A 72,089-nucleotide genomic window follows, 5' to 3' on the forward strand; every position below is an offset into this window, starting at 1 on the left:
CATCATTATTTTTAATTTTTTGCACTAACACATATATGTATAAAAAAAATTACCAAACAGTCATATGATTTTTACAACAGCACTTTTTTGAGCCGCACTTTTTCTAACAGCACAACAATTTTTAACAGTAATCCAAAACGGAATCTAAACTAGAAAATTCGTTAAAAGAAACTTTCTAAGGACCACTAATTAAAAACTTGCAGAGACTAATGACATTAATTAAAGGCGCGTAGAAAGGAGCCGTTAATAAAATTAAAAGACTACATCATCTACTGCGACAGATAAATTAAAAAAAATGGTTAATACTTAATAGTAGTTGATAATGAATCTTGATTGTTTCTTCCTTCAAGTTGACTAACAAAAATACAAAACCAAACTTAAGCTTACTTCAACTTTAATTATTCCTCGTCTGTTATGTTCTGCATATGCTTAATCTCCAGATAAAGCTCTTCTCCAGCTACTTCTGACATTTAAAAGTTGCCTTGAAATGCGTGCATAAGTTTCATAATCATACTACAACAAGTCACCGTCACCAAAGTGTACTTTAATCTCTTTCAGTTTCATCCTTGTTTTCGCTTCAATCGAGGTACTTATCTAGTTCTGTTACTTATGTTATGTTTTTTGTTTTGTTCATGTGTTATTCATGTTTGATGATAATGAATAATGATACCTTGTATGTTGTAATATGATTGGATCAAACTTCAAAGTACTTTTTATGACACTTTTGTCTTGAATTGTAAGTTGTTAGTTTTGTTTTGCTGTATTGATTGCAAGTTTTAGTGGTAACTTTGAATTGTAATTGACTTTTTGCTGGATATGTGTTGGTGTTGTTGCAAGTAGTTTCGAACTCTTTGGTAGATTGAACGAACTAGGAAGTGCTAGAATCTATTTCTTATGGACTGTAGTTTGTAGCTGATGTCGTAGTTATCGTCGATATTTATTTAGGAAAAACAGTAATTGTTCAATTAAGTGTAGGCTGGAATTGCGGTTTGAAGAAATGAAATTGTCAAATTTAACTGGATTGATTATTGTAAGATAGGATTTACATAACATGCTGAAACCCGTGTAAAGCTGCTGTACTTCAACCGAGTACTTTTGTTTGATACTTTGATACTTCATCCATTCCACAACTCAAATCTCGTATAAGTATAAGGTCTGTTTAAGTCTTGATGGCATAGACATGTGATATATTCAAGGGAGCTCGCACAGTTACATCAGTCGATATGAATGTCGTGAAACTTGGTCATCCAAAGGATTCCGATTGATTTGGAAAACCTGGGAATACCAGATGTGAGGATCACAAATCATAAATTGTGTAATGCGGTATGCTATTTTGTACCGGAAGATATCGTGATACTACATGTTAAATTTTGGTATTTGTTGGTGAGAGTTATTAATGGTCTATGTAATTAACATACGAGATTCTGTGACTATAATCAATATTTGTAAAGGGGTTTTAGTAAATAAAATGATCTCTAAAAGTTAGGTAACAGTAAATTCTGCTTTATAAGAAAAATGTCATACTAAGGCTATGAGTTCTCATAGTATGTGAATTTGTGACTACATATGTATTATGAGTTCAGAGGGTATATTTTAATGGTTCGTTTATTAAATAAATTGGATTTAAATTTCCATTTGTGAGGTAATTATTTTCATTATTATCGTTTGGAAGGTCCTAAAATTTTCATTGAGAGTTCCAAAGTGAAATTATTGCTTGCAAATAACTAGTATGTCAACAAGAGATGAAGTGAGGCTGTCTGTTTATTCTCTTTTACGTAAAAGGATTAAGATGCCACGGTAGCCTCAACTTTCTAATGTTCATATAAATAAGATTCAGAATAATTTGTAAGAGGTTATAAATTAAGACTTAGCCCTTTGTAGTTGTGCTTATTTTTCTTTATTATTCGTGTTTGTCGCTCACTTTAACCAACATGGCACTTGCATTTTATGTAGTGTTCTTAAAACAAGAGGCAGATTTTAAACACTCATGTCATTTCCTTGTTTCTTTAAATCTTTCACATTAGACATTTAAACTAACAGGGACACATGTTTATTCTCAAATAGAGAAGGAAAAATTTGGAGGTCTTACACAGGCCAGGAGGTCATTTGGGACTCACTCCTTGTAAGGAACAGAAACCTTTAGCATATTTTGCATGTCTGGTCCTGAGGTCATTGCTGATAATGTTGACGCATCTATCTTTTTACCAAGTAAGACAAAATCTTCTGGTTCCATATCATTTGGTAACAGTGACCTGTCAACGCCACTAGCCAACAAGGATGTTTCTCGTTCTTCTTCTGGAATTTCTAGCTTTAGAGTTGGAGAGTTCATTCTGTCAAATGGGGAGTTCTATTCTGGATCCCTATTGGGGAACAAGCCTGAGGGTTCAGGTTTATATGCTTGGTCAGACAACTGTAAATATGACGGGGAATGGAGACGAGGTATGAGACATGGATATGGAAAGCTCCGATGGCCTTCAGGAGCCGTCTACGAGGGTGAATTTTCAGGTGGTTATATTCATGGTACAGGGACATATACCAGGGCTGATAAATTGACATACAAAGGCAGGTGGCGTTTAAATCTAAAACACGGCCTGGGATATGAAACTTACCCTAACGGCGATGTCCTTGAAGGAGCTTGGATTAAGGGAACTGCAGAAGGGCCTGGTAAGTATACATGGGTTAATGGAAACGTTTACCTAGGAAATATGAAGGGAGGGAAGATGTCAGGGACAGGAACTCTTACATGGACAACTGGAGACTCATATGAAGGCAGCTGGTTGAATGGCATGATGCATGGATTCGGAGTATACACATGGTATGATGGTGGATACTACGTAGGAACTTGGACACGAGGATTGAAGGATGGGAAAGGAGTTTTTTATCCGAAAGGCAGCAAATTTCCGGCTGTACAAGAATTGTACTTTAATGCGCTAAGAATACGCGGTCTGCTGCCAGATTTAAGAAGTCAGAAGCAAGTCTCTCGTATTCAACATGCTTCTTCAGTTGACATGGGAAACTTTAAGATTGGTGGAAACCGAGGATCTCGTCGTAATTCCTCATTGAAGCTTTCAAATAGAAACCTGATAAATATGGAGCAATCACGTACAACTAATGTTTCCTTGGAAAGACGCTGGAGTCTTGAGGTTGCTATAGAGAAACATATTGGAAATGATGTATCAAACAATTCTGTATTAGATGGTGAAGAAAATGAGGATGATACGAATGCCTCTATTCTGGAAAGAGAATATATGCAAGGTGTTTTAATTAGTGAGATTGTGTTAAACAATAAATTTTCATCATCCAGAAGAGCAAAAAGGTGGCAGAAGAAATATGCCAAGGAGGTGAAGAGACCAGGTGAAGCAATCATAAAGGGTCACAGGAGTTATGATTTAATGTTAAGTTTGCAGCTTGGAATCAGGTAAATTCAGTTCAATTAAAAAAAAAAATTTGGCAGTTTTTTAAATAATCCAAATTGTCTCTCTTAAATTTATTCTTGGAGGTAAAGTTCCTTATAGGCAAGGCATACCCTTCTCCTCTTAGTAATAAGAGGTTGACAGTTCAAGCCTTAGTGGAGCATGTGTGCAAGAGTATATAAATTTCTGTAATTGACCATAATTAAAAATGAAAAAGTATAGCTTCCTTCACTGAAATACCAGAATTATTATTTCTCTTGCCTGCAACACAATAATGAAGTATCATCCCCAGATTAAAGCATATCATTTCCCCGATTCTTAGTGTCTAGTGTCTAGTTTTCTCTTTAGATTTAGGATCTTTTTAATTGAAGTTTTATTTATATACTTTAGTCTTCTGTTCCGCTTCATGAATTTGAAATCATTTTTTCTAATTTGTGGATTGACTAGTAAAGCAATTCCACTTAAAGCATATTCAACAAGTGTGCCAAGAAGAGTGTCATTTTATGTGGCATGGCTCTTGGTGATAGCTCCCTAATGAAGTAAAGTACCTAGAAGGCGCCATATATGTACACCTAATGTGATAAAAATACTAAAAAGAATGTGCCGGAAAGAGGTGAAATAAGAACACCTACATCATGGATACTAAAACTCAAACAGATGATCGATGTAAGCTACTTCAAAATAAGTTTACACCTAATCTGCAAATGTAAAAGCAACAAATAGTATAATGCTGTCCTTTACTTAACGTTAACATGTGCACTGTTTTTTTCTTTTCCGAAACAAAGATAAAAGATGCTTTATGTAAGATATATCCTCTTGGAAACTCTGAATGGTCTGACCTCTGTATTTTTTTAGTGAAAGATTTTACTCTATCTTTGAGTAACAATATACATATTTGTATATATTAGTTATTCAGCTTCTGGAAATATTAAGCATAACTTATATATGAAAATGTGTTTAGATATACGGTGGGGAAAATTACACCTATACAAAGGAGAGAAGTAAGAAATTCAGATTTTGGACCGCGTGCCAGTTTCTGGATGACTTTTCCTAAAGAAGGATCTCAGTTGACACCCTCTCATCAATCAGAAGATTTCAAATGGAAAGATTATTGTCCAATGGTTTTTAGGTTAGTGCCCATAGATCCTTCTTAAAGTAATGGTAATCAGATCACTATTTTTCCTGCTAGATTTAATTCACTTCATCAAGAAGCCTCCATATTTTGTTCGATTTTTTTTTTACAGTTGGTGGCATATTCGCATTAGTTTGAGTAATTAGCTTCTAATACATGTTGCAGGTTATTTCGTATGTTTTGTAAATGAAGCAGAAACCAGCTCACCAGCTAGAATAAAAATATAAACTTAATGTATACCATATAAACCCTAATCACAGATTTTTCTTTCTTTGATCCTCCACTCTGACGTGCATTCCTCTGTTTGAATATTAATACCAACTAAACTCAATTAATACTTACTTTTCTCTCCTCCCCCTTCTGTTTCCTGTTAAATATGTTCATGTTGTTCCTGGAATATTAAATGATTAACTTGATTTCTTATATATTTCATATTATTGATCTTTCCAATTGTTTTCTCTCATAACTCAACATGAATATACCCTTGACTAGGAATTTGAGGGAGATGTTTAAAATTGATGCTGCTGATTACATGATATCGATCTGTGGAAATGATGCTCTCAGGGAACTTTCTTCTCCTGGAAAAAGTGGCAGTGTCTTTTTCCTGTCTCAAGATGACCGCTTCATGATTAAGACTCTCAGGAAATCTGAAGTAAAGGTATCAACAGAATTTCAGATCTTTCAGTATTTATGTATTTAATTCCTTTTGTCTCTTACATGTTCTTTTTAAATTCAAGGTTTTTTTTACTTTAAGTTTACTACTTCCCGAAATTCTTGGATTATAATCATGATTTATTTTCATGCCATGATCATTCAGTAGCGAGTTCGTGTTTGATACATTTTGCATTGCTAACAGTACAGGGATTTTATATATCAAAAAAAAAATCAAACTAAAGGCTCAACATGTATGCTTTTATTACATTCTAAACATATGGCATATAACCAAATTGCCGATGTCCAGATACCAGGTTTGAGCTGTCTTAGGTTAAATTATCACCTTAAGAATCCTGATCTCCATAACTAGGTGGATAAAAATCAAAATAGACCTGCTAAATCACGTCAGAGACTCAAGTCGAGTTTATGAATTTTATTATGAGAATACAGCTCATTCGCTAATCGCTACACAGAAGTAAATAGTACAGTACTTCCTGATATCGCATTTAATCTCTATGCTGTAAGACTGTAAAAGTACTTGAAGGTTAGCGTATCATGAGTAATCATTTCTTTCAACAGTGGGACTGTAGAGATACTTGCTAAACATTTGAAGATACCTATCCTGTCAAATTTTCTATCTGTAGTCTATTAGCCATGTGGCCAACTGCTTCGACTATTCATTTGTTTGTTGTTACTATATTTGGTAACTGTAGTTCTATAATTTTGCGGATAGAAGTTACCAGTAGAAAAGAAGCTCAACAAGATAATCTGTATAGAAAATGGTGTGATTAATTTTTCTTTTTCTAATAGTTGGGTGTTTTGTTAACCTTTAGTTCCTCCGTTTAAGTCCTTTACTAGCTAATGTGCTGCATATAGTGTATTGCTGTATAGTATGCACTATAAATCTGTAATATTACTATTATTAATCTTTTCTGCAGGTTCTTCTTCGGATGCTTCCAGATTACCACAAACATGTTCGAGCTTATGACAACACACTCATAACTAAATTTTTTGGACTTCATAGAATAGAACCATCAAGTGGCCAAAAGGTATTTAAACATTTTAGAAAGTTATCACAAAATTACGAACCGTAGTTAACTTATTCTATTATACTAATTTTCTGGACTGTGGACTGTTATGAAGTTCCGGTTCGTTGTAATGGGAAATATGTTTTGCACGGAGTTAAGGATCCATCGGAGATTTGATTTGAAAGGTTCCTCCTTGGGACGTTCCGCAGACAAAGTAGAGATAGACGAGAACACAACACTTAAAGATCTCGATCTTAACTATTGCTTTTATTTGGAACCTACTTGGCGCGAGGCTCTAATAAAGTAAGCATTGGCTCCAAACCTGTCACTGTTTTAAAAACAATAAACTTCCGCCCATAATCAAATCTCGTTAGTCCTTCCAGCTGCATGTCATTTATTATAAACATGTCACATTTCCCATCAAGATGAGTTTTTAATTGCCTATTCAGGTCCATGATGTGCTTCTGTCAAAATTACTGTTACCTAAACAACTATATACCTATACCATAAAAAGATTGTGGTAGTTTGATACCTAAAGATCTATCGTAGTGCATGAACATTTGAAATTGATGTGAATTTATGAATTTTATAATAAAATTATTTTGTGTTTAAAGTCGGTACTTAAATATTTTCAAGTGATCTTTATATGATTGCAAGTTGTAGTACCACATTAATCAATGTGATTCATAACATTCTAGAAAAATAGAATTCCAAAATGTACTTTAGAAGGCCATAGTTGGAATTTTAATCTTAAAATAGGAGTAAATGCTTAGTGTAACTTAAATACGACGCAGGCCTGAATCCTGTGTAGTACATACTTTAGTAAGGTGATAAAATTACCCCTTATCCTCATGCTATAATATATCTTGACAAAAAATTTAAAGTGCTAACAACAATTATTAGATTCCTCTTTAATAATTAGGATCTACTTGAGAATTGGTTTGTTCTTGCGTGCAAGTAAAAAGGTTGTTCCATTATTTCTATCTTGGGAGAACATAGGATAATCTTGTTTGTAATTTTATTTTGTAAAATTTGTATCCAGGTATTAGTTGAGCAATTTTAATATGAACTTTATTCCTTGTGTACTTTTTTTTGTAATTGGAATTGTTGTTGTGTTTTGAATTTTATCGATTGCTCATCTATGTAATATATATTTATTACATTATTTGAAAAATTATGGTAACTTCTAAAATCTTCTTTTCGTTCTTAATTCAATGTACTCTTGCAGGCAGATTGAGATTGATAGTAAATTTTTAGAAGTACAAAACATCATGGACTACAGTCTTCTGCTCGGTGTCCATTATCGGGCTCCACAACATTTGCGATCTCTTATGTCTTATAATCAAGGTCTGGCAGACGGACTAGGAGTAGTTGCAGAAGAAGGTGGGATACACATTTGAATGACTAATGTCTGATTATTGGATTCCAAAACTTCAGTTTCAGAATGGACTAGACATAATTACAAAAAATGGTTTGTATACTGTAATTGAAAGTCTAAGTTACCAGTTCTAAAACCTAAAGTAGCGCAAGAACACTAGTATTATGTAGCCACGTTTGGTTTAGTCCGCTCTGAATGTTTGCTATCACTTTAATGGCTCCGGATATCCTCCACACTATCTTAAACCTCGCAACTTAACATGTACTGCAAAAATTTATTTATCTAATATCATGTGATCTAGACAGCTGATTTTTGTAGTACACTTTTATACTATGTGCTTTATTTGAAGCTAGTGGATTGAGCAGATTAATTTATTAGTTTAGTATTGAAAGAACAATAGTTGGGTCCCGGTCTGAATTCATTAGTTGGGTCCCGGTCTGAATTCATAACAGAAAAGGTACTATTATCTTTATACTGCTTATACTAGAAGGTAATTAGGATTATTAACTTATGTATTGGCCATCATAGCAGGCTCAATGGAGGACGAGATCTCTCCACAAGGTCTTGTGCTTGTCCCCCGTGGCATGGAGGACAATAGTGTCGTTGTTGGACCTCATGTCAGAGGCAGACGATTGCGAACCTCGGTAGCTACCGGTGGCGAGGAAGTGGATCTCCTTCTTCCTGGTACAGCAAGGTATTGTTCATTATACATGAAGATTGTTCTGTGTACTACAGTAAAGTGTATATGTGATAGGAGTAGATATATGTCGGTGGCGGAGACAGATATATATCTTAATCCCGGGTCCTGACTTTCTACACATCAACGTAATAGAAATAGAAACCACTGTGAGCTTTAGCCCGAAAGTGAACCAAATTATTAAAATGCTACATTGGGGTTTAAATATTAACATTTGAAGCCCTCTATTTTAGAATTCATAATATCTGTCACTTTAATTTACAGAGACAGTGACCATGTATTTGATCAAGGTAACATTTTACTATCTTCAAGGTAGTGGATACATGAAAGAATAGTAGAATGAACACAAGTTATAATTAGAAACCTACCGAATATGTCAGATATAATCTCTGAAGTTGCAAACCTCATAGGCTTTTGCTTCAAGGTGATGTCTCTAATAATATCATCAGGGGCTTTAGATTTTTCTTGAAGTCATATCTTGCTTAATTGCTGTAATAATATTCAATAATTTTCTTGTATTTAATCAGACTCCAGATCCAACTAGGGGTTAACATGCCAGCTAGAGCAGAACATATCCCAGGAAAAAAGGAATCAGAGATGTTCCATGATGTTTATGATGTTGTGTTATACGTTGGTATCATTGACATCTTGCAAGATTACAACGCACATAAGAAGATCGAACATGCATACAAGTCTTTGCAGTTTGATTCTCTATCAATATCTGCTGTAGATCCTGTATTCTACTCCAGGCGCTTTTTGGAGTTCATGAAGAAGGTGTTCCCTCGTAACACAGTTGGACGTTGAAAGGCCCTATGTTGCAAATTTGTTTATCTGTTAAAAGATTAGTCCCATCTTGTTTCATAATGTGGTTCAAACTTTTCCAGAATAATAGTACCTCTTACTAAAGTTGGAAAAGTAGACCACGCTTCTGTGTATATTGCAAAATAGTGAAAATTTTGTGTGGGTTCTTTAAACGCATGTAAACTAGATTAGAACTAGTGTATGAAGTTATTTGTATTACTTTGTTATCTCCTCTTTTCCGGATTCAGTTCTGGGTTTGTTCGAGTATTAGTTCTTCGGCTTAATGATTTGCTTGTCAACTGCTGAGCAACAAATACTAACTTCACTTGTAGTTCTGTAGTATGTGCTGTAAACTTGTGGCAAACACTAGTTTTAGCTTTTCTAGTCTCCGCGGCTCGGCCTCTTGTTAACAAGACACAAGACGGTGTTCACTAGGCATTGTTATGAGTTCGGAGAAAGATTAGTTGCTGTTTGCTGATGTTTGTGTATTCCATGCAGGTCAAAAAAAAAGTATTCAGAGGGGAGAAAAATAAATAAAAAAAATAACGCTAGAAGGAGGGGTCGAACCTCCGACCTTGTGGTTAACAGCCACACGCTCTAACCAACTGAGCTATTCCAGCTTGCTCTTTTTGTTTAATCAAAAAGTAATTTAAAATTGTTTTTGTCTAATTCACAGCATTAGCAATTTTGCATTATAGGATCAGGTTATGCAACTGCAATTAATGTCAACACTAAACAACCTAAACCCCTGCAGAAACAATGGCCTCGGAATCCCCCAGTTCACAGGATCACTTGCCGACAGTGTTATAAAAATCGGGAAGTGCGGAAGATCGGTCAAACTACTGCTTTAGGATTAATTGAAAATCGGGGATTAATTGGAGTAAAAATCAAATATATTATAATATTAAATTATATTTAATATATTATTATCGTTATATTAGTTACTCCATTTATTAACAAATATATATATTTATTATATCATAATTTCTATACTTATTCATATTTAAATTAATATAGTATTTTAATTTTAATAAATAATTATATATATACTCCAATAAAAAAATTCATAAAAATTAATCGGATTTCAAATATCGAATAAATTGGATACTTTGTAGGAAATTAATAGGGGATTAACCGGGATTTATCAGAATTTTTAGAACACAAGTACTAGTCATTCATTGTCCACAAATTCCAATTTATCACAACTTCACAACTCATTTTCATGTATTCAATTCGATACACTTGTTTCTTCGCAAAAAATCACACAACTTACACTTGTCAATACAATTTTCATTGCGAGAACACAGAAAAGATGATAAAAACTCACGACAAACATCAAATTTAATTACCATTGTAGAGTAATTACTCAGATGTATTGAACAACAAAACAGGTGACTACTCAGAACTGAAAGTATCTGAACTGGCTCGGTAGAGCCCGAGTCGGGTCTTAAGCAAATACATGAAATTTATCATACAAAAACAGCTAGCTGGGGCTTAAAGTTTTCTCTGTTCACCTTGAATCCACATAGTTGTCTACAGCATTTGTTAAAATTTCTTTAGCATGTGTTTCTGCATCAGCTAGCTCACTCGGAATCTGCCAAAATGAAAAAATGGACATAATGAAAGCAGGAGAAGGAACTAAGACTAATGTCCTTACTGACTGCTAACCTGGCCACTAAAATTTGTAGTAGTTGGAGAAGCTCCATTAGCTAGCAGCAGCTGTATAACATTCACATGTTCGGCCCTAGCTGCATGATGAAGAGGCTGTGGAAGATGAAGTGCTGATCAGAAAAAATGCAACTGAGGGAAAATATCATATAAACAGTGTTGTTTAACAACAAAAGACTCACAGTATCACCCTCCTCATCAACAGACTCGAGCATCTTCTTCACAATATTCATGTCATTGCCTTTATTGAGAAGGAGTTGCACTATATTTGCATATCCTGCAGTTTGTAATTGACAAAATCTAAATATCAAACACATGGAAGCACAATAAACTGTTATTGTTGCATGGATAGTACCTGCAGCACAAGCACCATGCAATGGTATTTCACCATCTCCGTCCTTAGCCTCTAGCGAAGCTCCTCGCTCCAACAAAATCTGAACAAACAATCTTAAATTTGGATTACCAGATAACCGATAACGTTACTGTTGTTATATATCATAAGCAGACCTCCCAACACAACAAGAATATAGCAAACACAGAGAGTGAGACTACATCATTGTGACATCACAGCTGTCATCACAGTTTGTTACAAGTTAGTTAGAATTATAGTGTGTAGAAGCTTCTTGTGTGATATATATAATCTGAGTAGAGTTATCAGTAATGTAACCAACACATTCATTCCTGATATACAATGTAGATCATCTTCGTCATTACTTCTCTGCAATTTACACATCACATACATTTCACCTCTGAATTTGACATGGTATCAGAGCCATACGATTCCTAAATCTCTCTCTCTATCTTTCGATTTCTCGATCTCTCTTAAATTGATATGCGCAAATCGTATGCTTCCGCTGTAACTGCATCTACATCAATGGCGACTGCATCAAATACATCTGACCTCTCTACGACGATCGATATCAATCACCCTTACTATCTCAGTTCTGCAGATCATCCAGGTCTATCACTTGTTACCGAATTGTTATCAAATAACAACTATCATCATTGGAGTCGATCTGTTCAGATTGCTCTCTCTGCTAAATTGAAGCTTAGCTTCATTGATGGCTCCTTATCTCAACCTACTGCGTTACATCAATTAACTCTTTGGAAACGAAGCAATGACCTGGTTATATCATGGATACTTAATTCAGTGTCATCTGAGATTCGCAAAAGCATTGTTTATATGAACACTGCTCATCAGATTTGGCTTGATTTGGCTGCTAGGTATGCTTAAACTAACGTGCCACGTCTATTTCAGTTACGCAAAGATTTAGCGTCTCTCTCTCAAGGTAAAAGTCTATAACTACATACTTTACTCAATTTCGTGGTTTACTTGATGAATTGGACAGTTTGACACCTATTCCTAGATGTATCTGTGCGAATTGCAATTGTTCCTGTCATAGTTCTCAGAAATTAGATGCTTACGAATAACATATCAAGCTTAGTCAATTTCTTATGGGTTTAAATGAACAATTCACCTCCACTAGAGGTCAAATCCTTCTCATGAATCCATTACCTGATGTTGCCCATACCTATTCAATGCTACATCAAGAAGAAAATCAACGAAACTTCACTCATATTTCTAATACCAAAGTTCAGTAAAAAGACTGTTGACTCTACTCTGACTTGTGATCACTGTAAAAGAACAGGGCACACAAAAGATAAATGTTTCATTCTTCACGGATATCCTGATTGGCATCGTTTACATGGGCAACCTAAGCCAAAATTGAGAACAGCTACTCCCAAACCTAAGGCAATGCTTATTGCAGCTAATTCCTCAGTGAAAGAGATATGTCCTAAGTCCAATCATGTATGAGGATTTAGGAATAACTTTTACGTAATCTGTTTTGATTTCATTGATATTAATAAAAGGTTTGTTTTGTTTTTATTGCGGGCTCTATCTATTTAAATGTTTAAATAAGATATACCACAGTTTAGAGTAAAGCTTTTTATGGATTGTGATGAGATCATAATAATGAGACCTAAAAGATGATAACTCTAAACTTAAATAGTTCCTGGTCGTAGGATTACTAACTGATAATTAATAATCCGCAAAGATCGGTATATACTATGTTTGCTTCATTATGAAGGATGTCTGTTCTCAAAGTCATTTGTGTGGTGACACTATAACTAGTATGTAGGTGCTTATTATAGATTAAGTTCACTGAACATGACTCACACAGCTGAATAACTGATGGAGTTCACTCATGTGTCAGCAGTTTTTCACATAGTGATAGTTGTACAAGTATCCTTAGACTTGAGGTCATCATAGTCATCTTGTGTACACTGAACTATGCTTTGGTTTAGTTCTTAGTCTCAAGGGATAATTATAAGGGCTCTACTGGGTATAGGAATTTGTACACAAAGATAATGTATGATCAATAAAGGATCTACCCCTTCCAGTGTAGGAAGAGAATGTTCAATGCTAATCCACTTATGTTAGTTCAGGAATCTCTGGCCAGAGTGAATGAAATTAGAAAGGAGTTTCTAATTTACATTAAATAGAACTAAGCATAGTTAATGGGAAAGCAAGTGATTAAATAAGATAGGCTTGACACAAGTTCCATGCCTTGTATTTAATCGTGACATTGCAGGGTAGAAGGGATTAATTGTACGGTACCTACTCACTGAATGGGTTCTTAGTATTCTAAGCAGTGAATTCGTATTATCCGGATAGTCGCGATATGCTGAGAAGTATCCCTCACGATGTAGAATAAATATGATTAATTAATTAATCATATTTAATGAATTAGAGAATTGATATAAATAATGATAAAATAGTTTTATTATTATTTATTTATTCTACCGGCTTAATATTGAACCTATAGGGTCACACCATAAAAGAGAATGATTTAATGGTGGAGGAATTAATTAATAATGGCTGATAATTATTTATTTATGAAATAAATAATTAAGTGGCAAATTTAATAATTGATTAAATAAGATTTAATTGATTATAAATTAATTAAGAAAAGGTTCTTAATATTATTAATTAAGAATTTAATTTTTGGAAATTAAATCAAGTGAGAGAATTATTTCTAAAGAGTTTAGAAAAAGGATTAATAATTAAAAGGTGTTTTAATTATTAGTGAGAATAATAAAGGGTTGATAATAATAATATTTTATGGCAAAATTTTCAGCTGTAAATTTTGCCTATAAATATACTATTATAAACCCTATTTTTGCCTCAACCAAAAAGATTTACAAAACCCTAATTCTCTCCATCTCCTCCTCCTTCATTACATCGTTTTCTTGGTGGATACCGGTGGAGTGCTTCACACTTGAGGAGCAGCTGCTAAGGATCTCCGTTCATCGTTCTTGGATTGCTATTAAAGACCTCCATCTTTCCATTAACGTAAAGCTTCTTAAGGTAAACATACTGAACTACGAATTAAATATTATTTTTCGCATGGATCCTGCGGAGGGTTTCAATTTTTTTTTAAGATTAAATTTACGTTTTCGCTGCGTTTATGTGCTAAAAACCCTTCAATGGCATCAGAGCTACTTGCGAAAAGTTTTTAATTCGTATATGTGTTTAACTGTTTTCGATATATGAGCATGTACGTGATTCGCCATGATTTGATGTTGATATAATATGCTTATATATGTATGGTTTTAAATATATGATATTCATGTGAGTTGTATAATCATAAGATAATTATGTAATCTGTATATATACTGATATATACATGATTTATTTTTGTTCTAATTATGAGAATCATATTAGATACGGATTCTGAATTGGCTGCTGAAGATTTGCTGAAATCTGGGTCTGGTGTCCGATTTACGCAAACGAATACCCTATTCCATAGGTAAACGAGCGTCTGAACAAAACTTATAGCTATAGCTATCAACGACTTGTCTGTAAGGCGTTTGACGTCGTTTACTGCCCGTAAACAGTGATTCTTGTTTTTCTGATTTGATTCTGATTTTTCTGATTTTTGTCATATTTTCTTTTTATGATTAGATCATGGATAATATGATATGTTAAGATCAGATTATGTGTTTTAACATGCTTTTATGTGTTGTATGAGCATGGTGGATGGTTATGGCCTTTCGACCTTAGTGTAATGGTTTTGGTTTTGGTTTTAAATACGACTTGCATGTCGTCAATCTTTGTAATCAAAAATCTCGAATGTAACTCGAGTTATTCTTGTAAGTTCATTAGATTAGTTGTACTTTCAATCATGTAATGTAATTGAAGACTCAAGAAGGCTATCCAATGGAGGTGATACAAAGAAGAAGACGAGGCATACAAGAAGTCTAAACAAAGAAGAAGAGTTATGTAATAAGTAGTTGTATTTATTTCCATCACCATATTAGATTGACCTTGATCTTTATCATGAGCTTGATAAAAATCACATAGGATGGGGCCATAACCAAACACATTTACTTTATTGCACTTTACATTTACTTGTTTATTTAATTTTATATATGAGATATATGCCTATGTTTACCATGCGATGATAGATTTAGGTGAACTTAAATCAATATAAGGCGTGCTCTAGAAAATCTAGAATAGGAATCGTTTCTTGCCTTAACAATAAATATTATGAATACGATCATGAGATTCTTGTGTTTATGAAACACGTAATTGAATATGAATTTTCAATATTGAGAGAAAGGATGATTCTGTCAACAACAGATTTCTATCTGTAAGAAAGGGTTATTAAGTGACGCCTCTTGATAATGCTCCACCCGATCTGGGAATCATCTGATTATCGATTATTGATTTGAAATATTTAATTTAAAAGGAAGAATCTCTTTATAATATGATTATAATTGTAACGTAATATAATCCCTCTAAAATTAAATAATATCAAGTAGTAATTGGCCAATGACACAACGGGCTTGTGTCGGTCATAGCCTTCCAACATGGTAGAAAGTGGTTCTTATTTTTAAATCATTGTCGTTTCGTGCTACAGCCGAGGGCTTTGATTTCGAAATAAGAAATACTTGTCTATTACATAGAGATGTGTACATTGAATTAGAATCTAAAGGTCGGTACGTGCTACAGCCGTGGGCCGTTGGAGACTGATTCAATTGTACGAAATATTGGGTTAGACTTGACTTAGAATATTGAGTTTGTCGTGCCACAGCCGTGACTCAATTATTCAAGAGGCTAAACTTATATTAGGGAATAACATAGGATGTAATTGACAAGAGTTGTTTGCCTATTGAACATCACATGACGTTTCGTGCCACAGCCGAGGTTGTGTGATGGAATGTAGGATCCCTATTCCCACTAGCATTATGAATGCTTAATTTTCACTTAGGGGGTTGAAAAAAATTAGATAAACTAGTGGGAGACACTTATGAATAAAGACCCGATTCATATAGTGTTTTGAAATGAAATTGAATATTTGCTAAGTGTTGTTATGTGTTTATCATTTACAGATTTACTATATTCGTCATGTCTTATGCACTATCACTCCGGAGCATACTAGATGCTCACAAGTTGACTGGTCCTAATTTAGCTGTTTGTTTTCACTGTAACAAGTTGGGGCACTGGAAGAGGAACTGCAAGGTTTACCTTGCAGAATTGAAGAAGAAGAAGGGTAGTAAGACTACCGCTTCTGATTCAGGCATGTTCATGATCGAAGTTAATATGCCACTAGGTCAAATTTCTACTTGGGTATTAGATACCGCCTGTGGTTCTCATATTTGCAATTTGTTGCAAGGACTAAAGGGAAGTAGGACTCTTGAAAAAGATGAGGTGATTCTACGTATGGGCAATGGAACAAGGGTTGCGGCCATATCTGTAGGATCATTTAGTTTACATTTGCCTACGGGCAAGACTATTATTTTGAATAATTGTTATTACGTTCCCTCTATTGTGAGGAATATTGTTTCTATTCCTATGTTGGATGTGGATGGTTTTTCCTTTATAAATTAAGAATAATGAATGTTCTATCCTTAGAGATAATGTTCTTTTTGGATGTGGCATTTTAAATAATGGTCTGTATGTATGTGACGTAGAGCATGATTTACTTCAGATTGAACAAACTAATAAAAGAAAACGAGATGATGAAAATTTGACCTATTTATGGCACTTTAGGCTAGGTCATATTAGTGAAAATAGACTGCGGACATTGCATAAGGAAGGGTTACTTGACCCCTTTGATTTTGAATCATATCCTACATGCGAGTCTTGTCTATTGGGTAAAATGACCAAATCTCCATTTAGTGGACATGGAAAGAGGGCTGCAGATTTGCTAGGATTGGTACACACAGATGTATGTGGACCAATGTCTACGCAAGCCATGGGTTGATTTTCGTACTTCATTACTTTCATAGATGATAGATCTAGATTCAGATATGTGTATTTGATGAAACACAAGTCTGAAGCCTTTGAAAAGTTCAAAAAATATAAACATGAAGTGGAGAAACAAACCAAACACAGTATTATAACTCTTCGATCAGATCAAGGTGGTGAATACTTGAATAGAGAGTTTCTAGATTATCTCAAAGAAAATGGTATAGTCTCTCAGTGGACTCCTCCATATACTCCACAGTTAAATGGGGTATCTGAAAGGAGAAATCGAACTTTGTTAGACATGGTTCGGTCCATGATGAGCTATGCGAATCTTCCAGTATTCCTATGGGGTTATGCATTGGAAACCTCAACATATTTACTGAATAAGGTGCCTTCCAAATCTGTTTCTCAAACACCATATGAGATATGGAAAGAAAGGAAACCGAGTCTTAAACACGTTAAGATTTGGGGATGTCCAACTTATGTCAAGAAAGTTGACCCAGATAAACTGGAATCTCGATCCGTAAAATGTAATTTTGTGGGATATCCTAAAGAGACTTTGGGGTATTACTTTTATACCGATCATCGGGTGTTTGTCTCCAGACATGCTACCTTCTTGGAAAAGGAGTTTATCCTTGAAGGAAACAGTGGGAGCAAAATCGAACTTGATGAAGTTCAAGAAGCACAAACTACTACGGATCAAGTGGAAACACCTATTCAGACTGAACAACCTTCTGTGGAACAGCCCATTCGTAGGACAGGGAGAGTTTCTCGCCAACCTGAGAGGTATTATGGCCTTGTCATTAATAATGACAATGAGTTGTCAATAATTGATGATGACGACCCTGTGACCTATAATGAGGCTATGAGTAGTGTTGACTCAGAGAAATGGCATAGTGCCATAAAATCCGAAATGGAATCTATGTATACCAACCAAGTATGGACTCTGGTTGAGGCGCCTGAAGGTGTTAAGCCTATTGGGTGCAAGTGGGTATACAAAAGAAAGATTGGAGCAGATGGCCAGGTGGAGACCTATAAGGCCAAGCTCGTGGCAAAAGGATTCAAACAAAGGCAAGGGATTGACTTTGATGAAACTTTTTCGCCTGTATCCCTGTTAAAATCAATTCGGATTTTGCTTGCGATTGCTGCTTACTACGACTATGAGATCTGGCAAATGGACGTGAAAACGGCCTTCCTCAATGGGGAACTTGAGGAGGAAGCGTATATGACACAGCCAGAGGGTTTTCTTTCCAAGGGAAATGAACACCTAGTGTGTAAGCTGCTGCGAACCATATATGGTTTAAGGAAAGCTTCTCGTAGATGGAACATCCGTTTTGATGAGACAATCAAAGAGTTTGGTTTTGTCAAAAACATAGATGAACCATGTGTCTACAAGAAGGTTAGTGAGAGTGCGGTAACATTTCTTGTATTGTATGTGGATGACATGAAGGTTAGTGAGAGTGCGGTAACATTTCTTGTATTGTATGTGGATGACATACTTCTTATAGGAAATGATATACCGATGCTACAATCACTCAAAGTATGGCTATCATAGAACTTCACCATGAAGGACTTGGGAGAAGCATCCTATATTCTCGGTATGAAGATCTATAGAGATAGATCTAGAAGAATGATAGGTCTTACCCAGGGTACATACATCCAGAAAGTGCTTAAAAGGTTTAGCATGGAAAACTCCAAAAGAGGTCTCATACCGATGAGCCATGGAGTGTCCCTTTCCGAAAAAATGTCTCCTAAGACACCTGAGGAAAGAGAGCGTATGAGTAAGATTCCTTATGATTCAGCAATAGGATCTATCATGTACGCGATGTTGTGTACAAGGCCTGATGTTGCTTATTCAATTAGTGTGACGAGCAGATATCAGTCCAATCCAGGTGAAGACCACTGGAAAGCAGTGAAAAACATCTTTAAGTACTTGCGAAGGACTCAGGACATTTTTCTTGTTTTTGGTGGTGAATCTGAGTTGAAAATAGAGGGTTATACTGACTCTAGTTTTCAATCAGAAAGTGATAGCAAATTCATGTCAGGGTACGTGTTTACTCTGAATGGTGGTGCAATTCAGATTGTTGAAAGAGAAGATGTCAACGTCGAGAGAGTTGACACACATAACAACGTAGCAGACCCACTCACAAAGCCACTTTCTCAGAGTCACTTTGATCATCATAAAGAAAAGATGGGTATTAGATACCAGAGTGATTGACTTTAGTACAAGTGGGTGATTGAAAGAGATATATCCTAAGTCCAATCATGTATGAGGATTTAGGGATAACTTTTATGTAATCTGTTTTGATTTCATTGATATTAATAAAAGGCTTGTTTTGTTTTTATTGCGGGCTCTATCTATTTAAATGTTTAAATAAGATATACCACAGTTTAGAGTAAAACTTTTTATGAATTGTGATGAGATCATAATAATGAGACCGAAAAGATGATAACTCTAAACTTAAATAGTTCCTGGTCGTAGGATTACTAACTGGTAATTAATAATCCGCAAAGATCGATACATACTATACTTGCTTCATTATGAAGGATGTCTGTTCTCATAGATATTTGTGTGATGACACTATAGCTAGTATATAGGTGCTTATTATAGAATAAGTTCACTGAACATGACTCACACAGCTGAACAACTGATGGAGTTCACTCACGTGTCATCAGTTTTTTCACATAATGATAGTTGTACAAGTATCCTTAGACTTGAGGTCATCATAGTCATCTTGTGTACACTGAACTATGCTTTGGTTTAGTTCTTAGTCTCAAGGGACAATTATAAGGGCTCTACTGGGTATAGGAATTTGTACACGAAGATAGTGTATGATCAATAAAGGATCTACCCCTTCCAGTGTAGGAAGAGAATGTTCAATGCTGATCCACTTATGTTAGTTCAGGAATCTCTGGCCAGAGTGAATGAAATTAGAAAGGAGTTTCTAATTTACATTAAATAGAACTAAGCATAGTGAATGGGAAAGCAAGTGATTAAATAAGATAGGCTTGACACAAGTTCCATGCCTTCTATTTAATCGTGACATTGCAGGGTAGAAGGAATTAATTGTACGGTAACTACTCACTGAATAGGTTCTTGGTATTCTAAGCAGTGAATTCGTATTATCCGGATAGTCGCGATATGCTGAGAAGTATCCCTCACGATGTAGAATAAATATGATTAATTAATTAATCATATTTAATGAATTAGAGAATTGATATAAATAATGATAAAATAGTTTTATTATTATTTATTTATTCTACCGGCTTAATATTGAACCTATAGGGTCACACCATAAAAGAGAATGATTTAATGGTGGAGGAATTAATTAATAATGACTGATAATTATTTATTTATGAAATAAATAATTAAGTGGCAAATTTAATAATTGATTAAATGAGATTTAATTGATTATAAATTAATTAAAAAAAGGTTCTTAATATGATTAATTAAGAATTTAATTTTTGGAAATTAAATCAAGTGAGAGAATTATATCTAAAGAGTTTAGAAAAAGGATTAATAATTAAAAGGTGTTTTAATTATTAGTGAGAATAATAAAGGGTTGATAATAATAATATTTTATGGGAAAATTTTCAACTGAAAATTTTCCCTATAAATATACTATTATAAACCCTATTTTTGCCTCAACCAAAAAGATTTACAAAACCCTAATTCTCTCCATCTCCTCCTCCTTCATTACATCGTTTTCTTGGTGGATACAGGTGAGTGCTTCACACTTGAGGAACAGCTGCTAAGGATCTCCGTTCATCGTTCTTGGATCGCTATTAAAGACCTCCATCTTTCCATTAACATAAAGCTTCTTAAGGTAAATATACTGAACTACGAATTAAATATTATTTTTCGCATGGATCCTGCGGAGGGTTTCGGTTTTTTTTAAGATTAAATTTACGTTTTCGCTGCGTTTATGTGCTAAAAACGCTTCACTCAGGATCATCATCTATCTCCGATGAGGCGGCTGATTCCCCTGATTTATCTAATAAACAATATCAGAAAATCATTGCTATGCTACAAGCAAAGTTAAAGACCACAACTGAGGCTGCATCTTCCTCCAATGCTCCGTGGATTCAGACTAATACAGTAACTCATATGGCAAGTACTTGTTTTCAATCACATGCCTCCACTCTTATTAATCACACTAGTGTACTTACTAGAGACACTTCCTGGATTATTGATTCCGGGGCAACTCATCATATTACTTTTGATTGTACACTCTTGGTAAATGTTATTCCTATGCAATCTGAACTGCATCTTCCTAATGGCCAGAAAGCAAATGTTACTCACTCCGGAGAAATACACCTCACCAGTGATATTGTTCTTAAACATGTGATTTATGTTCCTACCTTCAGTGCAATTTGTTGTCAGTAGCTCAATTCACAACTGATAATCATTGTAATCTTATCTTCACTTCCAATGAGTGTATTTTTCAGGACCTTGTTATGAGGATGAGGAAGCAGATTGGTGATCTCAAGGATGGCCTGTACAAGCTTCAACCTCAACTGTTTGACTATACATCTGGTTTATCTACTCATTCAGTACAAGTACAACACTCTGTAGAATTACACAAGCTTTGGCATTCTAGACTAGGACACCCATCTTTCACTGTTCTTAGTCACATTCCTGATTTACCTAATATTCCATCCAATGTATTGAATGATTGTGACATCTGTCATCTTACAAAGCAGAATAAACTTTCTTTTTCTACTAGTACTTCTCATAGTCTGGCCTTATTTGATCTTGTGCATTGTGATGTGTGGGGTCCTTACAAATATCCCACACATGGATAATGTCATTATTTATTAACTATTATAGAAGACTTTTCACGATCCACTTGGCTTTTCCTTTTTTCTGATAAAACTCAGGTGTTCAGTTTAATTCAACAATTTCTTTTGTATGTTAAAACTCAATTTGATACTACCGTCAAAGTCCTTCGGTCTGACAATGGAACTGAATTTATTAATAAACGCGTCCAATCTATTTTAACTTCTTTTGGGTATCATTCACCAAACAAGTTGTCCTCGAACACCTCAACAAAACGAAATTGTTGAACGTAAACACCAACACTTACTCAAAGTAGCTCGTGCATCAAAATTTCAGTCCCATCTACCCATCATGTACTGGGGTGATTGTGTGATCACTGCTGCACACATTATCAACCTTCTTCCCTAAAAAATGCTTGACTATAAGTCTCCTTATGAATTACTCTTTCACAAAACACCTGACTATAACCATCTAAAACCATTTGGATGTTTATGCTTTATTTCCAATGAACTTGCCTACACTGATATGTTTGCTCCTCGCTCTCAGAAATGTGTGTTCATTGGTTATCCGTTTAATCAAAAAGGTTACAAGGTTGTTGACCTTGATACCAGAAAACAGTATGTGACTAGACATGTTACATTTGTGGAAAATGTGTTTCCCTTCAATACTCCTAAAACTGACACTCTCAGTGCACCCTCATCACAGTTTCCTATTCCTCATGATATTCCACCAGATATTACTCTATATAATTCACGCACAATACTATATCTCATGATGCTAACAAAGATGCTGAGACATCTTCTTCACCTCTCTTGTCTGTGTCTGAAAGTCTATCAAACAATTCTTCTCCATCTGTGCCCACTGATTCTTCATCAGACCTTGTTCCATCAGTTCTGAAACCCTCTCGAACTCGTAAGGCACCAAGCAGATTCAAAGACTTTACAGGCCTTCCAAAGAATGTGATCACCAGTTGCACCTCTCCTCTGCCTTTGGCTTCAGGAACTTATCCTTTGCATCAGTACATCTCTTATGATCATTTTTCTCCTTCCTATAAATCTTTTCTAATAGCTACAGCAGCTGTTCCCGTACCCTACACCTATAAATAAGCCTCTACAGATGCTTATTGGCTTCAGGCCATGAAGCTTGAACTGAATGCTTTAGAAAATAATCATACTTGGCAAATAAAAAACCAAAAGATAAACATATTATTGATTGCAAGTGGTTATTTAAAGTTAAATATCTTCCCAATGGCTGCATTGATAGATACAAGGCTCGCCTTGTTGCCAAGGGGTTCACCCAAACATACGGTTTTGACTTTTTTGAGACTTTTGCTCCTGTGGCCAAAATGACCACAGTTCGTGTGTTAATTGCCATTGCTGCTACTCAAAACTGGTCTATTTCTCAGTTGGATGTCAACGATGCGTTTTTTCACGGTGATATTCATGAAGAAATTTATATGCGATTACCCCCAGGATACCTACAATTATCGTCTGTTTCATCTATATCTCAGATAACTGATCCCTCTGCTTTTGTATGCAAACTTTGCAAATCTCTATATGGTTTACGACAGGCCCCACGATGTTGGTTTATCAAATTTTCATCTGCCTTGAAAGATTATGGCATTACTCAATCACACTCCGATAACAGCTTGTTTACACTCAATCTGCACAGTCAATTTGTAGCTGTACTTGTCTACGTCGATGACATATTGGTAACAGGCAATAATGTTGATCTTATTACCACCATCAAAACTTATCTTGCCACTAAATTTCAGCTCAAAGACTTGGGTTCCTCTTCGATATTTTCTAGGCATCGAAGTTGCTAGATCCACGCAGGGCATTTACTTGAACCAACGTAAGTATGCTCTTGACATTCTTCAGGACACTAGTCTCATCAATGCTCAGCCATCAATTATTCCCATGGAACAAAATCATAATTTACAGGACAATAACAGCCCGTTGCTACCTACCTCTGCAGCTTCTTCTTACCGACGTTTGGTGGGTCGTTTAATCTACCTTACTGTCACTCGTCCTAACCTTGCTTATGTTGTCCAGGTACTTTCCCAATTCTTAGCAACTCCCCGCCATGATCACTTAATGGCAGCCCATCGAGTTGTTCGGTACATTAAAAAAGCTCCTGGTCAGGGTCTCCTTATGTCCTCCTCTGCTGCTCCACTCACTCTGAAGGCTTTTTGTGACTCTGACTGGGGTGGGTGCAAGGAGACTCGTCACTCCTTAACGGGTTATTGTGTTTTGTTTGGCTCTTCTTTAGTGTCCTGGAAGTGCAAGAAGCAACCAACTGTCTCCAAATCATCTGCTGAGGCTGAGTAACGCAGCATGGCGGATACGTGTTGTGAGCTAGTATGGTTGCGTTCTCTCTTTACTACATTTGGCATAAAGAATTTAACACCGATTACTCTTCACTGCGACAGTCGCTCTGCAATTCACATTGCTCATAATTCTGTTTTTCATTAGCGTACTAAACACATTGAACATGATTGTCACATTGTTCGTGATAAACTACAAATAGGACTCATTACTTTGCAACATGTTTCTACTCAACTTCAGCCTACAGACATGTTCACTAAAGCCTTGGGCGCTTCTATTCTCAGTTCCTTCTGCAGCAAGTTGGGTGTGTGCAACCTCTTCCACACTTCCAACTTGGGGGGATATTGTTATATATCATAAGCAGACCTCCCAACACAACAAGAATATAGCAAACACAAAGAGTGAGACTACGTCATTGTGACATCACAACTGTCATCACAGTTTGTTACAAGTTAGTTAGAATTATAGTGTGTAGAAGCTTCTTGTGTGATGTATATAATCTGAGTAGAGTTATCTATAATGTAACCAACACATTCATTCCTGATATACAATGTAGATCATTTTCGTCATTACTTCTCTGCAATTTACACATCACATACATTTTACCTCTGAATTTGACAATTACTCATTAGCAACACGAAATTTTAAAGGTATACGAAGTGCAGAACTTTAATTATGAAAGGCTTGTGTGAATCGTGATGAATTACTTGAAATTCGGGGAATAACAGTAGCAGTAAAATACACTGGAAAAAAGGGTAGAGAGTAAAAAGTGACCTGGACACAAGTGTGATTGCCATAGACACAGGCAAGATGGAGGGCGGTATCTCCATTTTCGATTGGTTCATCAATGCTGCCTACTAAATTATCTGTAGTAATCCATAAATTAAGGGATAGAATTCAGTAAACTGCACAAGCATGACCTGGTTAACAGGTTCATGGTAAGTAAACAAGGTTCACAACTAAAGAAAGAACTAAAAAAAGTACAGGACAACGAGTTCTTCCACCATGAATATGAAATTTGCAGCTTGAAAATTGTCTAAGCTCAACTATGCCTTGTCAGTATAGCACACTACTAATCGACACTGACACACATGCAAATCAAAAAAAACAAATCAGACACGGAAGTTTGGTTGCACTATATATCAGTGTTGATAGCATAAAATCATGTTTTGCAATCATCTGACACCTTAAGATTTTAGATTAAGCGGTTACCTAATATGATATCAGAGCATGATTGACACCTTAAGATTTTAAATGAACTAGTTGCTTAACAATCAGTATGTCACAGCCCATGACTTGTATTAGTTACCTCAGATATCTAGACTAAACTTATGAAGCAAAATAAGAGGCATAATATGAAGAAAAAGGAAAAAATTAACTATTTATTCAAATTTCGAAACAACTATTTAGGTAGAGACTACGACAGGTAGTATTACCAAGAGCGCGACGGAGGGCGTCAGGGTCGCCATTCCCGAGGGCTGCATCGAGATGACGGAGATGAGGAGGTGCATTCGAGTCATCAGATTCTTGTTCTTCCTGAATTATAGCGTTGCGTCTTCGTGTTACAGCCATCGATAACTAACAGCCTGAGCCAGCTCTTCAAGTGCAGGTTTTTTTGTTTGGGAACAACCTGGTACGTTCTAGCTATCCAGTTAACATTAGCCTAACAAGATATCACCCACACATTCAGTTTCTGCACGGAAGAGCTAGTTTAACTCCACAACCACTAGCTTAAATTTGACAGTAACCCACTAGCTTCAATTATACTAGAGACAGATGAGGAAAGAAAACGACACTTCAGTAATCAGTACCACTTTTTTAATTTATTTTACATGGAAAAAACAACTCAAACTTTAAAACAGTGGTACTTTAATATTTAATGGACAGTCTTTTATCAGCTTTTTTGTCAAGATACCAGACGAGCCTTTGTCTATATTTGTGTGAGATTTGTGAATCACTTAACAAAATCTTACTTCTTACTCCCGAGTTTTAATTAGGAAGGAAACCAAGTGGTGGGTGAGTAAAGTAGTTTCACTTGCATTTATATTTGTGCTCCCCAATTTTTAAAATGAGCGAAAATAAGTGATAATGAATGTAAATTTAACAAACTTTCATTCCAAAACTTTCCCTCCAAAAGTGGGATGAAAGTACTTTACCTCCTTACCACTTACTTCCTTCCCTTTAAAAAACTCGGGAAAAATGAATTAGTTTTTATTGAATGAACATTTACCTTACGAGTATGCTAAGAAATGACCATAATTAGAGCTGCAATTCGAGTTTGAGCTGCTTGCTTGCTCGGCCTAGCTGCTCGCGAGCAAGTCGAGCTAAAACTTGTTCGGATGGGCTATATGAGCCACGTTCGAACACAAATCTGAATTAGTTTAGTTAAATGCATCAAGCCGAGTAAGTGCCAAACCCGAGTAAACTCGGCTTAAAACTCGAGAACCTGATTCGACTCGAACTCTTTTGTAATTATTAAATCATTACTAAATTTTATTTTTATTATTTATAAATAGTAAAATAATAATAATTTTTTAATATTTAATAATTTTTAAATTTATAAGCTCAGGAGTATACCCGGCTCAATTAGCTCGTAAGTAAACTCGACCCTTTTCGATTAGCTCACAAGTAAACGAGTCGAGTTCGATTAGAGATTTGAGCTAGTTTAATAAACAAGTCGAGTTCGATTAGAGATTTGAGCTCATTTAAGTTAAAGGAGTTGTTTGACTTGTTTAAAAAGTACTATAACTCAACTCGTTATCGGTTAGATGGCTCGGTTCGGTCCAAATTATAACCCTAGTCTCAACCAAAGGTAGAAATGATTATATACCAAATTTATTCCTCTGTGAATCTAAATTTGTTACAGCAAGTTACAAGTGTCAAGTCTCTATAACTCACTTTCCTCCAAATTGAGTTTGGATTGCGTCTCTATAACTAACTTTCCTCCTAATTGAGTTTGGATTGCCTGTGTTGCCCCTGGTCACGAACCGAATCGTACCGAGTTTTAACGTAAATGAGTTGAGTTTTCATTTTTTTTCCGCCGAGCCTATTTATCAAACAAAAATTGTGTTCGAGTTCAAACTCGTTAACTAATAAGCCGAACACGAACTTGTTCGTGAACAAATACAAGCCGATCAAACTCGAGCCGTAACCGAGCGAGTCATTAAAGAAAAAGGAATCAGCTTTGTTGGCCCAATCCATTTGATTCAAGCCCAACCCAACTATGAAAAATATCTATTCCATCTTGACGCTCATTCTCTCTCTCTCCTTCTGATCTCTAATCTCTAATCTCTTTTGTTCACCTCTCCTAAATCCCTAAATTCTTAAATCTCTAAACATTAAAATACTCTACTGATTTAGAATTTGCGAGCTTAGCATTAAAAATAATAAATAGTTGTGAGGGAAAAATTCATTTTATACTTCTATTATTATTATTATAATAATAAGCAACCTCTAAACATTAGTTGGCGATTTTGATTATCAAAAACTGAATATAAGTATTCATTCCTTTTATATATTCCAATAAAAATATATGGTTCCAATATCACCATCAACATGTTAACATAAGTATTTATATTGTTAATTCTGGAAATACTTACAAAACGTATAAACTATTACTATTTTATAAAATCTAAATCTATTTTTTTTAAATATTTATCAATAAATAATAAAAAAAAACATGGGTGGTGACTTGTGAGTTTGTAAATGTAAACCGGGTAAAAGTTGTTTAGGTTTTTTAGAATTTTTATAGGAATAATAAAAAAAAAATTAAGTAAATTTGCCGCTTTACCATTTTCCTATAACTCATTATTTTTTTTATTTTTTTTTGTATCGTAGATAATCCGCAGCCGCTAGCCTAGTGCGCAAACCCTACGGGCTCACGTAATAACCTGCAAACCACGTGAACGCATTTAAGCGACAGGTTCTGACTCAAGAGCCATAATCATAAATTCTCCTCCCGTAGGATTCGAACCTGTGACCAAAAGGATAGTTATCCCTAATTTAACCGGTTGAGTCAACCCTTGCGGGCTCCTGTAACTCATTTTGATTACATTTGAGGCTAGTTTGATTACACTTAATTATATATTTTGTTGCAAAGTTGTATTTTTTTCAAAAAAATAAATAAATAAAAAGCAAATCATTTTTTGCAAAATAAACCCTATATATACTTGAAAATCCCTAATTTTGTTTTACATTTTACATAAATTTATCCACTAAAATTGGATTTGAAATTTAAGTATTAAATATATTAATTTGAAGGTGATTGGGTGGAGAATTTCTATACATTCGTATGCCTTTTAACTACTTTGAGAAATTGGTTAAAAACACAAATTTACACCCATGCAATTGCTACTACGGTAATCAAAAAAGTGATGTACTTCCTCTGTCCCAGTGAATATTATACCATTCATGAGGGCATTGAGGACAAGGAGCTTATTAAAATAATGAATAAGCAAAGTTTAGCATTATTATATTAATAAACATGACAGATGATTAGCTTTACGGGGAAGCTCTATGGGGGAAACTCATTACATTTACCGCCTAAACCAAAATCTGGAATTAAAATATTGCCTCTCAATGACTACAAAGAGACACCTGTCACCTGTTAGGCTGTTACTACAAATAGAAACATGAACTACATATATAAATCTGAACTACTTTACACAGAAAAAAACTACTGACTCTATATACAACAGGTAATCTACAACAAAAATGGTTGATTTCATGCTGCCAGATTTTAATGAAGACCCATTTCCAGATTTAAATGAAGCTCCAGCCACTGTTAGGGGTCCTCCTGCAAAAGAAAAAAGATTGACAAATTTAGAAAAGGATCAAATTGGTCGTATTCTGATTTTAAATTACAGCAATAACAAGTTAAAGAATGGAATGATCAAGGATATTGCTTCTAAATATGAAGTCACCAGGGCCGTCATTTCAAAGATATGGAAATCAATTCTGCAATCCATCAAAAGTGGTGAGGAGCCTGATTTGCACAGAAAATACAAAAGTGGTAACAAGAAAAAAGTTTTTGACTTAGAAAAGGTAAGTTCAATTCCTTTACGGTTACGAACCAATATTCGGACCCTTGCTTGTCATCTTAATGCACCTAAATCTACTGTCCATAGATATATTCAAAGGGGGAAAATTAAATCGCATTCGAATGCCTTGAAACCTTACTTAACATCTCAAAATATGGAAGTATGGGTGAGGTTTGTTTTGAAGCATATTGAAAGTTCAACACTCCATACAAACCCAACATGTGTAGACATGTATTGTATGGTTCACATAGACGAGAAGTGGTTTTATATGACTAAAACATCACAAAAATTCTACCTATTGCCCAATGAACCGGAACCGCATAGAACTTGTAAATCCAAGAGATTTATAACAAAGGTTATGTTTATGAGTGCGGTTGCGAGACCTAGGTATGACAAAGACGGGGTTTGTATATTTGATGGTAAACTAGGAATCTTTCCTTTCACTTTTGAGGAGCCGGCGGCTAGAGCAAGTAAGAATAGAGCAAGGGGTGTCATACAAGTAAAACCCATAGATAGCATCACCAAACTTGTGATCAAACAATGTTTAATCGAAAAGATTATTCCGGCTATTAAAGCTAAATGGCCATCTGACTTTAGTAAACATATCGTCATCCAACAAGATAATGCTAGACCCCATATAAGTGACAATGATGAAGATTTTATCAAGGCTGCACAAGATGGTGGATTTCACATTACATTAGCTAATCAACCACCTAATAGTCTGGATCTCAATATCAACGATTTGGGTTTTTTTAGAATAATACAAGGACTACAACATGAGAAGGCACCTACTACGGTTACTCAATTAGTTGTTGTCGTGAAGCAAGCATATGACGAAGTTAGTCCTACCACTTTAAATTACGTGTGGTTGTCATTTATGAATTGTATGACGGAGATACTAAAACATCATGGTAACAACAATTATAAGCTGCCACACATGGGAAAAAAAGACTTGAACGACTTGGACTACTACCTACTCAAATCAGCGCTCCACTATACATAGTGGAAAGGGCATTAAACGAGACTAGCAGCAATGCAACAGTTTTTGGAAATTAGTGATCAGAAGTGTTGTTTATATATTTTTCTATAATCTGTTTTGATTTCATATTCTGGTATGTAATGGAGCAGTATATGCTAGGAAACAGAATTACCTTTTGTAACTTATGCAGTAGTTCATATCTTGATGTTGATGCAGACTCAAATATGCTGCTGAATTCATTCTGTAGCTGCATGAGAGGAAATATTAACCTTTTATTTGAACTTTTGAATTACTAAGGCTCAAGAAAATATAAAGAAAACAAGAAAAATTATCAAGTTTTGCATTACCAAATGACAAGTAGGAGAACAGAGAAAGTAAAAACACAGTTGAGGCTAATAGGTATGCTGAAATTCACAAGGTCTGACTGAAATTCACAAGGTCAATCTAAAAATAAGATATATTTTGAATAATTAGAGATTAGGCCATGTACTATTAAATTTACCACAAAATCGTAAAATCAATAAGTGATTATGCATACCAGTCTTCACTTGTAAAATCGGGGAAGAAAAATTGACAGCAGACCACTTGGGTCATCAAACTTCAGTTTTTTTGCTTTAGGATTGTTTAACTTGTCATCGGAAGTACGTTTCTTCATCTTCTCTGGGGCATCTTTAACATCTTTAACAGAATACTGTATGATTTTAGATTCAGGGGTATCTGCAACAACTTCAGCAATAGGGGGTAGAGATGGTGAAGACACAACTTCAGAGTCAGGATTAAATGTTGGGACTGAATCATTAATTAATTGAGATTTCGGGGAATCTTCACCAACTACAGTCGGGACAGAAGATGATGACGGAGAGACGGTTTCGGAGTCTGAGTTAAAGGAAGGGGCTGAATGATGTATTAATTGAGATTCCATTATGTAAAAGGAAAAAAGAGAGATCGGAGATTTTTAGGGTTCTTTATCAATGGATGGGGAAGAGATAGGGACGCACAAAATAAGAAGGAAAGAGGAAAAGGGTGAGGGTGAGTAGGTTGGTTAACTTAATCAGGAGATTAATTAATTAGGAAATGTGGTTTATAAGTTAATGGTGATTGATATGATCTGTATAAAATAATATAATATAATATGATCTGTTTTTATATTATTATAAACTTACTATTTTAGGTTGTGTATAGAAATGAGAGGGACATCCCAAAATAGAAATTGTATAGAAATCAATGGGACAGAGGGAGTAACTAATATAGAAAGTCAGCATAGCAAGTCAACTCAATAGAGCTGTCATATTCTAGAAGGAATGTTAGATGAGCTGAAAATTAGTTTGTTACAATTCTCTCCTTATCCATTCTGTATAAATAGAAAGTAGTGACTTATCTTACAAGCTAAGCAATGTAATATACACTTCTTCTTCTTCTTCAATACAGATATGATGTTTTTACTTCATAAACTTGATTAGGTTCTCCATAAATGGAGCTGTCATGGTATCAGAGCCATTGTACCCTATATTATATACTATTCCGCTGCTACATACATATTCATTATCTTTCTCTATTACGATAGATCTGTCTTGCTACTCTAATTCATAATCTATGAAGCTCATAACTGTCATCAATGGCGGCTTCTCCTTCATATCTGAATGTTGCAACAGGAAACGCATCTTCACTGGTTACTTCTCTCACTCTTGATACAAATCATCTGTTTTTTTACATCCATCCGATCATCCAGGTTTAATTCTCGTTACTGTTACTTTAACTGAGCAAAACTATAATCAGTGGTTTAGATCTATGAAGATTGCTCTTTCATCTAAACTAAAGCTAGGTTTTGTTGATGGCACATATACTAAACCTGCAACTACTGCTACTGATGTTAATCTGATTTTACATTGGACTCGTTGAAATGATATTGTTATTTCATGGATTCTGAACTTCTGAACACTGTTTCACCTGAAATTCGTCAAAGTGTTATGTACATGAATAATGCTAAAGACATTTGGGATAATTTTGCTATTCGATTTGCTCAGACAAATGTTCCTAAGCTGTTTAATTTGAGAAAGGAACTGGCTTATTTGAGTCAAGGAAATCTGTCAATTTCTGCCTATTTCACAAAATTTAGGTCTCTTCATGATGATTTAGATGCTATCTCAACTGTGCCACGTTGTGATTGTGGAAAGTGCTCTTGTAATGTGAATGCTAAATTGGACAATTTTAGTAAAAGTGCAAAGTTGTCACAGTTTCTTATGGCACTTGGTGAGCAGTATACAGCTATAAGAGGTCATCTCCTGTTAATGACACCAATTCCATCTCTTAGCGCTGCTTATAGTCTATTGATGCAGGAAGAAAATCAAAGGGAATTGGGGATCAATACTAATGTCACTGAGTCTGTGGCTTTATCTGTTAAGACTTATGATAAGTCTTATGATAATCAAAGAGGAGGTCTCAAATCTTGAAGACAGAGTAACATCAAGAAACCTGAGAATGCATAAATATGTGATTTCTGTCAAATGTCTGGTCATTCAAGAGACAAATGCTTTTGTGTGCATGGTTATCCCCCATGGCACAGGCTTCATGGTAAACTTAAACCTAAGCCTAAACATCGAGTCAAAACTGCTCATGCCTACAATGTCAACACTACTTCTTCAAAATCAGTGACTACAGTGAAAGCTCCTGATACTGCAGGATTTACTAATGCTCAATGTCAACAACTTATGACTATGATAGAGAGCAGTTTCAAAGAGTTACCTGTTGCAAACAATAATGCTGCATCTACATCTGGAATGAACAGTCAATGACCTACTTTTAATACTTTTACTCCACATATGGCTGGTAATGTCATTCACTTTGTCTGTCATACAAACAGTAAGCATGCTTTGAAATCTAATATGTGGATTATAGATTCTGGTGCCACAGATCATATTACTCCTCATTTTCACTTACTACAAGATGTGCACACAACTAATTCTGTGTCGCATTTGCCTAATGGTCAATACACTGTTGTTACACATATTGGTACTAGAGCTCTACATACTAATATTGTCTTGACTGACGTACTTTATGTGCCAAGTTTCAATTATAACTTGCTGTCAATTCCAAAGCTCACTGCTACAAATTCTTGTAATGCCTTTTTCACTAAAGATCCATGTTATGTTCAGGACCATGTTTTGAAGAAGATCACAGAGATCGGTGAGCTTTATGATGGAATGTATATTCTACATCACCCTGTCAATAGTTCTGAGTCTTTACTTGATGTAATTCATTCTCAGCTTGATCATAATACTCATGTTCAGTCTATGTGTAATACTGTGCAAACTGTAACTGTCTCAAAGCTTTGGCATGCCCGTTTGGGACATCCATCTGTTTCTTCCATGAAATTTTTACCAACAACAATGTTGGCTAAGCAAACTATATTGTCTTTTTCTGATAGTATTACTAGCAGTTCTAGTCTATTTGAACTCATTCATGTAGATGTTTGGGGTCCCTACAAATACAAGACACATGGAAACTGTAGTTATTTTTTGACTATAGTTGAAGACTTATCCAGAGCTACATGGGTGTTTCTCTTTGCTGATAAAAGTCAAGTTTCTTTGTTATTGATAAATTATTTAACATACATTCATAAACAGTTCTCTTGTCATATCAAATGTCTTAGAACTGATAATGGCACATAGTTCTTACATTCAGATTTCAGAATTTATTTAGCCTCATTTGGTATCATTCAGCAAAAGAGCTGTACTTACACTCCACAACAAAATGGAGTTGTGGAGAGAAAGCACAAGACCCTTCTTAATACAGCTAGAGTTTTGAGATTGCAGGCATCTCTACCAATTTCTTTCTGGGGAGATTGTATTTTAACAGCCACATATTTGATAAACAGAACCCATGTGGCTAGTCTAAAGGGTTTAACTCCTTATCAAATCTTGTTCTCAAAACCTCAAGTGTATGTTCACATTAGAGTCTTTGGTACTCTGTGTTATGCTACTAATACTCTTCCCCACAAGGATAAATTCAGTAACCATGCTCATATATGCATTTTTCTGGGTTATCCATTTGCTCAAAAAGCATATAAAGTCATGGATCTTGCTTCCAGAACGGTTTTTGTATCCAGAGATGTTATGTTTCAGAAAAATGTCTACCCGTTTGCTTCTATTCCTGTTTCATCTACACCTGCTCATTTGTTTACCTCTGACATATCATTTCCTGAAGATCCTTTCTATGCATCTTTTACACTAGATTCATTTGATTCAGACCCTTCTTAATACAGCTAGAGCTTTGAGATTGCAGGCATCTCTACCAATTTCTTTCTGGGGAGATTGTATTTTAACAACCACATATTTGCTAAACAGAACCCCTGTGGCTAGTCTGAAGGGTTTAACTCCTTATTAAATCTTGTTCTCAAAACCTCTTGTGTATGATCACATTAGAGTCTTTGGTATTCTGTGTTATGCTACTAATACTCTTCCCCACAAGGATAAATTCAGTAACCATGCTCATAAATGCATTTTTCTGGGTTATTCATTTGCTCAAAAAACATATAAAGTCATGGATCTTGCTTCCAAAAAGGTTTTTGTATCCAGAGATGTTATGTTTCAGGAAAATGTCAACCTGTTTGCTTATATTCCTATTTCATCTACACCTGCTCATTTGTTAACTTCTGATATATCATTTCCTGAAGATCCTTTCTATGCATCTTCTACACTAAATTCATTTGATTCAATCACAAATGATGCTGCTAACAATAGAAAGATGCAAAATAGGGAATTTGAATATATTCCTGCTCCTATGGAGTCCGTTGAGGTTTCCCCAGTAATTCCAACTATAACTATACCTGTTAGACGAAGTACTCGTGTGAAGTTCATTCCAAGTAAATTTCAGGGCTATGTTGGTCTTCCCTCTACTGTAGTTTCTAAAGTCAACACTACTACCTTGTCTCATCAGTTAGCAAGATTTTCTCCTGATATCAGGTTTTTGCTGCTAATATTACTCATGTGCCTGAGCCAAATTCTTATAATTCAGCCTGTCAACATTCTGTGTGGTGTGAAGCTATGGCTACAGAACTGGCATAACTGGAAGCAAATAAAACTTGGACAATCGTGCAATTGCCTCCTGGAAAAAGAGTTGTTAGCTGCAAATGGTTATAAAAAGTAAAGTTCAATCAAGATGGTACAGTAGAGCATTACAAGGCACGTTTGGTAGCTCGTGGATTTACTCAAACAGAAGGACTAGACTATTTTGAAACGTTTGCACCAGTTGCAAAAATGTCAACAGTTCGAGTTTTATTATCTTTAGCAGCCATTCATAATTGGTCTGTCACCCAGATGGATGTTACAAATGCGTTCTTATATGGTGAGTTGTAGGAGTAATTTTATATGTCTATTCCTCAAGGCTAGAATTTGCCAACATAATTTGCTTCCTATATATCTAAAGTTCCTCTGGTATGCAGACTGATTAAGTCACTTTATGGACTTAAACAATCTCCACGGGAATGGTTTACCAAATTTTGATCTGTTGTGTTAGCTTATGCCTTTACTCAAGCTAGTTCTGATCACAGCTTGTTTATTCTGGCTACACCTTCCAGTTTTATGGCAGTGCTAGTCTATGTTGATGAAATTTTGGTCACTGGAAATAATACGACAACAATTTCTCATCTAAAGACTCATCTTGCTGGTCATTTAAAAATCAAGGATTTGGTTCCAATCAAATATTTTTTTAGGCATCACAACTGCTAGGTCTGATAAAAGGATTTACTTGAATCAACGCAAGTACACGCCTGATATCATACGTGATGTTGGTTTTGAAAATGCTCGAATTGCAGTTGTTCTTATGGAGCAAAATCACACTCTACTCAGTAATTCTACATGTCCATTTCTCTTTAATCCTGTTTCTTATCGTTGTTTGGTTGGACGTCTTATTTACTTAATCATAACACGTCGTGATATCTCCTATGCTTTGCATATTTTGTCTCAGTTTCTCTCTTTTCCTCGACGGTGTCATCTTGATGCTGCCTATCGAGTTGGTCGGTATCTTAAATACACTCTTGGTCAGGGAATACTGTTATCTGCTAATAGCTCTTTATCTCTCACTGCTTATGCTGATGCAGATTAGGGGGGTTGTCCTCTCTCTCGTCAATCTCTTACAGGCTATTGTGTTGTGTTAGGATCTTCATTATTATCTTGGAAAGTCAAGAAACAACACACCGTGTCGCGATCTTCCGGAGAGGTTGAATACCGTGCCTTAGCTGATGTCTGCTGTGAGATAACTTGGTTACTCACTCTTTTTCATGAACTTGGTTTTAGTAATCTTAAACCAGTCCAACTCTTCTGTGATAACAAATCAGCCATGTACATTGCTGCAAATTTAGTATTTCATGAGCGTACAGAGCATATAGAAATTGACTGTCATATTGTTCGTGAGAAATTGCAGAAAGGTATCGTCTCTACTGCCTACATTGCTTCCAAGGAATAACCAGCTGATCTCTTCACAAAAGCTCTCTCTTCTTCCTCTCTGATTCATCTCATGTCCAAGCTTGGTGTGCTTAATTTGTTTCCCACTCCAAGGTTGAGGGGGATGATGTAACTAATATAGGGATGATGTAACTAATATAGAAAGTCAACATAGCAAGTCAACTCAATAGAGCTGTCATATTCTAGAAGGAATGTTAGTTAGAGGAGCTGGAAATTAGTTTGTTACAATTCTCTCCTTATCTATTGTGTATAAATAGAAAGTAGTGGTTTATCTTACAAGCTAAGCAATGTAATATACACTTCTTCTTCAATACAGATATGATGTTTCTGCTTCATAAATTTGATTAAGTTCTCCATTAATAGAGCTGTCAAGAAGTCATGCTCATGCCGAACATTTGATAATTACTCCCTCAATTTTAAAATAACTATTCATTTCTAAAAAAATTATGCATATTAATAATCTATCACATTGATAATAAAGTTATATTAATACTAATACTTACTGTGTTAACTACATTAAAGACATCATTATTTATTGTTTATGGTAGTATAGACATCATTATTTATTATTTATCGTATAATTTATTTTAGAACAAAATAATTTTTTATAATTTGAATAGTAATGCTAAAAACATAAGAAGCTAATTGTTTTTATTTTTTTCCAGAATTGAACAGTTATTTTAAATTGGAAGGGTTGTGTTACTTTCAGGCTAGCAATTTAGCAAACGCATATAGTTGGAGTGTTGAGACATGTAGCAAACGTGTTGCTTCATCGTGTAAAGAACATGCAGTATACAGGTGGAATCATCAATTTAATTTATTAATATAAAATTATATCCCAGAAAAAAAAAGGGAATTTACACCCTAGCAGGGCAGCTCTTGCAATGTGTCCCTGTTTTTGGGTAAATTACATTTGTGATTTGTATAGCTAGCTTGCTTTCTTGTGAAATACACAAGGGGAATCTCATTTCTTTTGGTTGGGTGTTACACCGGCGGTGATGCCACCCAAGTTCCAACTCCCATCAACCACCTTCCTTGCCTTCTAATTCTCTCAGTGTTTGACACACGGAAACAGAATTTCAAAACAGTACGAACTAAAATAAAATATCGTCAATATTTTGATAATAATTTGAATAATCTTTTTTACGAACTTTTAATTGATAATCGAGATTTGAAAAAAATAAGTATCTACTCCAAATATTTGTTCACCCATAACTTTAGCCTACTTTTGCCCCCCATAATTTCGCCACTATATATTTATATTCCCGGTCGAGGTCTCAAACATGCCACAATTATAAATTGTAACCATTTGTGTGTGATTATTTTCCGTAAATAAAAGAATAACTGAATATTTATGATTATAATCATGTATCCGTGATAATTCATTGCAAGTAAAAAAAAATACTTAATATTTATGCGAATGGAGGGAGTACATCATGAAAATTTTCATTCAAAAAATTTATCTTAGATCACCCTCACCACCTCAACAATTAAGTTACTTACTTACTAAAAGAAATCATCATATATATTCCAAGTTAATTAAATAAAAAAGAATTCAAAGAATCAAATGTACAGTATTTAATGAATGATAAATTCCAGCAAACAGCGTAATCTAGCTAGCTGGTAATTAAATTGCTTAATATTCTATAAGAATGAGAACTAAAAAGCCTAGCTAAAATGAATCAGAAGAAAAAAAACAATAATATGTAACATGCAATTTAGGCTAATGATCAACTTAAAGGTGGCAATTAACCAAAGCAGATGGTGAGAAGACGATAACTTGTTCATTGACAGCAAAAGATAATTTACTTTCAATCTGTTGATCCATATCTTCTGGCGCCGGCAGATTCAGGTCCAGAGAAAACACATTAGCAGCAGCTGGCTTCTTCGTTTCGTTATCGGACTCATGATTAGAACTCGGCATTGATGCACGATGTAGGAGACTCGACCTGTGTCGCCTCATGTGACCGCCTAATGCTTGACCGGACGTGAATTCAGCTCCACATATCGAACACTCGTGAACTTTCGATGAGGATCTTGCGTTATTACTAGGTTTAATACTGCATATATCAGGCCTGCTTGGTGATATTTGAAGCGAAAGAATTGTATTAGTAGTGCAGATACTATTGTCGTGATTAAAAATCGACGATGAATCAGATTCGTGCTGATTGATCAATGTCTCTGTGGTGGATCCGGCTTTAGGCCTCTTGTGACTTGCTCTGTGACCACCTAGAGCTTGAAAAGATGGAAAGCTTCTGTCACAAGTTTTGCATTGGTACATGAATAAATCTTTGATATTCGACGTCGTAGCGGCAGGGAGTTCTCGATTTTGGCCACCTTGAGCCAAAAGAATCAAACAATTCGCCATGTCTTGTTCGACTTGTGTAGTTTTGTCGTCGATCACACACTTAGTACTACTAAATTGCTGATCCGATGAGGAGGTTGACGAGGAAGAGGTAGCCATGGTTAAGGCAAGCGAAGAGGCAGATGCCGCGAGCAACTGCCTCTGACGCTTGCTACGCTTTCCCTTGATCATCATCATATTGTAAAATTCTTCGGAACCCATAACTAAACAAATTTAGTAGAAATATAAAGTGATGGAAGAAGATGAAGGGAAGGAGAGATTGCGGACGTTAGTACTTAAGATATATAGGAGGCGATCACACAGAAAGATGTGCGTTGTACGTTAAACAACGAGAAAATAAAAATATGTAAATATTGCCGCCCCCGTGAAAGTATGCGGAGCAAGGGGTTTGCTTTTTGTTTCAGTTATACCTATACACTTGTGTAGAAAAGGAATGTACCTAAAGTATTTTATTCAGATTTCTTTACCTGTACAACAGATAAAAAGTAGTTATTTTTAAGTTGTACATCACAGTTAAGTATCTTGCATTCTCCATCTTACAGTCTTTGCTAACTAAGCTGTAACTAGACATTGATATCAACGAGATTACAACATTAGATGGTAAATATTAACGACATTACAAAATCATTAGTTAATTAGTTCTGTCTCTCATCTAATAATATATCCTTTTCATTAGTAAACTAGAAAAAACATTAATCTCGCAGTTAATTAACCACCTAAAGTTATTTAACATTGGTACGTAGTACATGCGTCATATTCAACTGTATACTGTATTTTTAAAGTTTGACACGTATTTTAAGGTAAATATATTTTCATAATTAATTTTAAATTTTTTCCTTTTTATATTAAACTATAAACATCAAATTTTTGTTCAGAAGAAAAAAAATAAAAATAATTTACAGAACTATATTTTAAATAAATATTAAAATACGTGTAAAATCCCGTCCCCATATATACTAACAGAGGGAGTATGAAATTAGGTTCGGTCAACCTAATGTTTTCCATCTATAATTTTCTACACAAAGACTCTAAAATGGTATATTAAGCGCGGATATATGATGTGAAATAATGTATTAAACGCGGATATATGATGTGACCTCTTCTAATTCAAAATAAATTAGTGTTAAAGGTATGTAAAGGTAACTTAACAATCGTTTGTTACGAACCAGGCCGGTTACGTAATACACCCACACATACAATAGTTAAGTGAATGGAGGAGTTGGGGAAAGGAGTAGGAATCAGTTGGCTTTGAAGCAAAGCGGTTACTTTTTGCCAACGATTCTTAGTAGCAGTAGTAGTAGATTGAAGAGCAAGGCTGGCACCAGCGCCTAGCTAGCTCGCCCGCCCACTTACTCTACTTCATTTGTTTTTAATATCATTATAATCCTTCAAGACTTTCTTTCATGTATTAGTTACACTCCTGTCTCTATTTTATTAGTAAATGAGTTTTGTGAGATTAATAATTGGGTTAGGTAGTGTAGAACTGGATTTTGATTAATTAAGTGTGTTATTAGTTGTTAGGGCGCTGATTTAAAACAAACGATTATATATAAATAATATGTTGACGGAGATTTTTTACGGACAACAAAAATTTTGAAATTAAAATTTTTTACGTCAATTGTGAAGCAACCCTTGGTTTCATCTTAATTTTTAATATTAAACTTATTCATGAAAAATTTTCACGGACATACGATTACAATCATTACTGGTCGGGAACCAGGACCCTAATATTTAAGGTACACATTATGAAGCTAAGTAGTCTTGCATGTGCAGTCTAGCTCATTGCATAATCATACAATATTAAGTAATTAAGCAGTTGTTAATTGGTGTATGACCCCAAATTTACGCCGCTTTGTAATACATGTGATCTGTTTTATCATATGTAATGATTAGGGGGCTTTGGTATGTACGGATATTAGTAACTCGGTTGTATATTCTTTGGTGCATTGATATCGACAAAATGGGAGTAATTCATAAATCAAAACATAAATTCCACTTGATCAGAGCTTATTCATTGAGGTACATAAATGACAAATTATATTATTTAAGCCAGCATACGCGGGGTTTAATTAAATGTGCAGCAGAAAGTTTAGGATCGGATGTTTAAACGAAATGACGAATTAGAACAAAATTCAACATGATTACGAAATTCTTTTAATCAGTTGATGGCATCAAATTTGTGGTCTCCCTACGGTCGTAGCCGTAGGAACCTTAAATAGAAACGTGATTTTCCATACTCCCCTTCCTCTTGGTTCCATAAAACCCATTACATAATAAAGGACCTACGTCCACCGTAAGTATGGAACACCTTCGGAGTCCGTAAGTTAGAATATCTGTAAATCACAAACGACAAGAGATTATAACAGAAGGCTCAATTTCCGTAGGCCGTTGGCCCCACATCTCAAACTTGTCCTCTAAACATTACACATGTCATTCACCAGGGTATCATGTCATACTATTCCCTTCTCCCTGTCTACCACGTGTTGAATAACCTATAACAAACACCCCCTACTGACCTAGGGGACAACTGGCTAATCATAAGGGGATAAAAAGGAAATCCAAAGAAAAAATAGAGATAGACACAATAAGACAACTAAAAAATATACACTCCCTACGAACCACACCCAGAAACCATAAACACTCTATCAAAGTAGCGCCGCCGCCGGGGAAACAACAAAAAATACAGATCACAATACCATAACGACACCCCATCTTTCTTGTCTTAAACCTCTAAGAAAAAATGAATGAAGGATCAGATAACGAATCCCCCTATCAACCAAGGAGAGCCCATCGAACTACGACCCCTATGGAAAGGCAAGAAGATACGATGACTCGTCTAGCCAGGCTAGAAGGCTTATACCCTGGGGCTGCCACCGATACAGCCACATGAGGGTCACCTTTCACTGAAGTTTTGGAAGCTACCCCCAACAATATCGGAGTAAAAATCACTGGCTCAGAATCGTTCAATGGTACTTCTGACCCGAATGATCATTTAAGTTATTATGAAAATTTGATGATATGTCATAGGTATAATGACATTACAGTTACTCTCGATATGGCCAACAAAGATGTTAAGAAGGTCTTGATAGATAATGGCTCATCTATAGATATCATTTTCAAACATGCTCTCAGAAGGATGATTTTAAGTACTCCCCTAGAAGAAATGAAGCTCGAAGACATAGAGGGGCCTGTCTACGGATTTGGGAATCATGTCGTACCCGTTCAGGGGGCTATTGACATTCCCACCACCTTCGGCACTTCTCCACAAGAGGTAACTGCCATGGTTAAATATTTTATCATTGACATGGCCTCTCCCTATAATTCTATCATCGGGCATCCTATCTTGTTCTTCTTAGGAGCCATCATATCTTCTCCTCATATGAAAGTAAAGTTCCCAACCCCCAATGGGACCTGGTGAGCTGATTACTGATCTTTTAGCCTCTCAATATTGCTATTCCACTTCTTTAAACTTGGCTCAGACTCAACCTAAAAAGAGGAAACCATACGGAGAGCCGAAAGAAGGAAGCTCCTCTAAGACACCTAAAACATCACAAGACAAAACTTCACAAGTATTCTTGATTGAGAGTTCATTCTCCTATTCAGAAACTTCTCTAACAAAAGCTGAACTCCATCGTACACCTAAAGTTGAGCCGGGGGAATCCATGGAAAATATTGAACTAGTGGAAGGAGATCCCACTCGGTGTCTTTCTATCGGATCACGCCTTCAGCCCCCTCTAAAGCAAGAACTCATTCAACTCCTGCAGGAATTCCCATATATCTTTTCTTGAAAGCCTGAAGATATGCCTGGTCTTGATGAATCTATCGTTGTCTATAAACTCCATGTAGACCCCAATAAAATTGTGGTCAAACAGAAAAAGAGGAATTTTGCACCCGAAAGACAGCAAGCTATAGATGAGGAGATCAACAAATTGTTAAAAGCCAAGTTTATCTATGAGATTCAGTTTCCCAAATGAATATCGAACATTGTGTTGGTCAAAAAGACTTGTGGAAAATGGCGAGTCTACATTGACTACACTGACTTGAACAAGGCTACTCCTAAAGATTATTATCCCCTCCCCACTATTGACCAACTAGTGGATGTCACTGCCGAAAATGTTCTCTTTGTAGGATTTTATACATCACAGAAGCATGGTAAAACATTTTCTTGATATAAAATCCATATAATTGCATACAAATCGTGAATAAATCGAGGGATCGATTACTAACCTTTAATAGAGATCCAAGAACGATGAACGGAGATCCTTAGCAGCTGCTCCTTAATTGTGAAGCACTCCACCGGTATCCACCAAGGGATCAAAATAATGGAGGGAGGAAGAGGTTGAGAGAATTAGTTGCCTCCCTTTCTTTTCTACTTTAGATTTAGGGTTTATTATTTGGGTGGAGGCAAATAGGGTTTATAATAGTATATTTATAGGCAAAATTTTCAGCTGAAAATTTTCCATAAAATATTATTATTATTAACCCTTTAATTGATTATTCTTATTAACCAATTAACTAATAATTAAAACACATTTTAATCATTAATCCCTTTTCTAAACACTTTAGAAAAAATAATTCTCTCACTTGATTTAATTTCCAAAATTAAATTCTTAATTAATAATATTAAGAACTTTTCTTAATTAATTTATAATTAATTAAATCTCATTTAATCAATTATTAAATTTGATAATTAATTATTTATTTCACAAATAAATAATTACTAGCCATTATTAATTAATTCCTCCACCATTAAATCATTCTCTTTTATGGTGTGACCCTGTAGGTTCAATATTAAGTCGGTAGTAGAAATAAATAATAATAAAACTATTTTATCATTATTTATATAAATTCTCTAATTTATTAAATATGATTAATTAATAAATTAATCATGTTTATTCTACATCGTGAGGGATACTTCTCAGCATATCGTGACTATCCAGATAATACGAATTCACTGCTTAGAATACCAAGAACCTATTCAGTGAATAGTTACCGTACAATTAATTCCTTCTACCCTGCAATGTCATGATTAAATACAAGGCATGGAACTCGTGTCAAGCCTATCTTATTTAATCATATGCTTTCCCATTCACTATTCTTAGTTCTAATTAATGTGAATTAGAAACTCCTTTCTAATTTCATTCACTCTGGCCAGAGATTCCTGAACTAACATAAGTGGATCAGCAATGAAAATTCTCTTCCTTCACTGGAAGAGGTAGATCCTTTATTGATCATACACTATCTTCGTGTACAAATTCCTACACCCAGTAGAGCCCTTATTATTGTCCCTAAAGACTAAGAACTAAACCAAAGTATAGTTCAGTGTACACAAGATGACTATGATGACCTCAAGTCTAAGGATACTTGTACAACTATCACTATATGAATATCTGCTGACACGTGAGTGAACTCCATCAGTTATTCAGCTGCGTGAGTCTTGTTCGGTGAACTTATTCTATAATAAGCACCTACATACTAGCTATAGTGTCACCACACAAATGTCTATGAGAACAGAGATCCTTCATAATGAAGCAAGCATAGTATGTACCGATCTTTATGGATTACTAATTACCAGTTAGTAATTATACGACCAGGAAATATTTAAGTTCAGAGTTATCATCTTTTAGGTCTCATTATTATGATCTCATCATAATCAATAAAAAGCTTTACTCTAAACTATGGTATATCTTATTTAAACACTTAAATAGATAAAGCCCGCAATAAAACCAAAACAAGTCTTTTATTAATATCAATGAAATCAAAACAGATTACATAAAAGTTATTCCTAAATCATCATACATGATTGGACGTAGGACACATCTCTTTCACTCTTCAACTTTCTAGATGCATTCTCGGGATATAACCAAATTAAGCTGGCCTTGGAGCATCAAGCCAAGACTGCCTTCATTACTCATCGAGCAGTATATGCTTTCTGAGTCCTTCCTAAGGGATTAATGAATGCTGGAGCTACATATCAACGGACCATGAACAAGATATTCTCGAACCAGATCGGGAGAAACTTGGAATATATGGACGACATGATTGTCAAGTCTAAATCTGAAGGAGGACACCTGCATGATCTAAGAGAAACCTTCTCAACCATTTAAAGTCACGGTCTTTGACTAAACCCCTCCAAGTGCACTTTTGGAGTGGCTAATGGGAAATTCCTAGGCCATATGATCAGTGGAAGGGGTATAGAGGTTAATCCAGAGAAAGTTAGGGCTATACTGGAAATGCCCCCTCCAACAACTCCCAGGCAGATTCAGTCGTTGAATGGATGTTTAACCTCCCTACGCAGATTTATTTCTAAGTTGGCTAAAAAAAACATCCCCTTCTGAAACTGGCCTTTTGCCCTCTGTTTCTTGTATCTCTTTGTTGATTTGGATTCCTTGGGAGTTTCAGGAACTGTCATTCTTCTAAGCCTTTTGAGAAGCCTAGATCCCCCAATTCCAAAATCCTTCTGAGAAGTCTCTTTCTCAGCTTCACTTACAACAGGTTCTGAAGAAGGAACCTGGTCCTCAGTATCAGATTCATCTCTCAAGGCAATCCTCCTTATCTTTTGAGGTGTTTGAGGAACAGTCTTTGTCCTCTTTGGCTTGGAGGATGAAGGCTTCATAGTAGGTGCTGAGGATGAGGGTTGAACAGTCTGTGAAATGGAGAGATAGGATTTGAGATATTTCCTGAGGGTAGGTTGAGTAGAATGAGTGGTAGGTGCTGATTGTTGTGGTGTTTGGGTGGTTGCAGTTGGTTGGACATCTGAATAAACAGATTTATAAGTATCAGGATCAGCATTTACTAAGATCTGTTTTACAGACTGAGGAATCTGTAATGGTCTAACCACTAATTTCTTAATGTCAGCATTTACCAGGTCATTAAAGTAGCATTTTGCAACTTTAAAAGGTGGAGTTGAGGAACTAACTAATTGAGGTTCATCAGTACAAAAAGTATATATAAGTTGACAGAATCTAGCAAAGTACACAACATTCCTATCCTCTGTCATCCTATCCCCAATAAAACCAATTATACCAGTTGCAAAATCAAAATGAGTTTGATTTATGATAGCATACCCGATGTGCTGACTGAGAATTGGGATAGCATCAAAATTCGAACATTTGTTCCCAAAAGCTTTGGTGATGCAGTCGAAGTAGAAGCTCCATTCTCTTCTGATATGAGCCCGTTTCAACTGCCCAAGTTTTGCCAAACTCTTTTCATACCCCAAATTTGCCATTAACTCCTGAAGAGCTGATTCTTCTGGAATTGAAAAGGTACAACCTTCTGGGAGATGTAGAGCCTTGCGTATTGTACCAGGAGTGACTGCATAAGAAGAATCACCCACTTCGAAAATAATACTAGGAGTGCCATGTCTACCACCATCATCAAAGTGCCCAGTCCGCCAAAACGTCAGAACTTGTTGGCTCGAAAAGACTGAAGGCTGGGTTAATGCATACCCAATCTCACTGTGTGCAAGAAGATCTTGCACAAAATGCAATTCAGATGGAGCTTCAGCATGATCAAGAATTGCAGCATAGTTGTTTGGAACAAACTTAGCTCCATCAATGATTAAATCCTTAGGTGCCATGTGAAAAATTGAGATTTAAGAGTGCCTGTTAGGTGTTTGATAAAATGTCTGTATGAAAAACCAATGTGAGAAGAAGAGAGAGAGAGTAAAAGCAAGTAGAGAGAAAAAGTATGAAATAAAATAAAAGATTAAAACAATCCTCTCTCTGTCGTACTTATACTCTGAAAAAAAAATGTTGCCGTTGGACACCTGTCAGACATGCAGTAATAACGGATAGTTACTGGGCGCGAGAAAACAGTAATCATTACTTGCCCACTTGCCTTTTTTCAAGGAAAAAACCGTTCCACTTACCCAGATATTTCATTAATCAAGGTGAAACAGTTTTAATTCAAAATTGAAACCGTTCCCACTTATTTAATTAATTTTCACTGCAGCATTAATATTCTGAAAAGAAATCAAGTGAAAATGACCAAGATAAATCATATGAGTAAGTACTGATAAAGGAAAATCAGAACTTAAATTAAAACAGAATTTATATGGTCATCAGAATATGAATATCTATCAGGATTTATCAATGCATTACAAAGTATCTCAGAGACAAAATCTTGAAACAAAAACAAATTTCATTAATATATCAAGTGAATACATTCATGAAATTGAAATTACATCAGCACTTGTACAAGATTTTCCTAAGCTACTAAACCAAACGTCAACAGCCTTTGTCCTAGCTCAAGAAGCAGGGCAAGGCTGATGATGAAGAAAAACAGGAAGAAAAAAATAAATCATTTCTTCTTCCTACTCTCGACAAACAGAATGGCGAGTCGGATGATTCGCTCTTGCTGGCGGAGAGCTTCCAGCCTTTCCTCCTCCAATCGCTCCAGATGGCGATGGTAATCCATATAGAAGAACAGGAGGTGGGTCAGTACCTCCTGTGGGACAGAGTCCCATATCTCCTCAGGAATGGCCGTGACGTGCCATTCCTGCTGCCATTCAGCACAGCTTAGCTCCATATTAAATGTTTGGTAATTCAAAAACATGTTGTATCTGACCATTGTGTTTTTGAAAGAAAAAGTATGAAGGAAAGTTTGTGAGAAAGAATTTGATGGGAAGGCTGATGTGAAGTGGTTGCTTATATAGGCAAGTGAATGCCTGGAGACGCAAAGGAATTTAATCCTGACAGGTAGAATTAATTTTACCTCGTCTCCCCAGACTTGGAAAAAGAATAACATTCATTGGAAAGAGAAAACATGGTTTAATGCGCACAAGAAACAAGTAAAAGTGGATTGTTCAAGTACGAATACCATTAACCCTAACCATAGTGACTATTAATCTTCCACTTCAACATATTCTAGTTTGAACCGAGACTGTTATCAAATTTTATCCACAGATAAGTCAAGTAAAGAATTTAGACTGTAATATCAGAACTTAGACTTATATCAGAACTTAACAGTCATCAGAACATAATTTCTTAACTCGAAAAAGGAATGCCTATCTGAGTAAATCCTCATACAAGTTCTGAGTTATACTCTTCAGAACTTAATCTTCAGAATATGCAACCAGAACTTGTCCTCAGAATTAGTGCAAAATGACACAATGACTGTTTATCTAAAACAACATAGACCACCACAGTAATTTTCATCATTCAGATGGAGTGATTAGTGTGTGCATCAAGCTAAATAGCAGACAAAGAGTAAAGTCTGATTCACTTCAGTACATCTTAGAAATAAGGCATAACTAAAATTTTGCTAAAGAGCTGTCATTATCCTGAAACCTACTGATGAATGAGTTCATGCTTGAGTCCACCTCAACTGTTTTGTGCTAATTTTATGCATCTTTTTAAATTCTATTTTACAGTGGCTTCTCAGTGTAAGTGAGTCACGACTGCTTATCAGAATTTATGCTATTATCAGAGTATTTCTCCAGTAATCATAGAGTGTGAAAAGTCACCAAGAAAATATTTTGCTTTTCTAATGCATATTTACTTAATACCAGCAATGCACTTGGGTCGTCTCTTCCACATTTTTACTCTAGATCTCAAAGGAGAACCTGATTCTATTCTTTGATCCTTTTGCTTTTTCTTTTGATAAGTGAGGTTTATCAGCACTTAGTATATTCAGCAGTTTTACTAGTATCAGAACTTAACAGATGAGTAGCATTATTCTAATTTGTGACTTAGTAATAAGATAAACAAAGTAAACTCAACTAAGCTCAATTATCAGAATTTGCATGTGTCATAAGATTTCCACATAAATAATTACTTCTTACATGGGATCATTTATTTATTGAAGACTACTAGGTCAGTATCTAGCACAGTTATCCTCATAGGATTGAATAGTTACTTAAACAGACATATCACTTATCAGAGTTTAGAAACATATATCAGACAACAATCAGTACTTAAACGCATATTTCAATTAATCACAGAATACACAAAGAGATTACATTCTGTAAATACTGAGCATAAAGTCTGATGCATCAGAACAAAACTAGGCAGATTTAGAAAAAGAACCTGAAACCATTCCAAGTTCATTTACCAATCTTGTAAAAGTGGCTTCACACAATGGTTTTGTGAAGATATCTGCTAGTTGTTGATCTGTTGGAACAAAGTGCAATTCCACTGTACCTTCATCCATATGTTCCCTTATGAAGTGGTACCTGATGCTGATGTGCTTTGTCATAGAGTGTTGAACTGGATTACCTGTCATAGCAATAGCACTTTGATTATCACAGTAAATAGGGATTTTGAAATATGTTAACCCATAATCCAGTAACTGATTCTTCATCCAAAGAATCTGTGCACAACAGCTTCCTGCAGCAATATACTCTGCTTCTGCAGTTGATGTGGAAATTGACTTTTGTTTCTTGCTGAACCAAGAAACCAATCTGCCTCCAAGGAATTGGCAGCTTACACTTGTGCTTTTCCTGTCAATTTTGCAACCTGCAAAATCTGCATCTGAGTAACCTATTAGTTTAAAATCTGATTCTCTAGGATACCACAATCCCAGATCAGCTGTTCCTTTAAGATACTTAAAAATTCTTTTCACAGCTGTTAAGTGAGGTTCTCTTGGATCTGCTTGAAATCTTGCACAAAGACAGGTAGCATACATGATATCAGGTCTACTAGCAGTTAGATAGAGTAGAGAGCCAATCATACCTCTGTAATCAGTAATATCTACTGATTTACCAGTATCCTTATCCAGTTTTGTTGCAGTGGCCATGGGAGTGGATGCACTTGAACAATCTTGCATTCCAAATTTCTTCAGCAAGTTTCTGGTGTACTTATTTTGACAAATAAAAGTGCCTTCTTCATTCTGCTTGACTTGAAGGCCCAGAAAATAGCTAAGTTCCCCCATCATACTCATCTGATATCTTGACTGCATCAGTTTGGCAAACTTCTTGCAAAGTCTGTCATTTATAGACCCAAAAATGATATCATCAACATAAATCTGGACCAGAAGTAAGTCCTTTCCATGGTTGAGGTAGAACAGTATTTTGTCTATTGTTCCTCTGTTGAATCCACTTTCCAGAAGAAACTGAGCTAAAGTCTCATACCATGCTCTAGGAGCTTGCTTAATTCTATAAAGTGCTTTATCAAGCCTGTAGACATAATCTGGATGTTTGGAATCTACAAAGCCTGGAGGTTGTTCAACATATACTTCCTCCTCCAATTCTCCATTGAGAAAAGCACTTTTCACATCCATTTGAAAGACAGTAAACTTTTTGTGAGCAGCATAAGCCAAAAATATCCTTATGGCTTCTAACCTAGCAACTGGTGCAAATGTTTCATCATAATCAATTCCCTCATGTTGAGAATATCCTTTTGCAACCAGCCTTGCCTTATTCCTTGTAATTATGCCATCACTGTCAGTTTTGTTTCTGAATACCCACTTTGTACCAACAACAGATCTATTCTTTGGTCTTAGCACTAGGGTCCAGACATTGTTTCTTTCAAATTCATTTAACTCTTCCTGCATTGCTTGCACCCAATCAACATCTTGAAGAGCTTCTTCCACTTTCTTTGGCTCAGTCTGAGAGAGAAAAGAATTGTAAAGACATTCATTTGAAGTACCTGTTCTAGTTCTGACACATGCATCAGGATTTCCAATTATCAAATCAGGTGTATGTGATTTTGTCCACTTTCTTGCAGATGGAAGGTTTTCTCTAGAATTGGATGCTCCCCCTGAAACTATGCTCTCTGAGTTGGATTCTTCAGAATTTAGATTTTCAGCACTATCAGAACTTGGCTTATCAGAACTTGACGAATCAGAACTTGAAGAGCCAGATGTATGTTCTGATGTTTCTTGAGATGTGGTAAGATCTTAAGTATGCCCCCCCTGTATAGGTGCATCTTCCTTTGACATAGTCACCACAGTTTCAATAACATCAGAGTTTAATCCATCAGAGTTTACAGTATCAGGACTTAGACTGTCAGGATTTTCAGTATCAGAATTTGAGTCTTCATTTTCAAATCTCAGCTGATCATGGTCAATGAAATCTTCAAGGCCAGTAATCTTCTTGTCATCAAAAGAGACATTGATAGATTCCATGACCACTTTTGTTCTCAAATTATAGACTCTGAAGGCTTTTGTGAAAGTGGATATCCAACAAAGATTCCTTCATCAGCTTTTAGATCAAACTTGGATAGATGTTCAGGATGAGTCTTGAGAACAAAACACTTGCATCCAAATACATGAAAGTACTTCAGATTTGGCTTCTTTTTCTTCACCATCTCATATGGTGTTTTTCCATGCTTGTTAATGAGTGTTGCATTTTGAGTAAAACAAGCAGTCTGCACAGCTTCAGCCCAGAAATAGGTTGGAAGCTTTGCTTCTTCAAGCATTGTACGTGCAGCTTCAATGAGAGTTCTATTCTTCCTTTCAACAACTCCATTTTGCTGTGGAGTTCGAGGAGTAGAAAATTCCTGCTTCATTCCATGGTTTTTGCAGAACTCTTCCATTATCAAATTCTTGAACTCAGTGTCATTATCACTCCTTAAGATTTTCACAGAATCTTTGACCAATTTATCCAGATATTTGACATGATCAATCAAGATAGATTCAGTTTCACTTTTTGTGTGCAAGAAATACACCCATGTGTATCTGGTGAACTCATCCACTATGACTAACGCATATTTCTTCTTTGCAATAGACATGACATTCACTGGACCAAATAGATCAACATGTAGTAGATGATAAGGCTCAAGAATTGATGATTCAGTCTTGCTCTTAAATGAAGATTTTCTTTGTTTGGCTTTCTGACAAGAATCACAAAGGCCATCAGGAGCAAATACTGACTTTGGCAGTCCTCTCACAAGATCTTTCTTGACTAGTTCATTTATATTGTTGAAATTTAAATGAGAGAGTTTCTTGTGCCAATTCCAGCTTTCTTCAATTGATGCTCTACTCATCAGATAAATTGCAGAACCATCAGTACTTGTTGAAAGCTTAGCTTCATAAATGTTACCACGCCTGTATCCTTTCAGAACAACTTTGCCTTTAGATTTACTCACAATTTCATAGTGTTCTTCAAAGAAATCAACATGATAACCTCTGTCACAGATTTGACTTATACTCAGCAGATTGTGTTTAAGTCCTGAGACCAGAGCTACTTCTTTAATTATGACATTCCCAAGATTGATATTGCCATATCCCAATGTTTTTCCAATGTTGCCATCTCCATAAGAAACACTTGGGCCAGCTTTCTCCACAAAGTCTGATAGCAGGGCCTTATTTCCAGTCATATGTCCTGAACATCCACTGTCCAGAACTAGAATATTTTTCCTGTTGCCCTGCAATCACAAAGACCACTAATTATTAGTTTTAAGGACCCAGACTTGCTTGGATCCTTTGGCCTTATTAAGTTTGTTAACATTTGCAGTGGATTTAGCATCAGAGTTTATGTTAACATTTTTCTTATCAGAACTTACACTATCAGACTTTGAATCAGAATTTACACTAGAAGGAACAATGGAAACTTTCTTCAAAGAAGGTTTTATTTGATAATAATCATAGTACAAACTATGATATTCCTTACAAGTATAAATGGAATGCCATAAACTACCACAATGAAAACAAGGATTTTGTGGTTTGTATCTAACAGACTGACTCTTAACTCCTGATTTTGAAGGTAAGGAGTTAATATTCTTATTCTTCCTGCAAAAAGAAGCCAGATGGCTAGAACTTCCACAGTTATGACATGTTTTCATAGGAGCATCAGGAACAGGTTTATAATCATTGCTTTTATTCACACCTTCCTTTCCATTCCTATTTTTCCTAGGTGATTTTACCTTGTTTACATTCTTAACATCTTTCAGCTTATGCTTAAGCTGCTTCTTTGTCATTAAGCCTATGTTTACTTCAGCTGTCTTTTCCTGTTTTAGTTTGTCAGAAGTTAATTCCTCTTTAACTTCTGATTTCTCATTTTCAGACTTTACAGTTACAAACTTAACAGGTTTTAACTTTGGCTTTTGCTTAACAACAGGCTTAATTTCTTCAGTTCCTTTATCATTCTTATCCTCTCGATAACCTAAGCCCTCTTTCCAGTTTCCACTACTTAGCAAATTTTGAGTTGTTTTGCCAGAGTTAGTCCAAGTCTTGATAATCTCTCTTTCCTTTTCTAACTCAGTTTTTAGAGATTCATTCATTTTTAGCACTTCATCCCTAACATAAAAAGCATCATCTCTATCCTTCTGAGTTTGATGGAACATGACTAACTCTTTTTCTAAAAAATCATTTCTTTTCTTAAAAGCAAGATTTTCAGAAGTTAATCTTTCACATGTTAAAGTTTGATCTCTATAACTAACAAACATGGTTTTAAGATATCTTCTCAACTCATTAATATCATCAGTATGAAAAGCATAAGTAGTCTGAGGTACCTTTGTTTCAGTAGCTTCAGAACTGCTCTCAGTACTTTCTTTATTAGCATTTGCCATCAATGCATAGTTCTCCTCACTTTCAGAGTCTGAGGTGTCTGTCCAGCTTTTCTGCTTTGTGACAAGAGTCTTGCCTTTGTCACCCTTTACCTTCTTGCAATCAGGAGATATGTGGCCTTTCTCACCACAGTTATAGCATTTAACATTGGTATAATCTCCTCTGTCAGACTTTCCTCCTCTGCCTTCAGATCTTCTGAAATTCTTCTTATCAGAACTTATGCCTTTCCTGGAAAACTTCTTTCCCTTCCTGAACTTCCTGTATGTAATCTTTGTGATTCCTTTCACCATAAGAGCACACAGCTTCATCATCTCCTCATCAGCATCAGTCTCAGGCAAGCTTTCAGAATCTGAGTCATCATCACTTTTAGAACTTGATGACTCAGTATCAGACTTTATGAAAAGAGCTTTACCCTTGTCTTTCCTTGAGGAAGCTGCTTTGGGGGATTCTTCTTCAGCCTTAAGAGCAACTGTCCTTGACTTTCCTCCTTTCCTCTTGCTTCTTTGTTCCATCTCAAGTTCATGAGTCTTGAGCATTCCATATATTTCATCAAGAGTTGTTTCATCAAGATTGTAGTTGTCTCTTATTGTCGTTGCCTTCAAATCCCAGCATTCAGGAAGAGCTAACAGGAATTTAAGGTTTGAATCTTCAAGATCATACTCTTTATCAACCAATGACAAATCATTCAAAAGTTTGACAAATCTATCATATAAATCATTCAATGACTCATTAGTCTTTGAGTCAAAATGTTCATACTCTTGAGTGAGTATTGTCTTCCTGTTCTTCTTAATTGTATCAGATCCCCGACACCTTGTTTCCAGAGCATCCCATATCTCCTTAGCAGTCTTGCAGTTGATTACCCTGTTTGACATTACATTATCAATGGCACTATGCAGTAAGTGTCGTACCTTAGCATCCTTAGCAATTGATGCTATATCTTCAGCAGTATAATCACTCTTCTCCTTTGGTACGGTCTTTGCTGCTTCACCTGCAACTGCAACAACAAGCTTGGTTGGTTTGTGAGGCCCTTCCTTGATTCTATCAAGGTATTCTGGATCTGTTGCTTCCAGGAACATGGTCATCCTTACCTTCCATATGGGATATTCAGATGGTCTCAGTATAGGAACTCTGATAGTCTCATACCGACTTTGAATTTGTGTCTTTGGAGGTTCTTCAGTTTTTGTAGGCTTAGTTGGAGTTTCTGTGTCAGACATGATTGTGTTTAGATCTTTAACTGTATGTGTGTTAACAGATTAGCTCTGATACCACTTGTTAGGTCACACACACTGTGGAGGGGGTGAATACAGTGTATAATACAATCAAATCGAACTTTAATATCTTAAGTAACAGAAAACAAACTTTATTGAAACGATAAACTCTGTTACAATATGGAACTGTTACCTCTCAGTGATGAATAAATATCACGAGAGCTGCTAGGGTTACAATGAATAATATTCTCGATTAAGATAACACATATAGTGTAAACCCTATGTCTGTGTTTATATACTACACAGTTACAAGATAAACGCTAATTGATATGAAATATAATTCTGCTTCGTAAAATATATCAATCAGATATCTTTTCTTCCAAGTATTCCATTCTTCACGGAACTCCTTCTTCATGCATATCTCTTCTTATGTTTATCTCGATCTTCTTTCCTTTAATCAGCTACTGTCCTTATCTGAACGTCCTTCAGCACTTAAGTTCTGATATCTAACTTCTGATGATTATCTCCTGATAATATAAGTACTGATATCCTTAAGTCCTGACTTCCAGTATAAGTACTGATTAATGGTTAAGTATTGATTTGTCTTGTTAAGTAAGATCTGAAATCTAAACATAAATCATATTAGCCATGACATTATCAAATATATCTAACATTCCCCGTGTTTTAATCACTGATAATGGAAGGCAGTTCATTGAATTCGAATTTGAGGAATATCTGATAGCCTATGGAATACAACACCGAAAATCATTTGTGGCCTACCCTCAATCTAATGTCCAAGTCGAAGTCACCATTCGAACCCTCCTACAAAGTTTAATAAAGAATGTTCAGGACTTGAAGACACTTTCCGTAGAAGTCTTGCCAAACATATTGTGGGCCTATCGCACTGATACCCGTAAGCCCACCGGAGAAAGCCCATTTCGGATCACATATGGTACTGAAGCTATAATACCAATGGAAATAGGATAGTCCTCCTCTCAAGTCCAAAATTACAATTCTCAGTTGAATCAACAAGGTTTACGAACGAATCTAGATTTACTCGAGGAAAGAAGAGAGAATGATCTTATACGTATGGCAAACTACAAAAAAAACTGTTCTTCACTTTAGCAAAATTCTTCCTCGACAGTTTCTGAAAGGAATATGTCCTAAGTCCAATCATGTATTAGGATTTAGGAATAACTTTTATGTAATCTGTTTTGATTTCATTGATATTAATAAAAGACTTGTTTTGTTTTTATTACGGGCTCTATCTATTTAAGTGTTTAAATAAGATATACCATAGTTTAGAGTAAAGCTTTTATGGATTATGATGAGATCATAATAGTGAGACCTAAAAGATGATAACTCTAAACTTAAATAGTTCCTGGTCATAGGATTACTAACTGGTAATTAATAATCCGCAAAGATCGGTACATACTATGATTGCTTCATTTTGAAAGATGTATGTTCTCATAGATATTTGTGTGGTGACACTATAGCTAGTATGTAGGTGCTTATTATAGAATAAGTTCACTGAACATGACTCGCACAGCTGAACAACTGATGGAGTTCACTCACGTATCAGCAGTTGTTCACATAGTGATAGTTGTACAAGTATCCTTAGACTTGAGGTCATCATAGTCATCTTGTGTACACTGAACTATGCTTTGGTTTAGTTCTTAGTCTCCAGGGAAAATTATTAGGGCTCTACTGGGTATAGGAATTTGTACACGAAGATAGTGTATGATCAATAAAGGATCTACCCCTTCCAGTGAAGGAAGCGAATGTTCAAGGCTGATCCACTTATGCTAGTTCAGGAATCTCTGGCCAGAGTGAATGAAATTAGAAAGGAGTTTCTAATTTGCATAGAACTAAGCATAGTAAATGGTAAGCAAGTGATTAAATTAGATAGGCTTGACACAAGATCCATGCCTTGTATTTAATCAGGACATTGTAGGGTAGAAGGAGTTTATTGTACGGTAACTATTCACTGAATAGGTTCTTGGTATTCTAAGCAGTGAATTCGTATTATCCGGATAGTCGCGATATGCTGAGAAGTATCCCTCACGATGTAGAATAAATATGATCAATTAATTAATCATATTTAATAAATTAGAGAATTTATATAAATAATGATAAAATAGTTTTATTATTATTTATTTCTACTACCGGCTTAATATTGAACCTACAGGGTCACACCATAAAAAGAGAATGATTGAATGGTGGAGAAATTAATTAATAATGGCTGATAATTATTTATTTATTTATGAAATAAATAATTAATTGGAAAATTTAATAATTGATTAAATGAGATTTAATTGATTATAAATTAATTAAGAAAAGTTCTTAATATTATTAATTAAGAATTTAATTTTGGAAATTAAATCAAGAGAGAGAATTATTTCTAAAGTGTTTAGAAAAAGGATTAATAATTAAAAGGTATTTTAATTATTAATGAGAATAATAAATGGGTTAATAATAATAATATTTTATGGGAAAATATCAGCTGAAAATTTTGCCTATAAATATACTATTATAAACCCTATTTTTATTCTAACCCAAATTTTAGAAAAACCTAATTCTCTCCACCTCCTCCTCCTCCTTAAAGTCGTTTTCTTGGTGGATACCGGTGGAGTGCTTCACGTTTGAGGAGCAGCTGCTAAGGATCTCCGATCGTTGCTTTTGGATCGCTATTAAAGGTTAGTAATCGATTCATATGTTTTAATCACGATTTATATGCTTTTATTTGGATTTTATATGTGTAAAAGTGTTTTACCATGCCTCCGCTGCGATTAAAATCCAACAGTTTCAGGTTGGAGATCAAGTACTTAGAGCCACTTCAGTCTCTACTCCCTCCAAAAACAAGAAAGTAGACCCTATTTGGGAAGGCCCCTATGTCATAACTCAGGCTACACGGCCAGGGACATATCACTTCGCGCAATTATCCGGAGAACCCCTTCCCAATACCTGGCACGCCACTCATCTCAGGCATTTTTATCAGTAAGCCTTTTAACTTTTTTGATATGTTATGAATGTTATGAATAGATTCTTACATTTATTAATACGTTTGCTATTAATATTAGACTGATGGTATCTCTTACGTTTACTACTAAAGCTTTAATCGGCCCGGGCTTAACCCTCTACCAAAGCTTACCTATTAAAAGCCAACATATGCAGCCTGCGGCATAGGTAATGCCATCTCACAACTATTTATTACAACGCCAAATTAAGCAGTTCCCTACCTACGGCCCGAATAGTTCGCCTAGATAATTATTTATTACAACGCTATTATACGCAGCTCACTGCCTGCGGCACAAATAAGTTCGCCTAAACAACTATTTGTTAAGAAAGCCAACATAAGCAGCTTACCGTCTACGGTACAAATAGTCCGTTTACACAAATGTCTGTTAATTATCAAATTATACAAGCATCCTTACAGCGTTTCCTCCTTTAAAACATTTATTGTGTATATTGTGATTATTAAAATGCTTATAACACAAAAATGTTTGTTTATAACCAATTGTTCGCCTTTTGCTTAAAATCCGAACTACTACTTACTTACGATTCACACATGACTTAAGTCATTTTTACCGCAATGATCATATATATAAAACAGCAAAACACGACATATTTTTTCCATATTTCAAAACAAACTTAAGCGTTAATCTCCTACGGGACATACTTCATCAAACAAAATATTTCAAAAACAAAACAAAACATAACATTTAAATTTAAAAAGTGTCCCCCACTAAAATGCTCAATCAATAGTTTTCTTCCTTCACCGAAGCCAGAATCTCCTCTAGCTCTTCAACCTTCAACTCCAACTTGAGACTTTTGTCGTCCTGACGTCGAATCCTCTCCTGCATCTTGGAAATAGTAGCCAACAACTCTTCCTCCTTCTTCATGGCCTTCTTTCCCTTGTCACTTGAACAACTATCTTGAGACTCCATAACAACTTTAAACTTCTACATTCGAAAAAAAAAGCTTTGAAACAAACTAATATAAGCTTAACTCTGCAAAACTAATATTTATATCATACGAGAGTGATTCTTCATTTCCTTGGCATTTAACACAAATACATTATTTAAAATTAATTACTCTTGTTGACCCTTTGATATCCCATCTCCTAGAGTCAATACATTTCATTAATTAGCACAATTTACTAATCTTTTCGTTTTCCTCAAAATTTCTCTTAATTACTTATATTCAAAACAGCATAATAGCAAAAACAGAAATTAAATCGGACATTTGCCATGAAAATTTCCTTCTTTCATTCCATATATAAATTACATAAATTAAACTAAAATTACATCAAGGATAACGGGGCCTACGGCCCAACGATATCCTCAAATCATTGTTCTCATTATGAAACCTACGGAGAGCCTCACTGAGCACTTGCACTTGCTCTTCCTTCACCACGATCGTGTCCCACAGAGACTTTATACTGTCCCTAGACTCCTTCAAATACCCCCACTTGAAGATATGATCTTCTTGCCTACGGACAAAGAAAAATAATAGATGAAGGAACAAAAGATAAATCACATCCTTACCACCGCACCCCTTTTATAGCCCCTTACTAACCTACCGTTTCAGTCAACAGATGACTCCTCATTTTCACACGACTATTCATTACCCCTCATAAATGAATCCACGACTATCCATCTTCCCGAAAAAACTTTACCTTTTCCATAAAGACTTTATAACACACAATTTAAAAATAATAATACCCTATTTTGACTACACATTTCCTAAAGAAAATGTTTCTTTTCGAGAGGACAATCCACCCTCCAAACAAATTCAAGATTAAAATTCGAGATTTCAAAAGCAAAAAAATTCGAGATTAAAATTGAAGATTTTAAAAACAATGATGTAAAATTTATATTCCCAAATTTAAAACCAAAAAAATACTTGTCCTAAACACTTTCAAAAGGCACCTTCGAAGAAAGCTGGGATGAGTATCCAGAATCTTAAGAGTTTTCAAAGAAAAGCCAAAATTCAGCCAACGAAACATACAGACAATTATAATAAGTCTTATAGAACATAATAGAGAAATACTGCCATCATCCAAATCACTTTGGAGAATCCATAAGTAACCGTAGTAAACAAAATAACTAAGAAATAAAATTCATGAACCCCAAGATCGGACGTGGAAAGCTAATTATTAAGGGATTATGTCTGCACAACTGGAGGGCCCTGAGCCTGAATAACATCCTCCCCTCCTCGCATAGACTCAACCTCGATGTTAGAACCTGGAACCTCCTCTACAACCATCAGATCCGCATCTACGTCTTCGGCCCCATGAATAGTCATTTCACCCTCAGCTTCTGACCTTCGTCCCTCTTCTATCGGCTTCTGCTTAGCGGCCTTAGCCTCCTCTTGCTCATCCATCCTTTTCAGCTCCCAAGCCCGAAAATGGTCCGCGTTGTATCGAGCCAGATCCACAACATTTCCTTCACCCACGAAAGATAAGCAGTCATTAAAGCCCTCCTCATGCATCGATCCTGCCTTCTCATATAACGAAGCCTCAGACTCGGTCGAAGCCAGAAACCGATCCACATTGTCTTTATAAGTAATAAGAGCCTCCTGCTCCACCCTCTCCAAAGTTTCAGTCACTTTCGAACTTCTTCTGTCTTAACATCCAACTCTTTTTGTAACCTATCCATCTCCGAACGAAGGCTTGCTGATACCCCTTGCTCCGACTATAATTTCTCAAGATTTTCTCTGTTGTCCTTTTTCAGACGATTTATCCCCTCGCTATCACACTTAAGAACTTCTTGCAACTCATCATATTTCTTCTTCATTTCCCTCATCTGTTCGAGAGCATCATCCTTAGCCTTTCTCTCGGTCTTCACCTTCTCATGTTCCACCTTCATCTTCCCCTTGCCTTTTTCCACTCGGTCAGCCAAATCCACCACTCGAGTCCCCAACTGAAAGCAAGAAAGGGCACACACATGAATTAAAACAACCAAAAATTTGATAAAAGAAATACATAAATATTATTCTATACGTATAATGATCACATGAATTCTTAAGGATACCTTTCCAAATAAAGTCTTTGTCTGGATGATAGCGTCCTCATCCGTTTTAAGCACGATTTTTCTACGATCGGGAGACAGTGAAAATACGCCCAACGCCCCTACCGGAGCAATGCTTCCTTCTCCTTCGGCCAACCAACCCTCCCCTGAAGAGGAAGGAATTAAAAAAAAGAAAAAAGAAGAAGAAAAGAAGAAAGGAAAGAGAAGAATAACAATAATAATGAATACAAAACTACATGTAGTAAAACGAAGGATAGTGCATTTCTCTGAACTTTCTTCAGGTCAAGATTTTCCAGCACTTGGAACCAAACTCTTCACAGGAATGGCCACTTATGGATCATTTCCCCCTTCGAGAGAAGGGGCTGAAGTAGCTTCTAGATCAATCAAATTTGCTCTCCTCTCGCTGACAGTCGAAGGATCCAAAGTTTTCTTAGTTTTCCTTTCGTCCACCTGGCTTTCTTAATAGCCGCCTCAGTTTCCACCGGATGAGATTCTGTAGGCCTCTTCACTCCCACGGATACTGAAATGCCCTCTTCAGCTCCAGCTTGGCTAGCGGCAGTACCCGAAGATGCCTCATCACCTTTCTCTGAAGTCGTCCTAGCTTTTAATTGCCTCTCATGAGCCAATTTCAAAATTCTTCGACGATCCATGTGAGTAGGAATAAGCAAATCTTGTAACAAAACTGAAATGACAAAATTATCCTGATAATTTTACCAGAAAAAAAAAAACATATACCCTAAAGAAAAATAGTCAAAACCCCAAAATGTACATAGTATAAAATGACAGATAAACATCAGACGATTATGGTTACGATTTATCAGAAACTCAGGGTCCCAAAAACTCTTAACTGACCACAAACCCTCCTTCTTCCCTCATACAAACTGGACGGCATAATCATGTTCATTCTCTTCTAACATTTCATACCTTCGCACCGCCCCTACAATCCCATCGGGCCTTTTATGCTCCGGCGGATAAGCCAGATCTCCCCCCTTGAACTTCAAGAACTCACCATGCCAACCTTTGTTGGACGAAGGACCCTGTACCAATATTCCCCCCCCCCCAAGGATTTAGCCCCCCTCCAATGGATCTCCTGCAAAGGATAATAACCCCTTGACCCTTGCATTTTGTGCAAAGGCCAGAAAAGGCCTAATGTGGGTTCCAAACCCCATTCGGTACATCTAGCTATAAAAGCAGTGATTTTCCTCATATAATTAGGGCCTAGTTGACCAATACCTATCCTTATTTCACACATAAGTGTATGTAAGAATCGATGCATAGGCAACCGTAACCCCGCCCTGAATGCTTCCAACGGGATTCCAACCCATCATTCCCCTCCTCTATGCCACAACCTCTCTCCCTCATTAGGCAACCTTATCCCAAACTCTTCAGGAATCTGAAAGGCATATCTTACTTCAACAAGATAGCTGTCACCAAAGTTGGGAGGCTTGTTGATATATTCCAAATCTCCCAAAAACTTCTCCAATACTTGATCTGAGATAATCCCATATCTCTTTTCCTGATAATAACTAACCTCACATAAAGACTTAAAATAATTATCTCTCTAAATGTCCAGAGGAGTTTTCACAAACTTCTACTTTACATCTATCTATCCCCGATCCCCGACCAAACTTCTCATCTCCACCCTTCCCCCTCTCACTTTCTTGCCTCTGCACTCTAGCCAACTCAGCCACTTCTTTCCCTCTCCCTCGATCAATACCAGGAAAACTTGATTCCCCTGCTTTCTCTTTTCCCCGACCTTGAGACGTGGAAGGGACACCCTTACGAATATGTGATTCCCCAGAAGATGGCCCTGTACCTGTACCCTTAGACACTACCTCCCGAAGGGGACGATCATGTTCATCTACAGATCCCCCTTTTTCGAAACACTCCTAGAAGTTTCAACGCTTTCGGTATCTTCCACCCCGATGAGCGACGCAGACAAGGCTTCATTCTCGGAATCCGGTGTACTTTCACTCTCACTCTCTTTCACCACAAACCTCCCACGCTTCCCCATCCCTAGATTCTCTGCAAACAAAAGAAGGTCATCTCAATAAATTGTCCATAAAAAGCGAACAAAAATAAAAACGAAGAATACACACAACATAATTATAGAATAACCTTTCTTTTACCCATACCAAAATCACACTTCTACGAACTCAACCCCTATCCTCAGACCCAATCAAACCCTATTCTCCCAATATCCTAACCCCTTATAGATATCATAGTTTACACACAAATCGAAAAGAATCAAGTATGAAATTAAAACAGAGTTGAAGCAAGTACCTTTTTGGAAACGAAGCAACTATGTGGAACGAATTGAACAACTTTGATTTTCTACCTTCGTGTGCCTCTCTCGGTTCTATCTTGGCCAAAAGTGAATGAAAAAGAAAATAAAATTGGACAAATGTATATATTTGAAATTTAATTACTTCCCCCGCTTTCCAAGGAAATGAATCGTCGAAACTGTGAAAGCTAATGATTCATGGAACCCGTAAAAAGAAAAAAGGCAGGCGCGTGAAACCCACTCCTCCTCAAAACCCGTGCCACTTACAAAGAGACATTTACAGGACACGTCGCCTCCACCTCACACTCTTTAATAAACGGCATAAACGCTCTTATTAACCTCTTAAAAAGGAAAATCATTATTATCTTTATTAATTAATTAAAATTCACTGAAAACACTATACTCAGTTCCTCTTCAAGACCGGTAGCTTCCTAAAGAAAACTACACTTATGGAGGGGGCATCTGATGGCATCAAATTTGTGGTCCCCCTACGGTCGTAGCCGTAGGAACCTTAAATAAAAACGCGACTCTCCAAACTCCCCTTTCCCTTGGTTCCATAAAACCCATTACATAATAAAGGACCTACGTCCATCGTAAGCATTGTGCACCTTCGGAGACCGTAAGTCAAAACATCTGCAAATCACAAACGACAAGAGGTTATAACAGAAGGCTCAATTTTTGTAGGTCGTTGGCCCCACATCTCAATCTTATCCTCTAAACATTACACATGACATTCACCAGGGTACCATGTCATACTCTTCCCTTCTCCCTGTCTACCACGTGTTGAATAACCTATAATAGTCACTCATACTGCCTATAACAGTCACCCCTACTGATTAGGGGACAACTGGTTAATCAGAGGGGGATAAAAAGGAAAACCAATAATCATAGGGGAGATAAAAAGAAAAATCAAATAAAAAAGAGAGACAGACACAACAAGACAACTAAAAAATATACACTCCATACGGACCACACCCAGAAACCATAAACACTCTATCACCGGTATATCTCTGGAATTTTACGGGTATTTTTTGATTTGTTTCAAAATTTTATATACCATCGTCTAAAATATTTCTACAGGTCTACAAATCTTGGTTTAAGTTGTCAACAAAGTGCTTGATATATTGGTTGAGTTCTTGTACCATATGGAAGGTTAAAAATTATGTTCAACTCATAAGTGAACGCGTGTGTAAATTGTAATCAATTAGAAAAAAAAACTTGTTTCGAAGTATAATTGTCAACTAAAACATATTCAACGGAGGATATGACGGTGACTTTAAATAATCCATATTTTATGTATGAACATAAAATAATTTATTATTTTTATTAATAAACGTAACCGCTTTTTAGTGATATTTTGATAATAGAGTTGGTACACCGTTAATTTGGTTTCATCCGTAAATTTGTATTTATTGTGCAATTCTAATCTTTTAATGAATTAATAGAAATGCAAGAATCGTATTATAATTATATTTTTTTTATTTAAATGAAGGTGATAAGTTAGTATCAGTTTAAAGATTAATTACAGTGACGAAAATTCTATCCGTCTACTGAGTAAATAAGACATTTTGAATTATATTTCTTTCCCCTGATCTACATGAAACGTCTGATTCCAAATTTATGAAACTACATTTGGCTAATGGCCGAATACTGGTTTTCCAGTCAGGTAACATGGGCAACTTCCGACGAGGCCTATGACCATATGGACAACTTCCGACGAGGCCTATGACGTATGGACAACTTCCGACGAGGCCTCTGACTGAATACTGGTAAATTAGTAGTATCTTTCGAGTAGCAACTGCTCTTCTGAAACTTAAAATCAAAAGAACGATAATAGTTGTTCCCAACTCTTCTTTCGCGATTCTCATTTCTTGGGAAGAATTTTGTTCTTCCTGCTGGATAAGTTAGTATATACAATACATTCCAACCACCAATTTTTCTGGTATTCCAAACATTTTCAAATGCAACTTTCAGAAGGTGGTGATGTTCAGAAAACTTATCACATTTCAAATCTTTATGTACTTGGTGCACAAATAAAGATTACAAAAGAACTTCCTATATTTTTCACCCAAACCCACCCAGAATTGCCATCCACCAGGATATGGCAGGTTTGTGTTCTACGGTACAAAGTCAATCCATACTTTCTCTATCAAAAGGAAGACAAATGTAGAACAACTACAACATTTTAAGTTAGACCAGTGAATCACTCCTGATGTGTCTTCACTGACTGCCAAAGTTGACCTGAATAGTTAGGTAAACAATTTGTAATAACTCGGACAAGGAGATGAAAGCATTTTCTTTTAGAGGATCATGCACCTGCAATTTAGGACAGGGTGCATCTCAGCTAAGTGAGAAGGTAATTTTTTCTGTATGTTTTTTTGTTTTCTTCCGGAAATATGTTTCGACCATATCCTCCGATCAGCCTCCTTCATCAGCTGCAGCAGCCAACTTCTTCCACGTCAATTCCCGATTCTCTTCCAACTCTGCAGCCCTTGCCTCTTTCTCTGCAAACTGCTTTTCACATTCCTCAAAAAGCTCAGCATCCATTTCCAAGAACATTTTTCGAACGTTTACTGTTAACCCATTGATTGCCTGATTCCAATGAGACTTGATATTCTTTTCAAGTGCCTCAAATATGATGGGCAAGATTACATTACGGTTCTGGGAAATCAGGGCAATAATGTACTCATTATTCCACAAAAAGAGAGCTCGTTCTGCAACCTGTAAGGGAAAGACACTTCGCTATTACAACTTTCAGATGTTGGGATTACAAAATAAGAGAAACAAGAAGCATGGTGGACATAGATATGCAAAAAAATTTCTGTTTGAAATTATCATACCAACACAAATATGTAGCAACCTGGCCATATAGCTAATCAATATTCAATTTTATGACAAAAGATATCTCACAGGAACAAATGATGATGCCCAAAACATTATTAATATAAATTTAAAAAATATTACTATGATTCAGTTACTACTATAAAATTGAAATAATTCTAAAGCCGCTATAACTATAAAGACCATACACCCAAGAAAAAGATTACACAGTAACCAAATCTTCCATTATTATATTTCTTCTTCTGCTCAAGTAAATTCACCATAATCTTATCATAATCAAGTATCTTTTGCTCCCAAACAGTTAAAGTGATGCTGAAAAAATTAATATTATATTAATATATTTTACAAACTTTTTATATTTATATAATTTTCAATACATTTTAAAGTTGGTAGAGTTTTTTGTGTAAATTGAAATCTATGTGTACTATCATAGTAGGCGTCCCTGTCCGACATAGTACTACTATGAGAATAACCTTATACCCTACGAGCAAATTTCAAAGTGCTAACTATGAACATAATTTAGAACTATCATAATGAGAATATTGTGGTTACAAAATCACTTGTAGACAAATAAGTTTTTAAAAACAATGATTGTGAATCAAATGAGAGCTGCATCAGCAAAATAAGAATATTAAATAATGAATACCCTTAACAATTATTTGCGTTAACAAAGCAGAATATAGCATGACACATGAGAAGCATATAATCAACAAAAGAAAAATTAAGAATGAGATTTAACCTAAAATTGGTGGAAAGAGAAAATAAATTGGAAAAATTATCTATATACCACATATTTAGAGGTGGCTTGCCCAATTATCTGTGATTTCAATCATCATTCTGAGATTCTGTGATCGAAGGCCGCTATTGAAAAAAACCGGCGATCATCTCAGGATGATTATTGAATCTTGGTAATGAATTCACTGAAGTTGGTGATTGGTGTTAAAAAGATGAAGGCCTGTGTTTGTTGTGTTTATGTGTGTCATAAGTGTGTTCATCCGCAGCCACTAGCCTAGAAGGAGCACGTACGCATTATGTGTACACACTGCATTCGCATGCCGGTGATGCGTATGTACCTTAAAAATTAAAATAAAAAAAAAGGAAATACAGCAAAGGAAAGGGACATACGCATTCCTTGCATGCGTATACGGCATATCCGCATCCTGAGGATGCGTATTTATTGCATTACTTTGATCAACTCCGGCGACAAGTGATGTTCCGGGCAGTGTTTCTTAATAAACTGAGAGAAAGGGCTTTCACCCATAAAGAATTGAGTATATATTACTTTATATTTTCACTGAGCTCTTAAGAATTTTTTTTTGAAAGTTATAATCATCTAAAGCATTTAGCGAAAATTTTATTTCATCCTATTGGCCCAAGTTGAACGAAAAACATATATTTATTCGAGGTAATTACTTAATCGGGTAATTTACTTTATCAAGCATTGTAACATATATATGCATGAGGTATCTAAAAGAATTATAACATATGCTAGTCGCAGTGAAATTACCTATCAAGGAAAACTTCATCAGACTTGCAGCTAATTTCACAACAAAATCAGTTCCCATTAATATCTATCTACTCAAACGAAAAAAACTACCAAACAATATCAAGTAAAAAACTAATAACCGATTCAGCGTATCTGCATTGATGGCAGTATTGAAGTGTCTAAATAAATGTTTACAAGTTCATGAAGGTTGTTTTCCCAAAAATACATGCATGAACACAACAATATAATACACTGGAAAGTGGTGATGTAATGTAACCAAAGTTGCGATGGAGGCTTCACATCAGATAGACACCAGGTCTTACTTTGCTGAATATCAACTCCTTGAATTTTATATCAAAATTTAATAAACAACCGCATAAACAAGAATATTATGTATTACTTGTGCAGGCTAAATAAGCTTTGCCATTAAAAGACTCTAGCAAATGATGGTTAAAATAATTCTCATTCTTGCATTATGATCATAGTAAACCTTACAGTGAACAGAAAGTGTGACTATGATGACAAAGAAATAAACAAGCGAGAAATAAACAATAGATTGAAAAGTAAATGGCATATGCTACCAACACAGAAGCCAATAGAGTCCTAAATTAAATTTCATGCAACATTTAAAGAAGGCAAAACATCCTTATTCCAAAAGACGGGGCTAAAATAAATTCAAGTGACCGTGTTAATTTTCCAAAAAGGGCTACACTATAATTCAGAATATTCAAAACTGACCACGTCAGTTTGGGATTCAGTATGCACTATGAATAACAGGAAAAGCAGTGAAAAAACAGAACGACAAATACATATGCACTGTAAGATAAGTTTTCATTCCACTGAACAAGAATAATATTCGTCAACTATATCCCAATTCCCCAGATAACAACTAACCAGGAACTCCACGAATGAAAAACATAATCTCAAAAAACTTCTTAAGAGTTTAGTCCAATCAGCAAATCAAAAAGAGCAAACAGAAAGTGAAACAAAGTTCCATATCCAGACATATACCAGCTTATGACATAACATAAAAATGACATGCCTTCAATTGCTAAGGTAAACTGGTTTATAATGCCCCTGAATGCCCGTGATACTAGTGTCATAAATGTGAAAAGAACATAGCCACATCAACTAGGACTAAAAGCCAGAGAAATGATACAGCAGCATGAGCAGAAGACACAAAACCTTTCCTCACAAGGAAAGCTATTACAACATAATATATAAAAACACATAAAGAAAAGAAGTAAAGCTGCTAGATTTTATCGCCAGGTCTTGTATTACATACAAAAGAGAAATTCATCGAGCTTTTACTTTAAAGTTTCAAGTACCTGAAAATTGGGGCTAGTTATGCAGCGGCTTATTTGTTTAAAAAGTTGTACCATGCATCGCTGGAATTCAGCTGCTTGTGTTACTTCTAGAACTTCCTCGAGTTCGTTAAGGAAGAGAATTTCTTTTTGACAATTAGTGATTGGCCAGTACTTCAACAAACCCCTGATAACAGTATCTGCCAATTTGTAGTCCTTCTCAACAAACTGAGTTATACAATAGGAGAGCTGCTGATGATAGAAGCCAACTGTCTTGGGTTTATGAAGAGGTATGAGTGCACGACCAAGAAATAACTTATGTTCCTCTTTCATAGGCAGCGCAAACCCGTTGATTATGCTTCCAAGAATCTCCAGTAGCTCACCGATGCCACTATGCCTTTCAGTCTCATATATAAATCGATAAAATATATTATTGATTCCCTTCCTAATAAATGGGCGATGAACCATGAACTTCCCATAAATACGATGGAGAATAGTCTTTAAATATTCCCGCTCTCGCGGATCCTCCGAGTCAAACAAATCAAGCAATTTCAGCACAAAGGAATGATCAATGTACCGCTTGGCAACCTTAGTATCCGTATCTGGTGACACAATATATCGCAAAAGCAACTCATAAACAAGCTGCAAGTGTGGCCAAGAAGGCTCAAGAAAGGGATCATCCTCCTCCGGTTCCAAATTCTCAGACCCCGTATTCTCATACACCGCAGGTGGCAACGACCGAAATATATTAACAGCAATCATCCGCACCATTTCCTCCTGATTACTCTCCGATATCCTACTCGAACCTGACTGCACAAAATCCACAAGCTCCACAAGCGACTGCCTCTTAATTTCCTTCTCCCTCACCATTTTCATTATATCCGAAAACTCAAACTGAAAACACGAAACTTGCACTTTCCGTAAAAACAAACCCTGACGGTCCCCTACCGCAACATCCTTAAACGAAGGGAGAGTCTCAATTGTCTCAGGCAGAGGCGGTGGAGCTGCAGCCGCAACGGAACCTCCACCAGCCTGCTGCTGAGGTTCCGAAACAGGCTGTCCACCGCCTCGCGACGCGTGATTTACAACAACATCAGGCGTTGAAACCGAACCGGAATTCGAATTCTTATTAGTATCCGATTTCGAAACCTTCTGTTGTCCACGTTTTATAATCTTATTAAACATAATTTATCAATTAAATTAATCAAACCCTAATTCAATTTAATCTTCGATAAAATCATTAAAATCATATCACCTGTAAAGTAACAGAGAGTGTTTACATATCAATATCAATTGCAAATACAGATTAATTGTAATAAAAAAATATTTAAATTTAAATAAATGTAACGAGAAATTGTACCGTTGTGAATTGAGCGACGAGAGAGATGATTGATCGGCGAAATGCTGATTAGAGAGGATGAAATGATAGATATATTGAAAACAAGTGTGTGTTACGAGAGAGAGAGAGAGAGAGAGAGAGAGGAGGGAGAGTGGTGAAAAGGCCAAGGAGTGGGGAGATGTTAATGGATCCAAATGATTACATTTTTACCTCTTTAAACGTTTTCCGTCATAAACAGCTTGCCTCAAAATTCAAATTTTATTTTCTAATTATGTCTTTTTTGTCGGGTATTTTCTAATTATGTTAAGGCAGGGCATCAGATTTTTGTCGAATTAAATTCGCAGTTATATTTTAGGATATGTTATTTCTCAAGTTAATCGAGAGGTTTTTACTGATTTCTTTCAGTGGAAAGCCTCAATTTTTCACTTTTTTTATTCTTGTTAATTTCCTTTTAATAAAATCCAATTTTTTTGGTATTTATGTGTATTTTCTATTGTAGTATGTGCTTTGTCTCTTATTTTGAGATATTTTGTTATGTTTTTGTTTTGTTATAGTCATGAGACGAGTTTATTGATGTTTTTGATGATCCGGAAAGTCTGCATCGAATCTGGGGCGATGGTAAATATTGCAAGAGCTCACATTTCACAAATAAATATTGTTCATCCTTCATGGATTTACACTTCCGGCATGTATATAGCTGGTATTCGGCATATAGATAGCTGGGGTGCATTCGGTATGTTGATAACTGGTATTCGGCATGTAGATAGCAGGGGTGTCGCTTCTCCAATCTCAGTTTATGCAATTAGTGTTTCAGAACACTGGGTTAACAATGTTTTTATGTGATATGATCAATTGTGATGTTGCTATTTTTAAAGATGTTGATAGAGTTTGGATCGTTTGTGATGTTTTTGATTTCGTTTTTAGTTTCAAGAATTTTTAAATTATATGTGTTAAACGATCAGAAAACAAATCATCTAACAATTTTAGTATGTTATTTGTTTTCTGATGAGTAGATATTTATTATTAATATATCCCTATATTTTAAGTTATTTTGCATAAGATTGTATTTCATTTGATGTGTTTTAATGTTTTATTGTAGGAATGAGGAAAATAGTGGATTGGAGTTTAAATTGAATCTTTTGGAGTCAATTCACTGAAAATTCAGATTTTTGGACATGATTTATGGTCTTTACTATTTGGGCCGTTTGTTATTTCCCAATAATACAACAACAGAATTATAGAAGGGGGGTTGAATGGAATTATGGTTTCTTTTTTATTTCTGAAAAACTCTTTATAAATATACAACTGTATATTTAAATAAGCAAGAATGCAGATTAAGTTTTTGAAGTATTCTACTAACATAAATTAAATAAACACACAGTTTAAAGAATTTCTGGTGGATTTGTCTTTCCACCAGAGATGTATATTTGAAGAAATCTCTGTAATGCAAAATGCACACGTCTGCTTACAAGTAATTTAGTAAAACTTAGAACTTGAGAGTGCTTTCTAAAAATACAACTTGCTAAACTCTCTAGTTCTTTTTTGTTCTACTTGTTGTGCTTGTTGTTCTAAAATACTTGCTATACTTGGTTTATATATGAACCAAATTTACATGTGCAATAAAACAAGAATAATATTCCTATCAGCTAAGTCCATGCACATGCTTCTTCAATTCTTTGTCCAATGCAATCCAAGAAAGATATAGCATCTTTGAACGAGCTTGTTTTGCATGAAAATAGAAATACTTCATTTTCTTCTAAAACCTGTAATCAGGCTGCCACGTTACTTTTGTGCACTATCAACTCATGTGACTCTGTCAGCTTTTGTCAAGTCACTATCAACTGTTATCTTGTTGATCATCCGTTGAAGCTACATTGGTGTTATCCGTTGAAGCTTTATTGTAGTCATCCGTTGACATTATACTAGTGTCATCCGTTGAAACTTTCTTGTTAACATCCGTTGAAGCTTTATATGATATTAGTTGAAGACCTCTTGACTAGCTTATCCATTGAAGGCATATTGAGTTATCCATTGAAGCTTGTAGAGTCATCCATTGAATCTTGTAGTTTAGCAGTTGAAGATGTTTCCTTAGCAGTTGATACTTTTTCATTTATACAAAATTACAAGGTATTTTATACTTACACTTAGCCCACCTATTTTGTATATCTT

The 72,089-nt window shown here is 35.6% G+C and overlaps 6 protein-coding genes and 1 non-coding gene across 9 annotated transcripts; 3 read left to right on the forward strand and 4 right to left on the reverse strand.

Annotated features, from left to right (window-relative positions):
- Window positions 1–332: 332 nt before the first annotated feature.
- On the forward strand, window positions 333–9,322 carry LOC141713566 (phosphatidylinositol 4-phosphate 5-kinase 9). 3 transcript variants are annotated; one of them, XM_074517038.1, is made up of 9 exons: window positions 333–586; window positions 2,041–3,418; window positions 4,375–4,542; window positions 5,038–5,203; window positions 6,138–6,248; window positions 6,343–6,530; window positions 7,456–7,610; window positions 8,134–8,299; window positions 8,830–9,322. In XM_074517038.1, the coding sequence occupies exons 2-9, from the start codon at window positions 2,154–2,156 to the stop codon at window positions 9,104–9,106; spliced, it is 2,496 nt and encodes an 831-aa protein (XP_074373139.1). In that variant the 5' UTR covers window positions 333–586; window positions 2,041–2,153; the 3' UTR covers window positions 9,107–9,322. The 3 variants fall into 3 exon arrangements, with proteins under 3 accessions (XP_074373139.1, XP_074373138.1, XP_074373140.1); XM_074517037.1 differs by having other exon boundaries at window positions 334–586; window positions 2,065–3,418; XM_074517039.1 differs by having other exon boundaries at window positions 335–586; window positions 2,065–3,418; window positions 8,137–8,299.
- A 327-nt stretch (window positions 9,323–9,649) lies between these two features.
- TRNAN-GUU (transfer RNA asparagine (anticodon GUU)) lies at window positions 9,650–9,723 on the reverse strand. Its single transcript has one exon. It is a non-coding gene; the product is annotated as a tRNA-Asn (tRNA).
- A 693-nt stretch (window positions 9,724–10,416) lies between these two features.
- LOC141713567 (uncharacterized) lies at window positions 10,417–25,893 on the reverse strand. Its single transcript, XM_074517040.1, has 6 exons — window positions 25,571–25,893; window positions 24,909–25,000; window positions 11,127–11,205; window positions 10,954–11,048; window positions 10,772–10,867; window positions 10,417–10,697 (listed from the first exon to the last, which is right to left on the reverse strand). The coding sequence occupies exons 1-6, from the start codon at window positions 25,704–25,706 to the stop codon at window positions 10,614–10,616; spliced, it is 582 nt and encodes a 193-aa protein (XP_074373141.1). The 5' UTR covers window positions 25,707–25,893; the 3' UTR covers window positions 10,417–10,613.
- A 2,954-nt stretch (window positions 25,894–28,847) lies between these two features.
- LOC141715165 (uncharacterized) lies at window positions 28,848–30,176 on the forward strand. Its single transcript, XM_074518644.1, has one exon. The coding sequence runs from the start codon at window positions 28,848–28,850 to the stop codon at window positions 30,174–30,176; it is 1,329 nt and encodes a 442-aa protein (XP_074374745.1).
- Window positions 30,177–32,068: 1,892 nt separating this feature from the next.
- On the forward strand, window positions 32,069–32,602 carry LOC141715166 (uncharacterized). Its single transcript, XM_074518645.1, has one exon. It carries the CDS (start codon window positions 32,069–32,071, stop codon window positions 32,600–32,602), a length of 534 nt encoding a protein of 177 aa, XP_074374746.1.
- Window positions 32,603–37,990: 5,388 nt separating this feature from the next.
- On the reverse strand, window positions 37,991–39,286 carry LOC141711126 (zinc finger protein ZAT5-like). The gene has a single exon (XM_074513560.1). The coding sequence runs from the start codon at window positions 39,177–39,179 to the stop codon at window positions 38,349–38,351; it is 831 nt and encodes a 276-aa protein (XP_074369661.1). The 5' UTR covers window positions 39,180–39,286; the 3' UTR covers window positions 37,991–38,348.
- Window positions 39,287–64,934: 25,648 nt separating this feature from the next.
- LOC141713568 (serine/threonine protein phosphatase 2A 57 kDa regulatory subunit B' beta isoform-like) lies at window positions 64,935–70,106 on the reverse strand. The gene is made up of 3 exons (XM_074517041.1): window positions 69,942–70,106; window positions 68,606–69,836; window positions 64,935–65,671 (listed from the first exon to the last, which is right to left on the reverse strand). Exons 2-3 carry the CDS (start codon window positions 69,764–69,766, stop codon window positions 65,369–65,371), a joined length of 1,464 nt encoding a protein of 487 aa, XP_074373142.1. The 5' UTR covers window positions 69,767–69,836; window positions 69,942–70,106; the 3' UTR covers window positions 64,935–65,368.
- Window positions 70,107–72,089: the final 1,983 nt, after the last annotated feature.

The sequence above is a fragment of the Apium graveolens genome, chromosome 3 (assembly GCF_009905375.1).
Source record: "Apium graveolens cultivar Ventura chromosome 3, ASM990537v1, whole genome shotgun sequence".
Taxonomy (NCBI): domain Eukaryota; kingdom Viridiplantae; phylum Streptophyta; class Magnoliopsida; order Apiales; family Apiaceae; genus Apium; species Apium graveolens.

What these genes read in the sequence shown, in the direction of transcription:
- LOC141713566 (XM_074517038.1), top strand. Translation starts at nt 2,154, where the DNA reads ATGTCTGGTCCTGAGGTCATTGCTGATAATGTTGACGCATCTATCTTT. An exon ending in AGTTTGCAGCTTGGAATCAG is followed by an intron (nt 3,419 to 4,374) that starts GTAAATTCAGTT and finishes AAATGTGTTTAG; the next exon opens with ATATACGGTGGGGAAAATTA. An exon ending in TGGCGCGAGGCTCTAATAAA is followed by an intron (nt 6,531 to 7,455) that starts GTAAGCATTGGC and finishes GTACTCTTGCAG; the next exon opens with GCAGATTGAGATTGATAGTA.
- LOC141713567 (XM_074517040.1), bottom strand. Translation starts at nt 25,706, where the DNA reads ATGGCTGTAACACGAAGACGCAACGCTATAATTCAGGAAGAACAAGAA. An exon ending in TTGATGAGGAGGGTGATACT is followed by an intron (nt 10,868 to 10,953) that starts GTGAGTCTTTTG and finishes CATCTTCCACAG; the next exon opens with CCTCTTCATCATGCAGCTAG. An exon ending in CTACAAATTTTAGTGGCCAG is followed by an intron (nt 10,698 to 10,771) that starts GTTAGCAGTCAG and finishes TCATTTTGGCAG; the next exon opens with ATTCCGAGTGAGCTAGCTGA.
- LOC141715165 (XM_074518644.1), top strand. Translation starts at nt 28,848, where the DNA reads ATGGTTGATTTCATGCTGCCAGATTTTAATGAAGACCCATTTCCAGAT.
- LOC141715166 (XM_074518645.1), top strand. Translation starts at nt 32,069, where the DNA reads ATGGATTCTGAACTTCTGAACACTGTTTCACCTGAAATTCGTCAAAGT.
- LOC141711126 (XM_074513560.1), bottom strand. Translation starts at nt 39,179, where the DNA reads ATGGGTTCCGAAGAATTTTACAATATGATGATGATCAAGGGAAAGCGT.
- LOC141713568 (XM_074517041.1), bottom strand. Translation starts at nt 69,766, where the DNA reads ATGTTTAATAAGATTATAAAACGTGGACAACAGAAGGTTTCGAAATCG. An exon ending in TAACTAGCCCCAATTTTCAG is followed by an intron (nt 65,672 to 68,605) that starts GTACTTGAAACT and finishes TTTCCCTTACAG; the next exon opens with GTTGCAGAACGAGCTCTCTT.